This window comes from Triturus cristatus, chromosome 6 (genome assembly GCF_964204655.1).
Source record: "Triturus cristatus chromosome 6, aTriCri1.1, whole genome shotgun sequence".
Taxonomy (NCBI): Eukaryota; Metazoa; Chordata; class Amphibia; order Caudata; family Salamandridae; genus Triturus; species Triturus cristatus.
The window spans coordinates 1,616,852,786-1,616,924,874 of NC_140589.1; positions in this window are offsets into that span (position 1 = coordinate 1,616,852,786).

Below are 72,089 nucleotides of genomic sequence, written 5' to 3' on the forward strand. Positions count from 1 at the left end.
AAAGAGCAGTAAGTGTGCTTTCAAATTGGCAAAGAAATTTAGTTTTGGGACTAATGTGAAAACATGACTCTGTGTGCAGAGAGGAATTATAGGCAGAGATTTAAAGCGTATTGCTCTGGTGATTTCACAGTTGCATTAGATGGAAAGGGGGAGCGAATTTTTGGGGGAAGAAGTAGAGTCTTAGCACACACCCATGTGCTTGCCATGTATAGTCATGCACAGTATTTACAAGCGAGTGGGGTTTTCAGGTTTCAGTCTGTAATGCAAATACATTCAGCATCACTAAGGCTGGTTGCCCTTGCTGGAGTGTAGGCAGTCACCGAGAATACACATGGTGGTGGTCTGAAAAAACAGTTTGGACATGTGCATTTAAAAAAATCAAAAAAAGTGGTTTCATAATGTGTCAGTCTGTAAAAGTGATTTTCACTTGTAAAAAGTGATTTTCACTTGCGCCGAAAAAAAAAAGAGCAGTAAGTGTGCTTTCAAATTGGCAAAGAAATTTCGTTTTGGGACTAATGTGAAAACATGACTCTGTGTGCAGAGAGGAATTATAGGCAGAGATTTATTGCGTATTGCTCTGGTGATTTCACAGTTGCATTAGATGGAAAGGGGGAGCCATTTTTTGGTGCAGAAGCAGACTCTTAGCACACACCCAGCTGCTTACCATGTGGAATCATGCACAGTATTCACAAGCGAGTGGGGTTTGAGGTTTCAGTCAGTAATGCAAATACATTCAGCATCACTAAGGCTGGTTGCCCTTGCTGGAGTGTAGTCATATGTGTACTGTATTATAAAATGTTTTAAAAATATTAATACTTTTTTCTTTTTTTTCAGATTCATATAGAAAATTTTCGAAAACTAGAACCATTTTTAAAGATATTTTTAAAAAAAACAAATGAATAAATATTTTTTTGAGTGAGTATGGTAAGTCAATAATAATAATTGTAGTCTCTCAAGGACCTTGTAATGTGATAATTGATTTTTAGTGTTTTTTTTTTAAAAAAAAAATAATAATTACGCGTACCGTACGCGTACGGTAAAAAAAAAAAAAAAGTTTTTAAAAACATATATAAAAAATAGATGAAAGGTAAGGTTGGCTCTTAAAAGAGCCGTTGTGTTCATGCAGGGACAGAGGAAAGAAAGATTGGGAATATTAGACGGTACGACAAGTGTGCTGATCTATTTTACTGTTCACTAGGGAAACACTGGTCTCCCTATAAGTAATTAGATCGTGACAAGTGGCGCACCGTACTTCAACCCTCGCAAACCGAGGGTTAATTTCCAGAGGGCCAGCAAAAGGAGATTCTCCCCCCACAGATGAAGGGCTCACCTGACCTGCAGAAGAAGGAGTCAGCCCTGCAGATGATGGTCCAGGCTGAGCTGCTGTGGATGTACTGGCTTGTCTTTCTGAAGAGTTACCTCCAAAAAGATGACCATGTGTCCTTCTGTGTACATCCTGGAGGTGTCTCTTCATGGTGTGATTCCCAAAGGAATACTTCCTGTTAGGATTACCTCTAGAAAGTACACGCTTACACAGCTTACAAGTCACTAAGGGTGCATTTACCTTTTGCTGGCCTTCAGGAAAAGTAAAATAATCCCATACATAAGAGGGCTTTTGTTTCCTCGATCTCTGCCTCAAGACAGTGCTGCTAGTGCTAGCCTCACTCTCAGAAGAGCTCTGCTGTTCTGCCATCGTATCCCAAAGACAAACCAGCTCCTTCTCCCAAGGGATCACAAGCAGAAATGAGGGGAATGGGTGTGGTGTAGGAGAGTTCTAGAACTGAAAGTAGTTTCAACCAATCAAAAGTTGTGTTTCATGATCACATGACCTACCGTACGCTTACGGTACGCTTACGGTACGCTTACGGCAAAAGTGCGCATGCGCGTAAAAAAGACACGCGCTTGCGCGCATGCGCATAACAGTCACTCCCGGCACTTCCGCGTAACGTGCGCGTGTAGCGTACACGCGTACGCGTCCCACGCGGAGTACGCGCGGCTACGCAAATTGCGTAACTATACGCAAGCAGCGTAGGAAAATTACGGACGTTGCGTAAACCGTACGCTTACCGTGAGCTTACGGTACGCGTACTAAAAAAAAATAAAAAAAAAAAAACAAAAAAAAAATTAGCATTTAAAAAACCTTGCAAATTCACTGAAAAAACCATGGGTTTCACACACGTTATAGTTAGGAATTAGCATTTAAAAAACCTTAGAAATTCAGTGAAAAAACCATAGGTTTCACACATGTTATAGTTAGCTGGACATTTTACTCGTAAAAAACCAATGAAATTGCCCCGTTATAGTTAGTTCAGCTAACTATAACTCGCGCGCCCGCAATGCACTGCTGATGACGTCACATATTACATCACTCATGACATGGTCAGTGACATCACTCATGACATCACTGATGACATCTCAAATGACATCACTGATGACATCACTGATGACATCATCCTTGTGATAGAGTGGTAGACCTCCTCTCACCCTAATATAACCTTTGACACACACATTCAAAAATAGAGACTAAAATTTTCAAAACAATGGACATACCAATACCAGTTACAACAACCTCTTCAGTAATTCTAAGATCCACATACACATCCACTCATTCACCAACAGTCCAATACAGTCACTCATACATGTACTCACTCATCATATGTACTCATACACCTATACATCCTGTTACACAATGCCACTCATGCATAGAGTTACTCACACACATAGTCACTCGTGCTAATAAAGAATCAAACATACATTTACTTGCATATACAGTTATACACACACCACCATACTTACTTCTACGGAAACTTACACATACTTAGTCTTTTAAACAATCACTTATAGAAACACATACTTATTCATACAGGAACTCTTCCAATCTCTCACCCTTGCATATACTCACATATATACACCAATAGTCACATATACTAGTTTTAAACATATGTAGTTACTCATAAAGACACTATTGAGACAGTCATTCACTCACTAACACACCCATACACACACTCATCCACCCATGCAGTCCTGCACACATGCTGTCTTCAACACACACAAACAGTGAGTCACTCATTCATGCACCTATGCACTACGTAATACCCCCCACCGAACCATGCAGACACTCAGACTGATACTCAAAAAACCAACTAATAACCTATATAGTCACCCATGTAGCTACTCACCAACCCATGCAGCCACTTATACACAAAGTGAGAGACTGATACAGATATATACATATTTAAACATTACTCACTAAGCCATGTATTCACTAAGATACACTTAATCAGTCAGTTAAACAATCAATTTTTCAAAAACAAATCATCCATTTAGACACTTATATACCCATTTATTCTTCCATCGACCTTGAGATATACATATATAAAACATATTTAATTTTCAGAAAAACACACATTCACTGGATGATGTCATCAGTGATGTCATCAGTGATGTCATTTGAGATGTCATCAGTGATGTCATGAGTGATGTCACTGACCATGTCATGAGTGATGTAATATGTGACGTCATCAGCAGTGCATTGCGGGCGCGCGAGTTATAGTTAGCTGAACTAACTATAACGGGGCAATTTCATTGGTTTTTTACGAGTAAAATGTCCAGCTAACTATAACATGTGTGAAACCTATGGTTTTTTCACTGAATTTCTAAGGTTTTTTAAATGCTAATTCCTAACTATAACGTGTGTGAAACCCATGGTTTTTTCAGTGAATATATATATAAATGAATGATCAAATGAAATGTTTTATGGTTAAATAAGTTCTTTCACAGTGTCTAGTTAATATAGACAAGTTGCATCAGAACCCCAGGGGTCTTTGAGTAGTACGCTTTGTGAAAGTGTGTATGTTGATGCGCACAAGTTTTGCATTGTGACTTCAGGACAGAAACTTTTCAGTTTCCCTGTGGGGTGCCAAAGGGGTCCTCGCTAAGCCCCACCTTCTTTAATCTCTATGTGGCCCTGCTAGCAAAACTGGTACAGTCATTTGGTTTCCAGATCCTGTCTTATGCAGATATCACCCAGATTATCATTTCATTATCTGACGACATACTATCAGTGGCGGAGAAATTTAAAGTCTGTATGATGGATATCGGTATGTGGATGACGGAGAACTGCCTGAAACTGAACATTGAAAAGACAGAGATCCTGGACTTTGGGGCTTAGTATTCAGTGTGGTCAGAGCTGTGGTGTCCAGAGATGTGTAGCTCCTCACAAACTCCAGATGGCTTCGCTAAAAGCCTTGCAGTCATTTTTGACAACACGCTCACCTTTGGTACTCAGGCCAATAAGACCATAAGTACATGCTTTTATACTATTAAAATCTTGAAAAAGATTATTCCTCACAATCCAGTGGAGCTCCGGGCTGCAGTAGTTTTTGCACTGATTACATCTCACCGTGACTACTACAATGCACTATATTTAAAAATGAATAACCCCTCACTCAATAAAATGCAGGTCATTTAAAATGCAGCAGCCCACTTGGTATTGACTATACCTAAACGCTTTTAAGTGAAGGAATTTTTGCTCTCTCTGTATTCGCTGTCAAGAAGTGGGTAACCTTTAAAGCACTCTGAATGGTCCATCAGGTGCTGCATCTCCAGGGGCCATTACCCCTGATCAGCATTTCACTGGTATTCTCCTAAGAGACAGCTGATATCCTCTTCTTCGAGGAAGGTGAACATTCCTAGGTTCCAGAAGGCTATATGGGGTGGGCACAATATTTTTCAGTAGGGGCAGCAAGATTGTGAAACACGTTGCCAATCCACATTGCCAGTTTAGCCTCTCACATGGCCTTCAGTAACCTAAGACTTGGATATTCCTCTTCTGTAACTGCATCTTCTGTTGCCAGCTTCTTTTTCTGTTGGGAGCACTTTGATGCCTATGGGCATATTGTGCTTTATAAATTTAAATACAAATATTTCTGGTTATCCCTTTGACACCACCCACTCAACATATTGCACCACCAACTTATTGATATGACACAGCAAGCCTTCCTCCCTTGCTGACCTGAATCACCTGGGCATCATCAACAACATGCTTTTTCAACATCAGTTGCTGCCATAGTCCAGACCACCCTTAATTTCTCCGTTCTACCCAAACCCCTTCCACAAAGATTTCAAGTCCACCTAGAACTTGAAACAACATGGATGGATCCCATGGACTGGAAAATGTCAGATCCAGCCCCAAAAAGCTCTTCATGGGCAACCTGATTAAGAGAGTGGCCTTCAAATAACCATCAACATTCATCAGTGACAATAAAATCCTGTCTGATGCCCAGACTGGGTTTTCTTCCTCAATCTGACTCTGTGTTGGCATCATCTGGAATGACCACAACTCATTTATTGGACAATATTTGGTAGCAGTTTTCCTTCTCCTTGACCTCCAATCAGAATTTGATAGAGCCTCCATCCCATTCTTTTCCACAGTAAAAAAAGACTAGAATTCAAATCACTTGTTCTGCGTTCAACTAAGTATACCCTCCTATTTTTCCAATCTTTGCCCTTAAACATTGAAGCTGGCATCGATCAATACTCCACAATTTCAATCCTAATTTTCAAATCCACTTCAGTCTCCTCCTAGAGAGGATGAAGACTTTCTAACTCTTTTGCTACAATTATGCTGACCCACTGATTTTCCTGAATCTGGAAAAAGAATTTGATGACCTGCAACCGTTTGTAAATACATTGCAAACAAATCCTATGATGTGGAAAAGGGTCTACCAACCAGAAATGGGTCCAGTGGTCTAAGGAACTTAGAACAGCCTCACTCCACGGCCAGCAAGTTAAAGAGCCATGTGTCATGAAAAAAAGCTCTTACTTACAGCTTAGGTAAATACTATAGCTAAATCTAGGACCTAGGCAGGATTTGAGACGGACTGCAATGAAGTTCAAATTGTAAATACGAAGTAGGTTCATCCTGGTCAAAATTTGTACCTGTATCCAAGGTAGTTGCTACAAAGCCAGATATCCATTGGACAAGTTCCAGATAAAGCTGTTAGTTATGATGGGAAAGGCTCTGAGTGGGAAAAGTACACATTTTGCACCGAGAAAAGTCCTATTATCAGTGAGATACTTTTAGCGCTTTTGCCTGGGCAAGATCTCTTTGTACATCTTAGTCTGTTTTTTGGAGCTTAGAATACTCCTGCGGGCATGGCTGCAGGATGCATCAGGGACGGTTGCACTGAAGTCAGATAAGCTTGCCACGCAGGTTCACTGAACAGTTTTTTCGAGGTGCACAAAGCTCTGAGTGGGTAGAACTTGATTTTCTTGACCACTGAAGTCATGCCTTGGGTGGACTAACTTTGGTGGTTGTTACCGATCGGTGATTTGGAAGTCCAAAAGTCCCACTTTCATTAAAAAAGTGCTAAAAAAGTCCAGCTGGACACAACCACAGGTCCCAGGAGCAATTAGACAACAGTTACAGGTCAAAATGTACTAAATGTACTCAAGCAGTGGTCACTAAACAAGGATATGTGTAGGGAAATAAGCAGTCCCCTCCTGCTAAGCTACAAAAAACTAGTTCTGGTTACCATGGACCCATAAAAGAAAAGCTTCCTTTTTATTAGGTTTCCCATTACACTAAAATATGAACTGGCAGTCTTCACCTCTGTCCCTTTCAAGGTAATAAAGTTCCTGAAACTTCTCCATCTTCCCTACTAGGTTCAGGTCAGGGGGACAGGATCCATGTGTCCTGTAATGGCAGCCACAATATTTTTCTTCAATTGCAGTTACTTGAACTCACAGAGTATAATTTCCTCATTGTCCAGAGCATCTGAGCAAGTCAATCAATATACCTTGTCGCTACATTCACAAACCCTGTTTCCAGAGTTTAAGAAAACCTTGGCATCTGTTTTTGATTATTAATAGAGTTGAAGAAAGACTGAAATAGATACTGAAATGTATTCTTAGGAATCCAATTGTGTCTGTGGATTAAATCTTTATAACTAAACTACTGTTTCAGGTGCTTGTAAAAGAGTCTTCCAGACACAGTGAATATAGTTTAGTAATATCCTTTTAATGGAGCTTGTAAATCAGCTTCCATATTCATCCTAGTACATCAATTGAATGCCCCCTGTGCATGCCTTAAGTCTTAACATTCTTTTATAACTAATGACATCATAATGTCATTTACACATTATTACATTCTCCCCCCTTCCCCCTAAAACAAATAAAACAAAATAAACAATATAAACAAGGTAAATAGATCAACATTGTTCAATTAATCTTTTTGGTCTTTTAGAAATTCTGTCTGATTTTCTCTGATTTTCTCTGTATCCATTCCTTGTTCAACATTCGATGTAACTTTTCTAAAGAAAGACTTGTTTTTTGTTATTATTCTATTATCATTTCCTGCAGTCATTGCTGTGCCTTGTATTTTTGTAATTTCCAAAGGTGTAGGGTGAAATCTGGTTTGCGATTTTTTTACTTGTTGTTGTCGAACTAATACCAGGTCACCAACTTGATAATCTTGACTTTGATATTTTTTTTCCTTTTTCTGCGTAATATTTCATTTTCTTTCTTGCTTCTTTATCTTTTTCCATTGTGTACTTTTGGAGGAATTGAAGGCAACTGAGGTAAACGAGTTTGCCTTGATTGCCCAAACATTAAATCTGAAGGGCACTTTCCAGTTGATGCATTCAGAGTATTTTTATAATCTCTTAAAATTTTACACAATGCTTGATTTATTGAAATTTGTGAAAAGTTTCGCTCTTTGTACTGCCTTTTTAATAGTTGCCATCAATCTTTCTACCATTCCATTTGCTCTAGGCCACATTGGAGTTACCTTTCTATGTATTATTCCCAAATAGTTCATAAATGTTCCAAATTCTTCTCCACTAAACGGTGGCCCATTGTCTGTCTTCAATATATTAGGTATTCCCCATGTTGAGAATATTTCATCTAATACTAGAAGTACTGTTGAAGTGGAAGTAGAAGATATTAATTTTACAATCGGAAAACGAGAATATTCATCTACTATTGCCAGCAAATAATGTCCAGAGTCTAATAGGCCATAAAAATCTGCTGCTAAATTTGACCATACAACATCTGATAGATCTGACATATGTAATTCTTCAACTCCTTTTTCTTTTACAGTGCATTGACAGACATGACAAGATTGAATAATTTCTTCTACCTGTTTATCTAGCCTTGGAAACCATAATTTTTCTCTTAGAATTTTTTTTGTTGCTGAGACACCTCGATGACTTTCGTGAGCTAAATCACTCATACGACGTTGAAGACTCTCTCGTATTATTATTTTAGTTCCTCTGAGTAGTATTCCTGATGAAGTTACAGACAGTTCCGAACTTATGTTTTTAAATGCTAGTAGATCATTTTTTTCAACATTTCTTTGAAATTGACTTCCATTGGTTATCAATCTCCATTTGTTTTCATGTAAGATTTTTTTTACTTCTTGGAGAGTACTGTCTTTTTCTGTTTCCTCAATTAGTTCACTTTCTTTAACAATTCCTGGAACTGCTGATCTTACTATAAAATGTATGCATTCTTCCACTTCTAGCTGATGCTTATCTATTGCTTTAGATGGATGCCTGGATAAATAATCTGCTGGATTATGTTCTTTTCCTGGTTTATGGATAATTTTAAAATCATAATACATGAGCCTCATTCCCCATCTTTCAATTCTTGGTGGCATTTTCGTTTTAGGATTTCCAAAAATAGAAACTAGTGCTTGATGATCAGTGATGTTACACACGCTGTCAGCTTATTTTTGAAAAGGTGAATAGATATATGACATTTATTCCTAAATACTCAATTTACAGGCATTAACTTGTTTTCAAAGTTAATCAATATGAAGCCTCACACGTGCATGGTTATAAACAGCTTCAAACTTCTTGTTTTATTCATTCAACAGCAACGTAACTTCTCTCTTTTTTTTTTTTTTTAAAGAAAAAAATCCCACTTGCTGCTTGTAATTTAAATACGCCTTTTTAAAGCTAATTTGTAAACTACTTGCAGTTCAAATCATCACCAGAATTCTTTGGAGAGTTGTTTTTTTATTTAAGAAAAAAAAAAGTGGAGGTCATTCAGTAATCTGCTTCCCGTACAGGTCCTGTGCAGTCCATATAATTCCTGTAATTATACAATTCAGCTTGCAGCACTCTGAAATCTCCAAACTGCCAACGGTTAGTCGCAATCAGTTGTAAAAAGTTTCTTTAAAACTCCTATAGCATATTTCCTTTAGGAGAGAAATCTTCACTCTTCATATGTGTCCTCATTCCATCCTCGTCACCAATGTAAAAGAGTCTTCCAGACACAGTGAATATAGTTTGGTAATATCCTTTTAATGAAGCTTGTAAATCAGCTTCCATATTCATCTTAGTACATCAATTGAATGCCCCCTGTGTATTCCTTAAGTCTTAACATTCTTTTAGAACTAATGACATCATAATGTCATTTACACATTATTACAGTGCTAACCTTAAAAATACTACAAACTGGTATTTGCATATTGTATTATTCAACATCGGGAATGAAAAGGATCCCCGTACCTTCACAGACTGTGGGACATTTAAAGAGTTTGGCAGATGATTTACGTTGTCACAAAACTCGGGAGAAAGCCCCTCCACCATTCTACAAGTGCATTATAGCCTATGCCACTTGAAATATGGCAGATTGCATAAACGCCACATTTGTGACAGAGTATAGTGTCTGTCAAACTCTAAATAAGGCTCTTTGGTTATTATACTTTAACTCACCTCTTGCATTCAGATAGTTATATAGGTTGGGATAGAGACTGATTGTTGTCTGTGAATCTGTAATCCTAATATGTTTATTATATTGCAGGTTATGAACCTATCATCTTGGAAATAATTTGAATTACAGTGCTTTTACAAGACAGAAAGTAGTTGTCTGTGGTATATTAGTTGTGAATATTTTTGACATCAATTTAACAGCTAATTGTTCAACTACTTCTCTTGGAAGACTCAGATTTTCATCCAGTTTAGAGGGTTAGAACCAAGAGAAATTCAGAAGGTTTATTATTTTTTGCAAATAAGTCATTTAGATGGTGTACATTTACAATTGAAGACAGTGCCCACTCAATGTCTAGTCAGGGGTGCGATGGCTAGTGATTCTGGGTCATCTTTTTCAATACCCTTTTTCTTGGGTCTAATTCTAATCACCATATTATTGTGTGTGTGGTTAGAAAGGGTTTTTGGGGGGGTGCGGATCTGGATTACAAGTTTGTGCTTTCTGACAGCAGCTAATGAATTACCCATCTCGCTATAAATTAATATATTCTGATTTCAGAAGATCCTCATTTCAGTAAGCAGCTATACAATGAAGCAAGATTTCCCTTATGTAACTGTTTATTTAGTTTAATAAAAAAATTGAAAACTGTTCAGATAAATATTTGCATTCAAATAAATGCTAAACCAAATAAATTGTAACATCAGTAATTTGGTAAAAGTCACGGGAGTTTGACCACTTCTTGCTCTCTTATAGCTGCTTGATTGTCATGTGCTGGTGAGAGGAATAAATAATATGTTAAAGGAGACCAAAGCATATCTGTATTAATTGCTCATTATAGGGAGAGCTTATTAAAACTATTTAGTTTATGATTAAAGCAAATTATTTTTACACCATTAAAAACTTATGGGAATGTTGCGTTATCTTTCCAGTTTAGAGTTATTTGTTGATGAGCAGTAGTAATAAATGTATTAACTTGTTTCCTTTCAATGGAGCTAGTCCAGAAAAAGATTCTCCAACATGATCTTCTTAAGGAGAGTAAAACATCAGTTTTGAGAATAGCATTAATCTTTCTTCAAACTAGAATCCAAAATCGTTTAAATAAAGCACATTAAAAAAAATTTGAATTAGAATCCCATCTGAAAAAAATGTGATCAACACTGCTCAGTTATAGAGGAAACTTTCATTTTATAAAGAGCTGATGAAGTATAAAATGATCTATTAGAAAGGCAGTACAGTGTCGAGTGGCATTTGCAGCTCTGGAAGCATATTCATTTTTAAAGGGACCAACTAATGTTAAGATCTTTTTGCCATTCTAATTCAATTGTTTATGTTTACCTTTGATAAAGGCCAATGTACACAGGACGATATAAATATTAGAAGTGTTTTGATGCATATCGGATTGGTCATCCTCCACCTCTACTTCACAGTAAAAAGAGTCCGGCACTCAGGAAAGTGTGTCCCCTCCATTTATTTTTAAGTGCCCAGAAGCATTAATGCATTTTGACTATCAAAATACTTTTTGTAATAGAAATGCCTCAATGCTCCTGGGCACTTATTAATAAATGAATGGGACATGCTTTTCTGAGCGCTGGTGTCTTTTGACTACCAAAAACCTTTGGGTAGCCAAAACACATTGATGCTCCTGCACACTTAATAGTAAATAAATGGGACATGTTTATATGAGTGCTGGTCTCTTTTTATTGTGAAAGAGAGGTAGAAGATATTGTAGTTGTGATTGGCGGTTGCACCAACTACTGAGCACCTCTGATGATTAGGTGCCTGTGGGTATCTGCTGAATGGGTTAGGGATCTGATTGATCATAATGGATACATGTTTTATCATTGATAGTAGCAATACTTACAGAAAATGTACACAACTGATAAAGCATCTGTGACCTAATCAGTGTCTAGAATAAGAATTAATTAAATATAATATATAGCCTGCAGGTGGAAAAAGGTATATAAACTATTGCTTTCAAATAATTGATGTACCACTACATACATTTATCACTACTTTATTTGCAGAATATCACCCTAGTGTTAATTGTAACAGCTTTTCTGTACCAAATAGGAATGTGGATGAAAATGTCTCTTTTTAAATAGTAATAAAAACATGAGAATAGTTTACACATATCCTTCAAAACAGAGCAGAAAAAAGCTGTTTTTTGGCAAAGAATTCAAATAGATAATTAAGAGTATTTTATAAATTAATCCACATAGGGATTTGCACAACTGCAGACGATCTTAACCAGTGCTAGAAACCTAATTGCACATTCAACACACTGAAGTTTCTAGACACACAATCCAAATTTGAAGACAAAACGAGTCGCTCCAAAAGGGGGCCAGTGACTAAAGCTGAGAATATTTAAGATGCTAAATGTAAAGGTGGAACAAAATATTGATACACATGAGATGCAAAACTATAATATAAAAAAAGGATTCTATAATTGAGTTATGACCTGGATGTCTCGTAGTGAAATTATGCAATGTGCTATCTGCAAATGCTCGTACCTCCTCATATATGTCTTTTATTGCAATTCATGTATTCTGAGTGAGTCAATTTTGTTATAAAGAAAAATAATAATAAAACCTGTGTCATCTTCTTAGGTAAGACAATGTATTTCTAAATATTAAAATGATTTCAAGTAATTGATCCAAGCGAATCCTCTGTTCCTTGTTTGTGTCTGTACCCAGATTCCCTTTGAAATATTATGTGGCCCTTCCTTTTGTAAGATTAATATTCTGTTGCAGAAGGCTATACCTGAGTGCTGTGTTCCGACACCTTCATCCTTTGGCTGAGATCAGTAAAACAACCACCTTCGAAGCTAGTAACAGTACAGCCTTTTCCATTGTGGTCATGCTAGGAATTCTAGAACTTCCACACAATTCCTACTAGGCCTAAATGTAGAGGTTATCTCATAGGATATATGCCTATATATTGTAGTAAGGGGCAAAAACAGGAAACAACCCCGTAACAAAGTCTGTAGTTCAAATGGAAGCTTTATTTAGGAAATAAAGCTACAAAGCAAGGGAGCTCAAGGCAGAGATGCCAGCACAAAAAGGAGCTAACAGTAACTGCCGTGGAGGGACAGAACACCGGAGAACAGAATGCAACAAGTATTCCAAAAGTGGAATACAGATATTTAAAGGAACCTAGTGCATAATACATGACAAACTACATATATGCAGATTAAAATGCATGATGGTACTTGCATTGACATCTATGAACTAATACAAATTTAAACGGAAAAAGTAAAACACAATAGGGATAGATAAGGCTTAGTCTAGTACCTAAATTGTCTACCAACCATCCATGAGACTTTGTTTTTAATCGTACACAAAAAAAAAAAAGCAGGGGAACAGAGAAAGAGCTAAAGAGAGAGAGAGAGCAAAACTGAGAGTGGCAACCAAAGGAAATAAATAGTTGTAAAAATATTCCTTGTTGAAGGAATAGTGAAGCAATGGAAGATGAGAATTAGGTGAAAAAAGTGAACTAGAGGCTTTGAGGTTTCAACTAGTTCAGCTAGTGCTCATATATATTCTCAGAGATGTCTTCATTGCATATCATATCAGAGATAGGTAGAGCCCTGAACTTTCCTATGATGCACATGGTTTCTAAATAGCGCATGCTTGCTGCATAATAGAGAGGTTATCGGCAGAATGTACAAATGTCTTTTTGTAGGATGAACTTTAGTATCAGTTTGCGAGTCAGCTGGCCCATTGGCCAAAAGAGAGAATGCATAGGGCAAACTAGAATTCTCGTTTGCCTATGGCAGACTAGTCTAAAGATTTCTGATAAGGAGTTGTATGTAGCCAGGGTAGAGAAACCTAGATGCTAGGTGGCTCAATAGCAAGCCCAAATCTCAGTTGACTCATGTGAGATTTGTAGTATCATCATGAAAGGCAACAGAGGAGGTAGATTGTGCTAAATTTGATCCAGGGTAAATGGTGTAAATATTTTTAGGTTTAACTTTCAATTCATTTGTCCCTCTAACTGTACTGGGCCCCTACAGCGAGACGGATCACAGCATTACCTTCACAACAGAGGTGAGTGCTCCTCTGATGGATCTTTCTCCACCGATAGGAGGGGTGGGATTAGGATGTCCAAAACACACAACGCTAGCCATGCAATGAGGACTGTGAGAAGGTGGCCTGGTATATGCTGTCCACTAATTAAAGTGGACACCTTGTACCAGTCCACACGACCCTTATGATGCATGAGGTCCCAGATAATCTTATTGAAAGCTATCCTAGTGGTAGCTATGGGGAGCAGCCTTCAGGCTTTATCTTGAAGGAATGTAAAGCAGTTTGTTTTACCAAAATATCACCTCCTAAATGACTAGATGAAAGGAGAACCACACAGTGTTTATATAAAAATATGTATTTATTAATATAACACTCTCTACTAGTCTCTATACGAGTCTAGGGCACAAGGCACACAATACTGAATCAATAGAACATTCGTAAATAGCACCATACACAGCAGGCTCCAGGGGGAGACTGAACCATATACTAAAAAAATGGTATAACAACAATGACTTCACTAGACACAGTGACTAGAGCACGTAGAATCGCTGGGACCCCAAAGAACCACCCAGAGGAGTGACACAGGGAGCCCACGGAGGACAAGTGCAGTGAGGAAACACAGACGAGTGCTCCATACAACTCTACAGGAACGTCACGGTTGCAAATTTACAAGTTAAGGGCACTTCTAAGAGGACTTCAAGCAAACCCTTTGGAACTTAGGAGGTTCTAAGGCCAACCCACTAGTGAGTACCAAAGTACCTGTGTTACCTATCCCAGAGGAGCCGGGTGCATAGGGGTCAAGTGGTGTCGGAAACCTTCGTCATTTTCAATGGAGAGCTGCAAAGAAGTACTGCTGCCAGGAGGGTAAAGAATGTCCGGTGGAATCCAAGCCTGGATTCGAGGTGAGAAGAACCTGAAAGCAGAGGAAACAGAGTCTGGGTCACTTCAGGTGACCAGGGCCTCGGTAGTCAAATGCCCACCGATGTTGAGTGCTTCAGGAGTAGAGAAGGGTTGTTTGACTCTGCAGCCACGGGGACCAGGAGACGTCGAGGACAACCAGAGTCCGGAGGTGAGCTGTCCCACAAAGTGTGTCGAGAGCTGAGGGGTCGATGTCTGGCTGGAGCACCACAAAGCCTTGGCATGTGCAACCCACACAGTCAAAGGAAACAGGTTACGGTGAGGACCAACAAGGTCCAGGGGACTCTCCAAGCAATGGAGAGCCAGGGCACATCTGGAGCAATCAGGTAAGTCCAATAATTAATAAGGTGATCCTCCCCAGGACCCACAGGCCAATGGACATGGGATCGCGAGGCGACCTCAAGTAAGTTTGCAAAGTACCAGCCCACAGGACACTCGTGGAGTGGAGGCCGGAAATCTTCAGTGCAAATACTGCTCGGGGTCAGGACTACATGGAGTCCAATGCACAAGTTCGGGAATCGTCACTAAGCATATGCAACTGCAAATGTACGCAGTGCACAGGGGTTCGGGTTGCACGGTCCCCACAAAGGATACTGGTCTCAGAATCGCTGAGTGCGCAGATCAACCTCAGGGACCTTCAAGTACCCACCTCCTGTGTTGCTGAAATGTTCTGAGTCCTCAGGAGCTCGGAAGAAGCAAACCGGTCAGATGCGTTTAGGTGCCTGCTTTTGTAGGGGAGTAACTCCTTTACTCCAAGGGAGATTCTTCAGTTGTTCAGCGTCATGCAGGCAGTCAGAGTACTTGGTTACTTCATGGGAGAATCTTGTCCAGGTCAAATCTAAAAATCTATAGTTAGGTAACCTACTTTATACCCATGGGAAGGGGTTGGAAAGACTGTGTGGACCCTCCTAGGGGAGGGGCAGGACAGAGGGGTGGCTACACCCATGTCCTTTGTCCAGTTTCACGCCAGAGCAGGAGCCAATGGCTTCCAGAACTGGTTTGAGCTGGACTATGCACAGGGACACCAAATGCGTCCCAAGTGCAGACTTTCTGGCACTCTGAGTGCACCCACCCAGCCCCAATACACTAATCCCTGGCTGGGAGGTGGTCAAACCTCCCTGTGACTGGATGCCTATTGTCATGCCTTCCTCTGCTCGAGCTTGGCTCAGCAGCAGGAGAGCAGAATCGGGTCTGTGGCTGGCAGTGTCCATTTTGTGCTGCCCAGGTCGAGAAAGCTGGTACCGGGTAGACCGGTGACCCACATATGTCCCTTTGGAAGGGTGGAATCATATCGCCCACACCAGTTACTGGTGTGGCGGTATGATTCCAAGGTGTTTGACACCAAACACAACATGTTTCTAAGCAGCCGTTTTAAAGTTAGCATTTACCGCGAGGTTATAATGCACTTCAACATTTATGTCAAGCTGCATCACAGACAACCCGGAGAATGGTCTCCGAAGGCTGCAGAGGGGCTCTGCTCATGCAGGGGCACCCTCTCAGGAAAAACCCAGCACCCTGCCTTCAGGATTGTTAAGGCCTGCCATAGGGGTGACTGATAGGTATTTAAGTGGAGTGATTTAGATAGATATAATGAACCCATATCTTAAGTAAGTGGTGCAAGCACCAGCTTACACAGTCTGCTGTAGCAGACTTGTCGGGTCAATTTGGATGGCCTCTCAGGGGTGGCATAATACATGCTTCAGCCCATGGGAGGCCTCTGGTATGCCCTGTGTATCATATACTAGGGACTGATAAGGTTACCCCAGAATCCAATCTGGAGTGTACCTAAAGTACATGCATATCAATTTAAGGGAGAAAGCAGATAGACTGGTGTCCTGAATAGCAGGATCCCAGTCAGACTAGTCAAAAACCAGCAAAACTCCAGGAAAAAAGTGGGGGTAACCATGCAGTCAGATCCTACCTTCCTACAAGGACCATTAATTGTTGACTAACTCACAAGTTTTAAATGAGGTTCAAATACACTACTCTCAGAACCATACTGTAAATATAAAGTATCACAATGGAGAGACCCAATCTCCTAAAGAAATTAAGTCTAAGTAAAATGATTCACACCAGAAGCTCCACTGTTGCAATACAGAATAAAAGAAGCAAATTTTGATATTCGGAAAATATTATCTGGTTCTCCACAATGCATTTAGATCAAAAGAGTATTTCAGCTCATGTTCAGCTAAAGAACATCAGGACACTATAATAGACTTAGGTAATTTAGATAGTTATTGTCTAAATGTTACAAAATCGGTGTAGCTAACCAATTTCTTAAGCATCTCAGTCAAGAATATCATGACATGTAGTATTAGACTACGCATTTAGGTTCAAAACAAAGAGGAAGGTTTAAAACTAACATCAGTTTCTAGGTTACAGACTCCTACCACCATTTAAAGCAGAAGGATAGTTTGATTCCCTTTAACAGCATCCAAATATTTTAAGCAAAGGGGTAAAAGGAATCAATTTTAAAGTCCTCTAACCCTGAATCCATGAGCAAGAGTAAAAAGAAAATAAAACAAAAATAAATTAGTTCGACAAAGAAGGATTCCAAATTAACTGTATAAAGGCAGCAGCATCAGCAAAAAGGTAGTCCAAGGTAGAAATTTGCAAAACTGATTATAAAGAATCTAATCAAAAGCGAGACGAGTTGTGTCCTATATAAAGAAAATAGCATAGCGTGGTCAAAGAGAAAAAAAGGTATATCGTTGCCCTTCCTTTGGGGTTTATTCTTTTATAGCCCGTATGACACCTTAATGATGTGGTGTCACTCCATAGTCAGCCTATTTGTTGTATGATAAGCATGATTAGTTTACGTATGTATTCACCTAATATATTTAGTTACTCACACATTCTTTACCAAGCACTTCATGTGAACAACTTGGCTTTGCAGGCCTCACAGGTTCATCAAAGGTAAGAAATATACAATGTAACAGCCTATAGAATCAGGTTAAAGTTGATTTTCTCACCGAGCCATCTCACAGTGAACTTCAAAAGTCCTTTGTCTGTAAAATTAATTATCCACAAAATAAATAATGCAGCATTTTCCAATTAATTATTTTGCATTTTAAGGGTAAATTGCAGCTCCCGAAATAACATGTTTAACCTCTTCAGTGCCCCGCCCTTTCCCCGCCCTGTGCCGGGCGTTGAATTAGCGGGCGGGGTTCATGACGAGATAGTCTCGTCATGGGCACAGCTCAACCGCGCTCCATGACGAGACTATCTCGTCATGGGCACTGAAGGGGTTAAAGCTTAAAATGTATACATCAGCTTTAAATGAATTCAACTTAATTGGAATCAATATATTGCAGGGAATCATCATTTCATAATAAGTGAAGAATAATAAAGGCTTCACCAATGTATTACTACACGTAATTAGTAAGCTTTAGCTATGGCCTACTGCCACAAATTTTCAACATCCATACATGTAAATTATTCTTAAAAACCATTTTCCTAAAATGGTATCCAAATTTTTATAGTCATTAGGACTCTACTACCACACCTGTAAGTTTCAATTTCTTAAGTAATTTTATTACATAGTTGTACCACAATCTATTCATAATTGCATTTGCAATGAAAGGCAATAGAACTGTTAGGCCTCATAATTAGAGTCAATTGTTTTTATCAGTACGTGAAAAGTGAAACATCACTTCATGAGTAGTCTTGTTAATAAAATCTATAAATAAGTGTTATAACTATTTAGCAATATATTTTCTCCTTTTCTAATTCTTTCAAACATGATTTTACGGTGCTGTTACTTCACTTGTCTCTATTGCTGTATCACTTTGTTCATCTTATGCAATATGCACATTCAGGTTTTGGTCTCTAAGGGGTTGATTCCTATCTCAGTCGGAAGGGCTCCGAATCGGATTTGGAATTGCCTAAACAGATCCGAAGCCTTTGTTTCCACCTGAATTGTTCACAGTTCCGAATGACCAAGTATGATGCCTGGGAAACCTTAGCGCAGACCAAATCGGGTCCGGAAGGCATTCGGAGAGATAGAGCCTTCCGGAGCAGATTTGCACAGCTCTTCGGACTAGGTTTTCCAAGCAAGCAAGTACGATGAACGATTCGGACAACCTTTCTGATTCAGTTTACGATTATCCCCAACCACCCCTTTTGTCAATGCGAGCCTGTGTACGCATTCGGTACACAGGCTCCCATTTAAGTCAATGGGAGTCCGACCGAATCGTATCTGGATGCATTCAAATGCATCATACTCGTTCGGTCGGACTTCCCCGACTTGAGTCGTATGGAAAGCATTCCGGACCCGAGTCATTCGGTATGCTTTCCGAACTAGATCAGAATATGGCACTAAATCGGTAAAACTATCATGTAAAGTGTTTTTGAAATATGTGCGCTATCGCTTGTAGGTAGCCAGGGTAGAAAAACTGAGGTGAGCCCAAGCCCAAATCTCAGTTGACTTCTGAGAATTGCAGTATCATCATGAATGGCAACAAAGAAGGTAGATTGTGCTCCACTTCACTTGGGAGGAATAGCTTATCCCAATAAATATTGTGTGAATATGTCATGAGCGCTGAATCGAGAAAACTTGTACGTCCCTTCAACCATAGGGAAGCGATCTATGTCACTGCGGGAAAAGACGTGTACCGGAAGACTTCACGGCACGGAATGGGACTGCAATTCCCATAATTCCTTGGTAGCAGACGCACAACATGAGGGCAGAGCAGTCCATAAACCGGAAGACGGACTGTGCTATATGGTCGGAAATTCGGGATAATGTGAGTTGCGTGCTGGCTAAGTGGTTCTGGTTTTCTTGTCTGATAAGGGTGCTACGCACCGCTTATATTTTCATAGACTCTCGCTTTGTGTGCACATGGTAGCCAGTCTTTCTTCCATTGGCGAGCTGTCATTGGCTCATGCGCAATGAAAGACGATCTGATTTTCCCCCACCATAAGGCTATGACAATTTATTGAGATTGCCCTCCGTTTGCGAGCTACAGTCCTGTGGCTCTTGCTGAGGGAATATTAGCTTTATCTAAGAATGAGTGGATCGTAAGACTGCCATTACCTTCCGCTACTGTGGCATTATTGGTTGTGTTGCTATAAACATTGAGGCAGTTTGATACATATTGGTATATACGTGGTATAAGCGCTACTATTCAAAGGCTCCATATATATACTCGTTTGGAATATATTATTTACCACAAACCTGGAACCTATTCTAAAATCTACTGTTTTTCTTTGACTCTATAAACAGGGGTGATTGATAGAGCGGTATAGGACTACGCTCAAACCCTGTGATGACTAGTGGAGTCTATTAAGGGTATATGTTCATATAGATTAGATAACAGATTTTTGGAAAAGAGAAACGGAGAATGAAGTTTTACATTATCTGGTTATCATATGCATGCTCTTTTCTATGTTCTAACACAGCAGAAGTAATGGAGGGATTGGGGTTTCTACACAGGAGCCACAGACTAATGTGGAACACTTCTGGCTGCATATTTATTTTTATTACAGGTATAAATAGTTTGCATCACATGGTTAGTTTATATATTGTGGTATTACCATAATGTGTGATAGACTCGATTAATAATTATTTATGATTTCTTGTGTTATTCCAGGTCTCCCTTCAGTCCCTTTCCTACCCTTCCCTCACTTGATCATCCCACTGACCTGTTCTATCACAGCAATTCTGGCTTGGGACTATCAAGAGGTGGATCATTCTGAACAACAAACTGACCCTGAGGATCTTCTATCGGACAGAACAGGACTGCAGGAACCCCTCTGAGGCACAGTGGTTTTAGTGGAGTTACCGTTGAGTTCAAACAAGTGCAGACAGTGCAAATTCTAAATCAAGTGATTGTCACAGTCAACAGCCTCATGGTCAGATTGGAATGAATGCTTCAGTTGAGGTATCTTTACAATGAATAAGGTTCACAGGATTGAATTGACCAACAAGTGTATCTTAGGTAATGACTACCCAAAATGATAAGTGGTAGCAGCTGTGAAAACATACCAGAGTGCTAAAGAGACTGTTTTAGTGGAATCATCACTGAATGAGTGAACTGGAAAAGGTTCAGGTGTTAAATGATGAGCCACACTCCCATATTAGAGGCCAATTCAATGGAAGCTAGAGGTGCTTGCTGTTTGGACAGAATGTCCACTTCATTGCTCAAGAGGTCCATAATTCCTTATTCTCTGTAGCTCTGTTAACATTGATGTCATGTTTCCATTGGTAAGCTCAACAATCATGCAAGCCTAGCATGCTTCTCTCTGTTTGTTGGAACGGGGCCCCAGAAATGTGCTATGAGATCAAAGAGACACCTGAAATGCACATCTCTTTATAAAGTGGTAACTGGCCTTCCTACCTGGCCTTTGAGGGACTTGCAGTGGTGGAGCCCGATTAGTAGTTAAGGAGCAGGCCTTTTTCCAAATACCTTTCAGAGATAGATGCCTTCCCTGTGCATATAGTCGTCCAGTCACCCTTAACTGAGGTTCTTTGCTTCCATATGTGTGGAATATTGTGGAGACATATAAGATCTGTGTCTCTCTGTGTGCTTGAGAGTGCATGGAGGAGTCCATTTTGATTCTACATGTGTGTGGCATCCTAAAATGGTATGTCATTTTGTACTGAGGTGCACAAATTCTGTACCAAACTGCGAGTCCCCACTTTTTTATTTCATTTCCTCCTTCACCTATTTCTATGTTCCTGTGGGTGGAGGTGTTAGATTTTAGCCTTTGAGATTGTCATGGTTGCTCTGTCAGAATTTTCACATATCATCTGTCACATGTAATCTGCATCCCTTTGAGAAGTGACCTGCAGTCTCGAACTCAATGCACATACCAACTGAGGCAGCTTGAAGCAGCCATTGAGAAGTTCCTGTCGTTTGTGGCCCCTGCATCCTTGGCCATACAGTCTACACGCATCCTGTGATTGTCCAACACTCTCCATAAATACCTGACCAGTACCTTGCGGCAGAGCCTCTTGACAAAGAAACGACCTGTTTACCGGTACAGGTCAACAGACTGTGATCCAGATCAAACTGCTGGGGCAAGTCTGATGTGAATCTTTATTGAAATGTTGCTGGCCAGAGAAGTTGAAGAGGCAGCTGGAGGAGGCAACCCAGCATCCACAACTGCTGACCACATTAAAATCCACCAAGTAGTTCTAGTGCTATTTGGATCTGAACTCCTGCTCCTAGTCCGTTGAGTCCAGCTTTGTTCTGGATGGATGAGTAGTAGTAGTAGCCCATGCCTAAGGATCTGTGGGAATTGACAGCATCACAGAATTTCAATCACAACCAACATTTTTCGAGATATGGGAGCTTTTAAAATTATTATTATTATTATTTTAGAGAGTGTACACATGAATGCAAGCACTGCTGTTTGTGGAGCCTGTATGTTTGTGCACTTTTTTTGTGTCAAATGCATCCTCACGTCCAAAAATGGATGTGAGGATGCAGTTCATGCTGAAATATAGCTTCAAATGCTGGTTTTGCATTTCACATAATTAAACTTGATTTTAGAAATTTTGCATATTTATGCAAAAGCAAATTACAGGAATTTTGCCCACTCCCAGTTATTATTATGATTATATATTTGCATGTTCACATATTGTATACAGAAATATTGTCAGACATAAACAGCATGCCGTAAACACAATTTGCAAAGTATCACCACTTTGGGCGTGGATTTTCTATTATTAACTCAGAGGGGGTGTTCATTTTTATCTTAGACAATATTGCGGACACAATATTTATTCTGACAAGGATAGTCTTGAACCACACCTAAGGAGAGGGGTGCAATGTCATACAGACACACTTCTGCAAACGGAACACCGAGTGAGTCTACTGGTGCTCTAGGGAGATTGGTAGGGCATTCTGTAAGGACAAAAATAACCATTACACCTCAGCTAACAAGGTACTAAATATGTATGGATGAAAACATTTAGTTCTCTCTGCATTTGGCTCTCTAAGCCTCCTTTGGTCAAAGGATAGTACCTGTTCATGACGCTATCAGTCCTACCCCTGGAGGACAAGAAAAAGCATCAGACAGGTACATTGCATTACATGAGGCTGTAAATAAATTCATGAAGAAAGCGGCCACACTAAGCACTATTGTGGTCAGGATATTTTTCAAGGGCAGTTCTAAAAGATTGATACTACAGAATGCCATTGGAATCAAACTACAAACCATAACCCTTTAATTTGTTTTAAAATGTTATTAGTTCAGCATTTTCTTTGTGAATTAGGCTTTAAGGAGAAATAACTCAAGAATTACAAAATACAGATGTACAGACTTTTACAGTGTAAGAACAGCCCACTCTTAAAGACCTATTGGCTTTAATATATGTGTTTTAGAATGTTCCCCTACTGCTTTGCCGCAACTTTTTCATAATAAACAAATCAGACCTATGGCATCTGACATACATTTTCCAAGAAGCCAATCAGGCTAACGGCCTTTATCGCTGGATTGACAGCGTAACCAAGGCAAGCCTATTGTGTAGAATATAAGCTTTCCCACAAGGCAACCATCAGATACACTATAAACAAAATGAGAGTTGTCAAAACAATATATAACCCCTGCTAAAACGGTGTAACAAGGATTCTCACTGTGAAGTGCTTCTACTCCCCAGGGGTTGTCAGAGGGGGTAACCAAGGACAAAACCCTTGGCCACTACAGCAATCTCTGTCTTTTCATGCAACAATGGGTGCTCAGGAAGGCTCCCGGCCGCCATGAGTCACGGTAGTCGTGTGCTCATGACGGCCGGGAGCCGTCCAACCATTGCCGCTCCGCCCGCGCGCGGCTAATTCCCTGCCTGTGCAGGGGAATTAATTAGTGGGCGGAGTTCGGACAGCTCCCGGCCGTCATGAGCACACGCCCACCGAGATTTATGATGGCCGGGAGCCGTCCTGGGTACCTGAGCACCACGCCCTGCCCCGGTCCCCCTCGCACCACGGTGGAATTTGCCGCGCGACGAAGGGGTTAAGGCTTATCAGGATTAACATATGCTTTTCACAATGAGTAATCAGGCCTGCTGCCTTTGTCATAGTGTTTCATAATGAACAAGTCAGGCCTCTGGACACTCTAGAAGAATAGGTCAGCATAACTAGATTTTCCTGGGTATTCTTTAAGTTGTTTCAGCATTCCAGCTCATCACGATTATCAAGTTCGCATGTTATGAAAGTTGTAAAAAGTGTGGAGGGGGAATTGTGCTGAGCTACAAAAGGACTTGTGACCTGCCATGCTACCCAAAAGTATAACTCATGCTGAACTCTCCTCATGCCTCTCCATGTTTTTATTTTTTTACAGTAAAAGAGCTGGTTGGTGGACAGGGCTATGTGTGAGTCTATTCAAGAGGAGAGCTCTACGGTTATAATATATCTTATACAGTGACAAGACAAACCCACTCATGAAATTCCACACAAGACAAATTTCTTAAGGACAAACCATGAAAGTTTATTTAAATTCAAGAATCAAGTACAGAAGGCATAAGGCATTTGTTAGTCGGTTACCTCAAAATATGTAAAATGCAATCAAATGTAAAATATTGTTCCCAGCAGAATCTAAGACCTAATCAAATTAATTGCTAGAACCGAAAACAGCCGCACAAAAGGAAAATGAGGACTGCTCAATTAGGCAGAAAGGAAAAATCATGAAAATATTCTAAGAACAAATTAAAAAACAGACCAGCATGGGATGCATTATCTTTGAATCGGGAAGGAAACTTGTCTCGTCCCCAAAATGGTGAGCTTTTATACATTTTCAGACAGAGAATCGGTTCAGTCAATGTGGTGCAACAAATAAAGTTATATATCACAACGAATAGCTAAATAGAAAACACATCACATAGATATATTGATATGTTCCCGAAATGTAATGAATATTTCGTACTATGCCTATGCCTACAGGTCCTAGGATGCTTGGTTCCAGTCCAGGGAGGACCTGGCTTGGTAGTTCGGGCTGGACTGTTCCCATGAGGCACAGGGTTAAGACTGATTTGCATATGGCTGGGTTCAAACTGGAATGGCATGGTGAGCAAAAAAACGATGGATTTAGGCCCAGATCTCTGTACTGGGGTGAATGTATGACATTGTTCTGCATTCTGTCCATCAACTGTTGTTTTTGCATTTGTCACCCCGAGTGGGACGGGTATGCTCAGACGTGAGTCCCGTGCTCTCTGTCCATCAACTGTTGTTTTTGCATTTGTCACCCGGAGTGGGACGGGTATGCTGAGTCCCGTGCTCTCCATGCCACTGGAATCAAGCTATCCTGGCTGAAGAGGGGTGAAACCCCGAAACCGGTCCTAGGATGCTTGGTTCCAGTCCAGGGAGGACCTGGCTTGGCAGTTCGGGCTGGACTGTTCCCATGAGGCACAGGGTCAAGACTGATTTGCATATGGCTGGGTTCGAACTGGAATGGCATGGTGAGCAAAAAAACGATGGGTTTAGGCCCAGATCTCTGTACTGGGGTGAATGTATGACATTGTTCTGCATTCTGTTCATCAACTGTTGTTTTTTCATTTGTATACAACTGGAAATTCGTCTCTTCAGGGAACATCAGGAACAGAAAACATTTTATAAAGGTTAGAAAGCAAGCAAGACCTTAGAACTAACTGAATTATCGACTATTAAACTAGCAATGAGGGTCACAACTGAGCTCTGAGGTACACAGGCAGGGATGGGGGAGATGAGCTAGTGTCATGTGCAGAACTCTGCATGCCCTGGAAATGTGCAATCTGATACACAAGTAAGTCCAAGGCTTCACTCATGTCAATCTAAGAGAATTTCATTATATTAAACGGATTATACACATTACATCTGCAACTCTCTAATGACAGTTAAATTGTAGAATTATTAATCGTGGAATCTGTGCCCACATTGCAAATAGGTAAGACCCTTTTTATATATATTCCTAAAAACGATGGGCTTTTTCCAGCAGAACGCTCTAAACTAAACTGCATGACTTTAGATAATTTGGGAAGGGAAAATCTGATTGTTCTTACTGCCTAGACATGGCTGCACTGTCTACTTTGATGGGACACGTAAAACAACTTAGAAATAACTTTTAAAACCCTACAGGATCAATCATGTATTTTCAATAAAGTTTAGACGTTTTTGATCTAAGACTCATTTCATCTGTGCCTACCCATTATACTTATCATCTATTATACCCTTTTTTTGTCTTGTACAGAGTGACAGGTGAGAAACATATACATATGATTTTGGCTGACCATGTTGCTGTTCCTTTTTCCTCACGGGCCTAGTTCTTTTTGAAGGTCCAATTCATAGATTTATATCCAAATAAATAGATGCATTCCGTAGCATACCTTATGTCTAAGGAGCTTCAATTTATTTTTTACAGCTCATTTGATTTTGTCATTGTATCCAAAGAATGTCCTTTATTCTCTTCTAAAAAGAAGTTAGTATAGCTGAGATTTAAAAAAAGGGCACCCAATCTCCATATTTATCCAAGCTTTTGGAGAAGTTGGTGTTTAATCAACGTCAGTCTTCCGGAGAGCAAAATTGCCTACTAGACTCCTATCAAGCTGGCTTCTACCAGGGTAGAAACAGAGAAGAACACGGATCTGGTAGTGGTGTGTGTCCTGCATGACACCATCAATCGTACTCACCTCACCAACAGGTATAAAAGGAACTTTACTAAAGTTGCTAATTTCTTTTCATACTGACAGACCCCAGTCAGTGGCCTATCAAAGACTGAACATGAAGAAGGCCTGTTCAATATCCTTCATGATTGCCTAAGAAAAGGGCAACAGCTCCCAGTAGTCAAAGTGCAACAATGCACATTATTACACATATGAAAGGTGTCAGGTGTCTCCTTAAGAGGATCCACGTTATGAGGAAAAAGTATTAAGGTAAAAAACCAACATGGCAATCTGGTAATGCTTGATTGAAGATAGAATTGAATTGTTTATATATGATTCAAACAGGAATTGATATTACAGGAGAGTATAAAACTTCAGTGTGGATTGGGAACCTCCAAGAAGGTCCCCTGGACAATGGTAATCTTGTGAAGGGTAGTTCACAGTGGTGTAACAAAGGCCCACGTAGCACCCACAATGCCTGAGCTTTGGAGTGAGTACGGAGGGGGGTCTTCTATTTACTTTGCAGGGATCCCCCTCACATTTCGATACGCCAGTGATAGTTCATAAGGTTGAATATGCCTCTTCCTTCACAATCATAATGGCTAAATATACAAAAAAGTACAAGTTTGAAATCCTTTGTCTGCGGCACTGCTGTCTGTACCAACTAATGCCCCAAACTGTTCACAGAATACACCTCTAGATCTCCAGATGACCACAGGTACAGAGGTAGCAGCACAGCTCAAGCGGAGAGGATGCTCAGCTATGCCATGGGCACAGAGTCAAACAACACACAATCTGAGCGCATAGTTACCACACACTTTTTGTTTGATCACAGTTAACCTTTAATGAGTCCTGAGCTCAGTTTGAAACGGCCTTATCCTTGTTCATTCCGAATCTGAAGCTCTCAGATATGGTGTGCCTATGAAGTTGATTCTTTTTCTTTCCTACAATTTTTTAACATCTATATGCCTCCTACAGCCCACAGTCTGCATCTTTTTGGAACTAGACTCTATATATACACTGATGACACACAATTGATCTTGAAATTGATTGATTTCTAACGAACAGCGGACCTTAAGATCCCCTCCCTAGGTTGAAACCCTTTCACTGATGAGTTGGTGATTTGCAAAATGACAAGGTCGGAGACTGCAAAATAGTGTTTTGCGATGTACAAAATCTATGTTGTATGCAAGAACAATCTTTCCTACTTTCAAAAGAAGTTCTATGACTCCTTACAACTCACAATTAGATGGAGGCATGAACAGGGACCCGCTCCTATTGGGAAGAATCCATTGCTTCTTACCACAATTGTGATCAGAAACCATTGAACAGTTATGAAAACTGACTTTATAGTGGTAACCGATCGCCAAGAGGATGCTGTCCTCCCCCTTTGAGAATTGTATTGGGCAGCCACAGAATGTGGTCCAGGGGGCTACTACAAGCTCCCCCTGATGTCATACCAGCATGTAAATATTTTACTTTCTTTAAGAGAAGCACGTGACCCTTTAAGGTAGACGGGCTGCTTTAAAAAACATTTTTACAAGATGGGAATCCAAATGGATAGATAGAGGGCTGTTGTCCAGCAAATGCCTCCACCTCTTCCACAAACATCCGTAGAGGGTCGCAAAATGCAACCAGCCTCATTACAATTTATAACGCAGGCTGTGTTTCATTTGTAAAAGATTAAGTGTCGGGCATAACCTTTTGCTCGGAAGCCTGTGGTCGGTGCTATTGAATGTCAGGGTGGCAAATACCAAGGCTGCATAAAGCTGCCTCTTTAATCCTCCCCAAGCCACTCCCTACCCCTTTATTTCACTTTTTCAGATTTCTTTTCATCCATGCTTTCTCTCTTTGTCACAGTTTTTCTGTCTTTCTCTTCCTAGGTCTTCCTTCCCCGTTTGAGTTTTTCTCTCTCTTGCTTTAAGTCAAAGAGGAAAAATAAGTGCAAGTCCCCAAAAATGAGTGACGGTAGGCATCAACGGCAACCACCAGGTTTTGCGACCAACAATGAACATATCTTTTGCAATGCAACTGATTATTAGAGCAGTTGCATTACAAAACGTGAGACTGGTTACTAACCAATGTGCAGCGGGACCATCATTCTTTATCTTTTTAGGTCTCGCCTGACCCAGCGCATGCGCTGGTCTGGCACGACTTATTGAGAGGGCTCCAAAAAGTGCTACCAGGCCAGCCTAGGGCTACAGTGCATGTGCGCACGCACCGTGCTTGACAGCAATTACTTTCACTTTCGCGGCCGCGCAGCCGCTTTGATGTTTGATCGCGATCACTTTCTTTGATAGAATACATTATTGCATTTCAAGTAGGCGCTCATCTCCGTAGACGTGAGGTGATTCTGGAAATGTGCATTCTGCCCAGTCTGTGCTCTGGAGCTATGCACTGCCCCAGTCCTGCAGAGGTGCCGTGAGATTGCAACCCAGCGTCCCAAAAGCTTAACACACGCTTTTTTTAACATAAATGCTATAAATAGGATTGAGATGAGCTGTAGCGTGTGAACTGCAAGAATGGGGAAGACACAGACTACATTTTCAATCCCAGCTCACGTGCTTAAAAGCATTGTGTGGTTTTGGGCACATCACTTCCTTCACCAGTGTCTCACTATCCTAACTTGCCTCCAGGGGAAGTAGTAATGGCCAGTAATGTATGCTTTATAATGAATTTACATGAAATATGGGCATTTGCGGGTAATGAGCGATTAAAATAGTTCAGTTTAAACATGATCTTTCTGTGTCACCGATGCAAAGGTACTGTGAAGCACGAAATGGCAAGCAACTTTTGCACCAAAAACCAAATCCTTCCCTAGACTGGGCCTCCTTTGATCTATTCAGATAAGCTGGGTATAAATCCGATCACCATACTATGTCTGTAGGAACAGCTTTAATTCCATCTCCAGCTTAAGCCTGCATGGAGTGCGTCAAATTCAATTTAACTGCTAAATAGCAGCCAATGAGAACCAAGCAAATGAGGCAGTGATCCTGTGGAATGGGAAACAGACTACTTCCATCAGAAATCAGTCAAGACCGAAGCTGGTACTGCAAGTGAACCATTGGCAATCGCTCCAGGTAGAAGTCCAATCCATCGTTGTTTAGCTTACCATGCCACCTCACATTGAATCCAGCCATATCCAAATAAGTCTTGACCCTGCTCTAATATTAACAGTCCAGCTCGAACTGCCAGGCAAGTCTCCCCCGAAACCAGAACACAAACAACCAAAGACCGGTTTCACACTAATTGGGGCTCATCAGTGGAACTTGGTTCCAGTGGCATGATTTCTGACACTACGCGCTAGCATTAAGAGTGGACTGCCACGGGGGCCATCACTGGTTTTAGGGCCGGTAACTTGCTGCTGCTAATTCTTCTTGCTGCAAATTTTTACTGACCGGATCTTCGGTCTTTTACTGTGTTTGTACTGTGTTCTTACTTCGCATACCCTCACCTAAAACAAAACTCTTACTCACCTGCTGCTTAAAGCGGGGCCTATCTTCTCATTGCTGAAGCCGCGAGCGCCATCTTGGATCGGTCTGGATCCAAAAGCTGTGCGCCACTTTGAAACGCGTGTTAGCGTTCTTAGACGGGGGACCATAAAAGCAGAGCAATGCAAGCGCGCAGCTGATTTCTGACACTACGCGCTAGCATTAAGACTGGACTGCCACGGGGGCCACCACTGGTTTTAGGGCCGGTAACTTGCTGCTGCTAATTCTTCTTGCTGCTAATTTTTACTGACCGGATCCTCGGTCTTTTACTGTGTTTGTACTGTGTTCTTACTTCGCATACCCTCACCTAAAACAAAACTCTTACTCACCTGCTGCTTAGAGCGGGGCCTATCTTCTCATTGCTGAAGCCGCGAGCGCCATCTTGGATCGGTCTGGATCCAAAAGCTGTGCGCCATTTTGAAACGCGCGTTAGTGTTCTTAGACGGGGGGACCATAAAAGCAGAGCAATGCAAGCGCGCAGCAACAAGGTACGCCATGTTTATTCCAAAAATCAGCTGATTGCGATCGGCATGAGGGAAAACAGTGGAATTGTTGCTGCCAATGACCTCGATGGCAGCGCCATTGACACAGGGGCAAGCATAAGAATTGTGCGTGCCTATACGCCTGGTCACCTCAACTGTGGGCTGATCAACAGCAGGTCATTGGTAAAGCACTACTCCGAAATAGCGTTTCTAATTGAAGATCTGAAACTAGATGCCTTGTTTCTCACAGAAACCTGGATTAGAGTGGATTCTGCAGTGGAGATTGGACTTGCCTGCCCGGATGGATTTAAAATTATATATAAATCCAGGGACGAGGGCATGGGAGGAGGGGTAGGGCTGATCTTTAGGGAGGAACTTAATTTCACTCTATTACAAGTGGATAGGCTAGAGGGATTTGAACTGATGGGCTTCTCGCTACAGGAAGCCAGAGGCAATCTCTTATCAGGACTGCTATGCTACCGCCCTCCGGGGAGTAAAACTTTACAGCAACCCCTTCTTGACACCATTGTCAACCTATCCCTATCACACTCCAACATGATCATCCTGGGAGATTTTAACTGGTGGGAGAACGCTAGCCTGAGAAACCAACTGAGGGATCTGAAGTATACATGTCATAATCTTGGCCTTCAACAACTAGTCAACTCCCCGACTCATCAGGGAGTACATCTCTTATTTGCAAATGAGTCGGAGGTGGAACTCTTAAACATCTCTCCTCAAATTTGGACGGATCATTTTCTGGTACACTTCACAATACGGCTAGCTGATTCTCCTGCCCAAGTTAATACGGCCGGGCTGTATCGGGTAGGGAGAAATTGGGCTAAATTAGCAAGGACAGGCGCCCTCCTTACACCGCCCACGGTGAGCCCCTTCCAGAGCTCTAACACTGTGGAGGATAACTACAACATATACCATGAGTATATCACGACTGCATTGGATAATTTGATTCCGATGAAAAAAGTGAAAATCAGAAAGAAAATTTCAGCACCCTGGTACACCGATGATCTGAGACAACTAAGATCACAATGCAAGAAGGCGGAAAGGGCATGGAGGAAGGGGTACTCGGATAGGGATAAGGCTACTTTGAAGTCAGCATTAAGCAGATACAAACTACTTATTCTGGAAAGTAAGGCTCACTTTTATGCTCAATCTATCCTGCAAGCTCCAAATGGGATTACGGAGCTTTTTAGAATAGCAAAAACCATCTCAGCTCCAACCTGCTTGGAGAATAAAGTAGAACCCTCTCAAAAGCTATGTGATGAGATCGCCACTCATTTTCAAGATAAAGTGGCTAAAATTGTCGACCTTTTCAAGGATAATGAAGCGACTGCCCAGAATCCCGGTAAAAAAACAGCAACTAATGGGACTCTGGACCAGCAAAACTCGATGATCGCCTTCCCCACCATGTCGGTCTTTACCTTTGACTCTTTGGTCAGGAGTATCTTCTCCGGCTCACCCCTTGACCCCCTGCCCCAGAAGGTGTGGAAATCATATGGCCATTTAACCTTCCCCTGGCTGCGCCAGATCTGCAACCAATCACTGGAAGCAGGACTGGTCCCGGAAAGATGGAAGCAGGCTATGGTTTCCCCTCTTATCAAAAAGCCCTCCCTGGACCCTACCAATCCGGCCAATTTTCGACCTATTTCCTTGCTCCCTTTCCCTATTAAGATCCTGGAAAAGGTTGTGAGCAGATCTCTCTCGGAATTCCTGGAAGAGCATCATCTGCTAGACACGAACCAGTTCGGTTTCCGCCCTGGGCATGGGACGGAGTCAGCTCTGGTCACAGTCTACGCGGCAACCCCACACACTCACCTACTCCCTGCTGACGAGAGGCAACTACCTCGAAACACGTGTCCAGGGATGGCTAATGCGACACTTACTTTCTTCGAACACTTTTGGCACAGGTGTAATCGCCGTCGCCACTACATGGACCATAATTCCTTGGGGTAATATGCTGGTAGGACAAGCAGAGTGCGGCCAATCGGATTTTGTGTATTAAGGCTCCCTTGAGCCATTGGGCTGACGAGCCCCGGACCAGCACGTGCGCGCCATGAGTGGTACTTTACCTGATAATACTTTTTTGGCAGTCTACGCGGCAACCCCACACACTCACCTACTCCCTGTTGACGAGAGGCAACTACCTCGAAACACGTGTCCAGGGATGGCTAATGCGACACTTACTTTCTTCGAACACTTTTGGCACAGGCGTAATCGCCGTCGCCACTACATGGACCATAATTCCTTGGGGTAATATGCTGGTAGGACGAGCAGAGTGCGGCCAATCGGATTTTGTGTATTAAGGCTCCCTTGAGCCATTGGGCTGACGAGCCCCGGACCAGCACCTGCGCGCCATGAGTGGTACTTTAGCTGATAATACTTTTTTGGCAGTCTACGCGGCAACCCCACACACTCACCTACTCCCTGCTGATGAGAGGCAACTACCTCGAAACACGTGTCCAGGGATGGCTAATGCGACACTTACTTTCTTCGAACACTTTTGGCACAGGCGTAATCGCCGTCGCCACTACATGGACCATAATTCCTTGGGGTAATATACTGGTAGGACGAGCAGAGTGCGGCCAATCGGATTTTGTGTATTAAGGCTACTTTGAAGTCAGCATTAAGCAGATACAAACTACTTATTCTGGAAAGTAAGGCTCACTTTTATGCTCAATCTATCCTGCAAGCTCCAAATGGGATTACGGAGCTTTTTAGAATAGCAAAAACCATCTCAGCTCCAACCTGCTTGGAGAATAAAGTAGAACCCTCTCAAAAGCTATGTGATGAGATCGCCACTCATTTTCAAGATAAAGTGGCTAAAATTGTCGACCTTTTCAAGGATAACGAAGCGACTGCCCAGAATCCCGGTAAAAAAACAGCAACTAATGGGACTCTGGACCAGCAAAACTTGATGATTGCCTTCCCCACCATGTCGGTCTTTACCTTCGACTCTTTGGTCAGGAGTATCTCCTCCGGCTCACCCCTTGACCCCCTGCCCCAGAAGGTGTGGAAATCATATGGCCATTTAACCTTCCCCTGGCTGCGCCAGATCTGCAACCAATCACTGGAAGCAGGACTGGTCCCGGAAAGATGGAAGCAGGCTATGGTTTCCCCTCTTATCAAAAAGCCCTCCCTGGACCCTACCAATCCGCCAATTTTCGACCTATTTCCTTGCTCCCTTTCCCTATTAAGATCCTGGAAAATGTTGTGAGCAGATCTCTCTCGGAATTCCTGGAAGAGCATCATCTGCTAGACACGAAGCAGTTCGGTTTCCGCCCTGGGCATGGGATGGAGTCGGCTCTGGTCACCGTGCTGGATAACTTGCGAATGCGGGCTGACACCGGGAGCACCGCTGTCTTGGTGCTCCTGGATATGTCAGCCGCATTCGACACAGTAAGTCACCCTATCCTACTGGAGCGACTGGAGGAGATAGGGGTAAAGGGCCGAGCATTACAGTGGCTCCGCTCCTATCTTGCGGAGAGACAACAGATGGTAATGCTGGGACCATTCTCTTCAGGAAAATCTCCCGTAGCCTGCGGGGTTCCACAGGGCTCCAGTATCAGCCCCACTCTTTTTAACATATACCTGCAACCACTATTTGCGGTTATTAAGGCGTTTGGGGTTGAACTGGTAAACTATGCAGATGACACACAACTGGTGTTCTCGCTGGAAGGAAAACAGGCGATGCCCCTAGAACAGTTTCAAAACTGCATGCGCTTGACCACAGACTGGCTGCGGAGTAACTCCCTGCAGTTTAATGGAGACAAAACTGAGGTGCTGTTCTACTCGCCACTGAGGCAAAGTCATCATCTGTCGATGGAGTTCAGGCTGACCCCGGATGAGGCTCCATTGATACCAGCAAATACTATCCGGAACCTCGGCGTCTTGTTTGATAGCAATCTTCAACTAGATTCACAAGCAAACAAGACAGCTAGCGTGTGTTTCGGGCTACTACGAGTACTCCGCCGGATCCTCCAGTTTTTGCCAGGCAACTCGCGTGCCCTGATTGTAAGGAGTACAGTACTCAGTAGATTGGACTACTGTAACTCCCTGTATTTAGGAGCTCCCCAATATATCCTGCAGGGACTACAGAGAGTCCAATCAGCCGCAGCAAAGCTGGCGCTCAATCGCAGGCGCGATTCCTCCTCCACACAGGCGCTGCAAGAGCTTCACTGGCTACCGGTCAGAGAAAGGATACATTTCAAGTCCCTCTGCCTGGTCCACAAAGCAATGCATGGGGAGGGCCCGATCCCTTTGCAGGAAAGATTCTCACGTTACTCCCCTCCAAGACAGCTGCACTCCTCCAACGCTAATCTATTGTCACAACCCAGATTCAAACGTGCCAGGATGGGCGGGAGGGCCTTCAGTGTGGTAGGGGCCCGACTGTGGAATGAGCTCCCCTGGAACATCAGACAGCTAGACTCCTTATTGGAATTTAGAAAGAGTCTTAAAACCTGGCTTTTTCCAGAAGCCGGATTGCCGTCGATGTCGTCTCACCTCTTGCAGCTTAAGCAATTGATTGTTTTGTCAGAGCGCCAGGATACCCGTAGGGTGACAGTCTGCGCTATACAAATGACTATACAATACAATACAATGCCCAAACATGGGCCCCTTGCTCACTGTGCCACTGGAACCAAGATACACCTGACTGATGAGTCCGAATGAGAGCAAAATCAGTCTTGGATTGCTTGTCTTTTGGTTTTCTGATATGGTATGGTGAGCAAAGGAACAATATGTCAGAATGCTACCCCAAGCGGTTGCCAGTGGTTAGACTTGTTGCGAGTATTCCTCTCATCATCTTTTGTGTGGTTGATGTACCACCTGTACGTGCACTGTGCCATATACTTAGACATGTTTTTGTTTTCAACTTTATACAGTGTGAATGTGGCCCATGGGCATTGGAGTGTGCTGTACATTGGCACCAGTTATATTACACAAGGTCATATTCATTTTTCATTATTTTAGGCACAGGGAGATTAAGTGATTTGTCCAGGATTACATGATGTTGAGCCTATGCCGGGGCTCGAACCTGGTTCCCCAGTTGCCAAGTCGGGAGCTCTGGCCATTATGCTACATGTTGATGACAACTTTCCACTCTGCCAGTCTGGCACCTTCTGCAAACATAAGACGATCACTGAATGTGGGTGTTATGAAAAGGATCAAAGGCATTCAGGAAATTGGTTTAAAAAAGGATACTATTTTTGCAAGTGGCACTGGCACCGCCTTTGCGCCGGCTGCTTTACCTTCTGTTGTAGTACTGCGGCTGCTGAAACAGACGAGACATCAACAGCGGGCCAGGGCGGATCGCAGCCGCTTCCTTCTGATGAAGGAAATCATTGGGAGATTTCACCTTCAGGGAGACAACCTGTCCAATAGTGAAGAAATCTTCCTAGGAAGTAAGGTGAAGAGAGGCCAAGGAGAAGCCACAGCTTCCCTGAAGCCTTCAATGCTGCTCTTGTCAGGTGCTGTGCTGAGGCTGGGTTCAAACTGGAATGGCATGGTGAGCAAAAAAACGATGGATTTAGGCCCAGATCTCTGTACTGGGGTGAATGTATGACATTGCTCTGCATTCTGTCCATCAACTGTTGTTTTTGCAAGAGGCCAGCAATGCCGGCAGTGCTCAGCTCATTGCAGTCATCAATTTTTTAAATAAGAAGTGCCAGGGCCCAAGATGTTTCTCAGGAGACCACTGCAACTTTCACCACTGAATGTCCATGCAAGCCGTGCAAAACACCAGTACCAGTCATCCGTATTTTCCATTAAATTCCCACAACTGTGACAAGTTGGACTATTCTGTGTGACCCAAAGCTATAAAAATGGCATGAGCACCTTGGTAGTGTTATTAGTTTTTTATTGTATTTTGAACACTTTGCTTATGTGCTTCTTAAAAAATAGTATGACTGCACCACCTTGTGGTGGACCTTCATAAATAGGTAAAGGTGCCACGAAATAAGTGCAGATCACCGGCAAAAACTGCACAAATTAAGCACTGGCACATTGTACTCTTGGATGGTGCCCATGGTGCCCATTGAGCAAAAAATGCATTTAAACCCCTCTCTGTCACCGTGCACAAAGTACCACTAAATCGTTTGTTTTCTTATATGAAAACTATTCTAGAACTCTTGTAGAAGTAGAGATTCCATTCAGAGTCTGTATTCAAACATATGGAACTTGCAGAAGGAAGAAGGACTCCTTTTTAGGTAAAGACTAACTTCTATTTGGGGGCCTTTCCCTATTGTCCAGCCTTGATATTTTGTATATAATGAGTAACAAGCCTTTGCCATGCAATAGGTCTCGCATTTACATCGGTTTGAGCTATTGACATTGCAAATAATTATGCCTTTCATTTTTTTTTTTTCTAAAACAAAGAAAAGGCATTGTCATGTATAATGCCAATATCTTAAGCTCGCGTAAATGCGAGACCTATTGCATTGCAAATGCTTGTTTTAGCTGATGCTGAGGTTTGATCATACTGTCATGAATGGGCTTCCCAACGTTTTTTTACTTCGTAAAAAGAGTTTCAAAATTTTGTCTCAAAAACAGCTGCTCCAGAATGTTTATTCTTGTCCTAGGATGAGGAAGAAGCAGAAGTGTTCTGTACCATTAGCCGAAGTGAGCGGATGAGTAGCTAAAGACAACATAAAGAAACCATTTCAACCTCAGCTCACCAACTTAAGAAGTATAAATGTTTTAAACAGAGAGCTTTTAGCAAAGCTTAGGGAAGATTCGGAGACACTTTATGCCTCCGATCGGCTTAAATTGATGACATGCCTCTTTGGTGTGAGCTTTAGAAACAAAGAATTGAGACTTGAATGCAGGTAGAATATCTGTCATAATGAAATAAAATGGCCATTTACATACATCAATTAGGGCGATATTACCCTGCATCCGTGATCAGGTGATGCAGCAGGCATGTTTGTTTTTGATGCATGGATGACACGACTGTTAATACAGTTCAGTTTAGTTCAGTAAATCTTTATTTCGCTGATTAAAAATCAACATAAAAAGTACAAAATACAAATACAATATACAGTGTACAGTATATTTACATTAGATCTGAGCCGACGGACATTAAAAACAGGTTAAAAACGAAACTTTAAAAAGGCACTTTGCAAAGGGCACATTACATTATTAATTTATCATTATTCAGTCACGGGTATTCCTCAATCTTACCGACACTCTCCAGAAATTTATAATCGAGCACAAAGTGCGGGAGTCCACGGCCATTTGTAAGAAATTCAGGGCACTCTTGGCTTCACGTATTTTAGCCTCCTTTAGGATATGAACAAGAAATTTGCGACGGGGGATTTGATAAAAAGAACACAGAAGTACAAAATGAAGGGTGTCCTGCGGAGACCTATTGTCGCAGCCGCAGGCACCCTTCTGCTCAACCGTTACTGTGAAACCTGGAGGATAAGCTAAAATGTGGTGTAACAGGTTGAGCCTAAAACGGCACATGAAAAATCTGTCCTGGTGATTATGCATTAGATATAAATAGGGCTCCATTCCTGCTCCATTGCTCATTCAGTGGTGTGCTATAACTGATTTCTTTAAGGAGTCAGTGCTTGCTCTTTGTGCTTCAAATTTATCCAATAGCTCTCTCTTAATCTGGTTTCTACATGTGGGGGTAATGGAGGTAGGATCACTGAAAAGAGATAGGTGGTCGATTGAATCCAATGTCTCTTTTATGTACCTCAGCCACGGGATACGTAGGTGGTTGTCCATTTGCAAGCAGTCCCGAGCTATTTGCCTGCTTAGTTCCGCTGCGGGATTCACCCATAACCTAAGCCATAGCATAATGGGTCTCACCTTTACCCAGTCGGTGATATAAGGTAACCCCAGTTCTGTGTGTGTTATACCTGCTGAGGTACCCTGTGATAGCTTCAATATCCTCCTAAAAAATGTATCTTCCTCCAGTTGCAGGGGCCTTACATCTCTAAATCCCCAAACCTCCGCTCCGTAAATGGCTTTTGCAGTGCTAACCGCCACATACAGATTCATCACCTGTTCCGGCGACCACCTCCCCAGTCTACGAGCAAGGTTATGAATAGCCCCATTTGCCGATACCAGCTTTCTGCATCTATCCTCCATTAACAGATCAAAATTTGTATCCCCGTCAAACAGTAGACCCAGATAAGAAAACTGTTTCCAATTTGTGCGATCCTATCTTAAAAGCAAATTTCCTGCTTGGTTTCTTGCCAGCTATCATGACATACGATTTGCTCAAATTTACGGACAAATCTAATTCGCCCATAAACTCCACAAATCCATTGACCAATTGTTGTAGGCTCACGGCCGTCCTGGCAAGCATCGTCAGCATACAGTAGAACCGGTATGTGACGATTTCCAGCTTTGGGACAATCCACATTTAAGGCAACCAACCTTCTCTCCAAATCGTTAATGTAGAGAGAGAACAAAAATGGGGCAAGTATACACCCCTGCCTCACTCCGCTCGTGCAGGGGAAGGGATCCGTGCACCCCCCCCTCCCCCCCTCCCCCCCGTTGTGCAGCGGACCCTGGCAGTGGTGTTCCAGTGCAATTCTTTTAAGATGTCAATGAGTCCAGGCTCAATTCCCAGGTTGGTCATCAGATCCCAAAGTTTGCTCCTGTTAACATTATCGAAGGCTGCCGCCAGGTCCATGAAACCCATGAATAGTGTGCCTTTACCAGCCTTTGTGTATTTAGTTATTAATAGGTACAAATTGAAGCATTGGTCACTGGTAGAATTGCCTGGCCTAAAGCCGTATTGAGTGTCTGCTATAATGTCATGTTCTTCTGCCCATGACATCAAGAGACTCAAAATTGCCCTGCCCAATAGTTTGGCCGATACGTCTATCAACGATATTGGTCTGTAGCACTGTGGATTGTCCCTACACCCCTTCTTAAAAATAGGGACAATCAGTGCCGTAGACCAAGACCGTGGCAGACCCGTGGCAATTGCTGCATTTAGGACCCTCGTCATAATGGGAGCCCAGAGATCAGGGTTACTCAGGTAAAGGTCAGGTGGCGTCCCATCAGGCCCGGGTGCTTTGTTGCGAGTTAGCCCTCCGATTGCTTGGGTAATTTCTTGGAGTGAGAATTCGACCTTGCCCGATCGGCATTCCTCCCATCCCGCTGTAGTCACAGTATCACTTTCATGATTGTACAGACTCTTAAAATGTGCCACCCACTGGTCAGGAAGAATATTGTTACTGATCCCCGGGGAGTTTTTCTCTTGGAAGCAGGTCCTATTGATAATCCTCCAAAACTCGCTGAAGTTTCTATGTTCCCCCGCTTCCCTCAGGTCCGCCCACACTTCTGCTTGGAGCGTAATCTTCCTCTGCTTGATCTTTGTCTTGTATACCTTTCTACATAGGGCTACTGCCCGTTTGTCCCTAGGGTAGGTTTTGAGACATAGTTTCAATTCCCTAAGTGCTCTCGCACATTCGGGATTAAACCAGCGTGGCTGTGTTACAATTTTTACAGGGCCTTTTGCTTTCAGGAGTTCCCCTATCATGGTGGTTAGTACCTCAAAGGCAGAAACCAAACACCCACCTTCTACTAGGGGATCAAGACAGTCTTCAATTTGGTGTTTGCCTTTTATCACCAGGGATTTATAAAACTCCTCTGCATTGATCTTAGCCCATCTTAATCGCCTCCCCTGGTCTGTTGGAATCAGTATAGAGGCGGCCTGTTGAGTTCTACTGCGTCCGTCGCTGTATTCTAGGACCATTATCAGCGGGTTATGGTCGCTAAAGGGGTTCCAGTCTATTCTCACTTCCTTCACCCTGTCCTTTATGGCAGAGGATATCAACATAAAGTCTATAATTGAATAACAACCTCTGCCCTTAAATGATGGAGTGAGGAAGCCATCCCTCCCTGGGGTTATCAGATCTATAGTGTGGGTCATGGCAAAGGTGTCCAGAGTTTTCATGAGGCTGTTTCCCTCCCTGTTATGCTCGAAGTGAGGCCCACTTTCTACCGGACAGGATGACCAGTCTGCATTTGCGGGAATCAGTTTGGGGCAAAGGTGGCAGTTAAAGTCACCCATGATCAAAACTGCTGGTTCCCCACCCCTTCTCTGTTGTTTGGTCTCATGCTTTAACCTATTTTCTAGTTCCTGAGTTATTGATTCATTTCCTTCCCCTGAGACTGAGTTGTAGATGTTAAATATCAGTGACCTTAGTCCCTGCCCCTGAAATTCGACTGCCTGGATTAGGTGTGACGACCATAAGGGTTCTGACCATGTGCCTTCCAGCTCTAGATTAACATACAGGGCTAGCCCACCCTTCGCTCTGCCCGATCTTCCGCCCCTTGCAGGGACAGAAAAACATTTAAAGCCTTCTAGTTGGTAGGTGGATGGGTCTAGTGCCCATGTCTCCTGCAAGGCTATGACATGGTACCCCTGGAGATTACTTATCCAGTCCACATCGTCAAATTTCCCCGCCAAACCAGCAAAATTCCAGGACAGTATTTTTAGGCCTTCCCTTGGTAGTTCGCTCTCCCCTTCTTCACCCTGTGTTGATGTTATGGGATCTGCTGCCCTACTCTTGGTCCCTCCCTGACCCCCTTTGCCTGTATGTGACTGTTAATACATATAGTCATGTATTAAAAGTAGGTTTATGTAAAACCTCAAACGTTCGCTGATTTGCAGCATCAAATGAGTACACACATTTAAGAATATGCACACTATGCAATAATGGTATATACTTACATAATATACACAGTACAGTTTGTGCAGCATAGTTGAACCAAGGCATGCTGCCAGCTGATTTGGAGATGGCACCTAAATGTTTCAATTAGCATAGGCTCTCAAGGAAAGCTTGTATGGCTCTCTCTACTAAGTATGACAATGTGCCGACTGGCAGACCCAGGGTCGTCATCTCACCTTCTGTGTTTCCTATGTGTGGGTCATTTGTATCCCAGGGTGATTAACAGGAACAACAAAGTGGCAAATCATCAGGAAGACCCATTTCTTGTCTCCAGGCGCAGGTGTGCAGGTGTACATCATAGACAGGTCACATTGAAATAAACACCACATCTCAGGCTTTATCAAGTGACGTAAATCTACATGTGGCAATTACAGGAGTGAGGGGCTGGAAAAGAGCATTGGCGTGAATCCTTCCCACGGCTGGAACTGCCCCACAGACTGTATACTGCGGTAACCTCAAACACCCAGCCCCCCCCCCACCCTTCCCAAATATCCAACTACCACTGAAACACACAGTCTGGAATCTTTCCAGCAGCGCCAATCTGGCACTCAAAGTTCCATCTTTCAACCAACCAAGCTTCCTTTCTGAAAATCCTTAGTCATCCATTAATATGCACTCCTCATGCGCACCACAATCAAGTGAGTATTCACTAAGGCATTTTTTAGTACTAAGGTAGTACTCCTGTGGGACTCTTTTATTTACTCTTACATGCCTTTGTGAATTGGCGCAACACCTCTAAAATGGAAAAATTCACATACACTTATACAAACAGAAACCACTGTGTCCTCTTTGCGCCCCTGCAAATTTTAAAGGCAGATTCACAAAGGCAGGTAGGAGGATGCAATAAAATACTTCCGTAGTACTACTTCCAGGACTCGCAAACGTTTTTGTAAATCGGCCCCTGAAATACTACAATAGATTTTCTTTTAATTATAGCTTCTTACAAAAACTGGGGAGCTCAAACCAAGAACATACCTGAAGCCCCCTAAAAAAAGTTGATTAAATAGAATTGTGTAGATAGCTGTATTTTTTTTCAATTATCTACTTTAAACATCTGGACACAATAATCGAGAGCGGCCAATTCCAGAGAAACATTTTAGGCAAGAATGCAGAAAACCAAGTCCTCCCATGTGCTGTGCAGATTTTCATGTTGCAATGTTTGTGTCTGCTCTGAATTAAAACTCTTGAGCCCAAAAGTGCTACAATTCTGAAGCAGCCTAATTCAACATGTCTAAAAATATCCAATGGCATGCAAAACAGTTTCTTAATTGTAGGAAATAATAATTGATTTGTAACTATCTCACTTAAATCATGGACATTTCGGAAATGAAAACACATATATATATATATATATATATATATATATATATATTTATATATAAAACCCAGATAGTTATAGTTAGGACCTATTTTCCATAGGAAATCAGCAACATTCTATTCCCAATAAGTCTGGCGACGGTTGACGAATCTTCGCGAAATGTTCCAAACTTTTGGCTAGCTCCGGTCCGCTCCTATCCTGAAAATTTCACGGTGATTCGTCAAGCGGGGGCCGAGAAAAAAGGGGGGCCCCAAAAAGCGTTTTCCCCATGCATTTTCCCAAAGGACCTGTTGACGCAGCTACAGCCCGAACTGCTGAACGGAATTACACCAAATTTGGCAAAAAGGTAGACCTCAATTCAGACTCGTGCCTTTTGGTTAAATGGTGTAAATCCGTTCAGTAGTTCCTGAGAAAATTAGAGTTTAAAATAAATATATATCTATGGCCTCGGAGGATCCGCGCACCCTCCCTGCACCCTAAGCGCACCCTCTGCGAACAGTGCACGCACCCTCCCGATCACGCGCTGAATGCTAATTAGCTGTCGAGTGTCTGTCTACATTCGAAACCAGGAACTGGCAGCCATTTTGTGCCTCGGTAGAAGCGAGGCTGAAGAAGTAAGGGGAATAAGTGTTTAAAACATATAAAGGAGGCAGGGTAGAAATACTCTGACCATCTAGTGTTTCTCAGGAGGTCCCAGAAGGACCCCCTGGGGCCCCCTTTTTTTAAATCGGCGAAATGCGCGCAGGGTGCGCGGATCCGGACGGAAAAAAAAACCCCCGAAGCACGGGCTTCCGTGCTTCGTTAATGATTAGCCCCCGGGTGGCCCAAATCCCGGGGGCAAAATGGTTATACATTAAGAGGAGGAGGGGGGCTGCGTGGCCCCCCTCCTGGAGCCCTCGAGGGCCCTGGGGAATGCCACCCGCCAGGGCTGGCTCCTACAGTGTCCTGGGGTGCCCACCCCCAGGACACTGTTGTTTGCTATGAGAGGGCGGGAGTCTCCCGCCCTCCCATAGCAAACTTTGTTAGGATTTTGAAAGAGAGAGCAGGTCCTGCTCTTGCTTTCAAAATCCAAACGATATTGCTTTTCCACACAGGGAGCTGCATGTCAGCAGCTCCCCATGTGGAAAAGCAATGCCGGCTCCCGAAGGACGCGGGGAGCCGGCTGGGACCGTGGGGGCGTTGGGGCTCCCCCCACGGTCTCCAATGTTTTTTTATAAGCCCCGGGGGATGGGATCCCCGGGGATAGTAAAAATTAGTGATAGGGGCTATTTTTTTTTTTACGGTAAAATTAGGAGTCGCGCATCCCAACGCGTTGGGTGCACGGTTCCTCTCGCGTTGGGTGCGCGGTTCCTAACGCTTTGGGTGCGCGGATCCAAGGAAAAAAAACTGAAATTTTTGGGAGATAAACATCTAGCTTAAGTGTTTTGTTCTTGAGTGGCTCTAAAAAGAGCCGTTGTGTTCTTTGAGAGTTTTTGGTACTTATAAGTAAGTAACTATACAGAGTCTAAAGTTGTTGAGGAAGACTGTTTCCTTCATCAGTAAAGTGTACTCCATCTCTCCTATACATCTCTTGCATATGAAAACGCAGATTGTTATTGTAAATGGACCCCATTATATAGTCTCGGAGAAAAGCAGAAACAGATGTATTCACATGTTTCCTAGCTTTCTCAATCTGTGGACAAAAATGATTGGACCAGTTCCACTTCTGCCTTTGGCATATGTTAGAATACACAAAGGCAGTTTTGGGAAAAAGTTAAAACAATTCTGCAAAGGTGTCCTTCATAAGCATTTTTAGACCTACCCCAGTTAAAGTGCCTAGGGCATTGCCACCACAGTGCACTATTATGAGGTCAGGGTGTTGGATATGCATAAAGGTTTTTACCAATGTCATCAATTGGTGCCACTTTAACCCTCTCTGTCCAATCCATTTAATGTCTACATTTGGAAAACCTGGGTCTTTGTGAATGCCTTTGTTTTCTGCATACCTTTGGCTCCAAAAAATATAGCTGTGTCCCACAATCCACACTCTAAGCATCTTGAAGGGAGGTCTGGATGCACTCAGGTGGTCTCTGTAAATGAAATGGCAGTTTGAAAAGTAAGATTTTTCTAAAATGGTAGCGAAGATGCAGTTTTGAAAAAAGACAAGAAATCATTGGTTGTTTGACAACCTTCTACACTGTAAGGTAGGGTGCATGTTTCTGTTTTTTAAACGCATGATTCTTATTGGTTAACAAAAAGTGCGTGAAAGGAACATTATATATGATAAGCTGATATGTTGAAAAGTCAAGCACACTTGCTGTTTTGATTAGCAACATTGTGTGCTGAATTTGTGACCTGTGTGCTCAGTTCAGTGTTCCATGACCTGTTGCTATGGTAACAGGCAGAAGGCAGAATGGGGGTAGGGTTCAAATGTATGTCATTTGGAAAGGGTTGAAATGTTTAACCAATAGAAATGTGTGTTTGCTTTTGAATTTATGTGGGAAGAAATGTGATTTGATGTTTACATGTATATGTGTGGAAAATGAGAGGGAAACTTTGCCATTCTTTGGTTTTGCTGACAGTTGCACAGTGCAGAGATTCTGTGTAAGAAAATCTGGTGTTTGACTGATATACTTCTTAATCTACAAAACAACTTGAAAGGTGAGTTATTTAATTGTGAGGGGATGTATGTAGACTATTTTGATTTTAATCAGACTAATGTATTTCTCCTGCTAAAGTGTAGGGAGCACTTTTTTTTGTCTACAATCGTATTGACAGTGTGTGTGCATGTAGAAACCATTCAGTGATAAGCATTTGTGTTTTTCATGTGTTTGCAGACAGATAACTGTGCTGTTTTTATATTTTGGTACAATTACAAATCAGTCATTGTTTATGAATTTGCAAAATGAGTCATGTTTGAACACTAAAATGTAGTACTCGTAGATTAGGAAATGTGTTTTGGTAAACTCCTAGGGATAGTGTTGTTTGTCTAGAATCACACTGAGTCTGTGTGCATTTGGGAACCACTGTGAGAGAAGCATTTGGGAACATCATGTATTTGCTGACAGATAACTGTTTTACAACCTGCCCTGTTGTCAAGTTTTAGTAGCATTAGAAGCCAGTCTTTGCAAATGAGTCAGGCTTTGACACTAAAGTGCAGTACTTAAATATGTAGATTGTGTGCAGTACCCTTACCTCTTCTAGACTAGTGAATGAGTTTTGGTAAACTCCTAGGATAGTGTTGCTTGTCTAAAATCACACTGAGTCTGTGTGCATTTGGGTAAGGATTGTGAGAGAAGCATTTGCTAACATTATGTATTTGCTGACAGATAAGTGTTTTAAAACCTGTCATGTTGTCAAGTTTTAGTAACATTAGAAGCCAGTCATGGCTCATGCTTTGATTAAATGAGTCAGGTATTGACACTAAAGTGCTGTACTTAAATATGTAGATTGTGTGCAGTCCCCTTACCCCTTCCATAGTAGTGAATTAGTTTTTGTAAACTCCTAGGGATAGTGTTGCTTGTATAGAATCACACTGAGTCTGTGTGCATTTGGAAACCACTGTGAGAGAAGCATTTGGGAACATCATGTATTTGCGAACAGATAACTGTTTTAAAACCTGCTATGTTGTCAAGTTTTAGTAGCATTAGAAGCTAGTCTTTGCTTATGCTTTGATAAAATGAGTTAGGCTTTGACACTAAAGTGCAGTACTTAAATATGTAGATTGTGTGTAGTCCCCTTACCCCTTGCACAGTAGTGAATGAGTTTTGGTAAACTCTTAGGAATAGTGTTGCTTGTCTAGAATCACACTGAGAGTCTGTGTGCATTTGGGAACCACTGTGAGAGAAGCATTTGGTAACATCATGTATTTGCTGACACATAACTGTTTTAAAACCTGTCATGTTGTCAAGATTTAGTAGGATTAGAAGCCAGTCATTGCTTATGTATTCACCCAGGAACTCTCCTTGCAATACTGTAAACATTCAGTTAGTATCCAAGTAGTAATGGAGTGAGGCTGACCATAGCACATGAATTGATTCAAACGCCTATCCACTATGCATGCAGTCCTCTAACCACCTACACACTTGTCTTTCACACCTTCAATTCCCCAGTTAATATCTATACACTTCCAGCAAACACCCTGTCACTCCCCTTGCACTCCTCTACTGATCCATTCAGCACCATGTACTAATCCATTTACTGCGCCAAAACCCAACCACTTATAAATTCACCCAGGCACTCTCCTTGCAGTACTCTAATCATTCAGTCAGTACCCAAGTCCTCATGCAGTGACCAGGCCTTAGCACATGGACTGCTTCAAACCCCTATCCACTATGCATGCAGTCCTGTAACCATCTACACACTTGTCTTACATACCTGCAATTCCCTAGTCAGTATCCATACACTTCCAGCAAACACCCTGTCACTCCCCTTGCACTCCTCTAGTGACCCATTTAGCACCATGTACTAATCCATTCACTGTGCGAAAACCCAACCAGTCAGTACCCAAGTACTCATGCACTGAGCCAGGCCTTAGAACATGGACTGCTTCAAACCCCTATCCAATATGCAGGCAGTCCTCCAACCACCTACACACTTGTCTTTCACACCTTCAATTCCGCAGTCAGTATTCATACAGTTCCAGCAAACACCCTGTCACTCCCCTTATAGTTCTCCAGCGATTCATTAAGCACCATGAGTAATCAATTTACTGCGCCAAAACCCAACCACTTATAAATTCACCCAGGCACTCTCCTTGCAGTACTCTAATCATTCAGTCAGTACCCAAGTCCTCATGCAGTGACCAGGCCTTAGCACATGGACTGCTTCAAACCACTATCCACTATGCATGCAGTCCTCTAACCTACTACACACTTATCTTTCACACCTTTAATTCCACAGTCAGTATTCATACACTTCAAGCAAACCCTCTGTTACTCCCCATGTACTCCTCTAGTGACCCATTCAGTAGCATATACTAAACCATTCACTTTGCCAAAACCCAAACACTTATACATTCACTCAGGGACTCTCTTTTTAGTACTCTTATCATTCAGTCAGTATCCAAGTGCTCATGCAGCGAGCTAGGCCTTACAACAAGGACTGCTTGAAACCCCTATGCAGTATGCATACAGGCCTCTAGTCACCTACACATTTGTCTTTCACTTCTTTAATTAACTAGTCAGTTTCTATATTCTTCAATAAACATCTTGTCACTCATCTTGCACTCATCCAGTGACTGATCGAGTACCATGTACTAATCTTTTTACTGTGCCAAAACTGAAAAACATAACAGTTTTACCCAGGCACTCTTCTAGCAGTAGTCTAATGATTCAGTCAGTTTCCAGGTACTCATGTAGTGAACCATGCATTACCACATAGAGGGCTACAAATGTCTATGCAGTATGCATGTAGTCTTGTAACACACTATACACGTGTCCTTAACAGCTTCAATTGCCCAGTCAGTATCCATGTACTTTCAGCAAACTTTCTGTCACTCCCCTTGCAGTGTTCCAGTGACATATTCAGCACCATGCAGTAATGCATTCACTGTGCCAAACCTGAAACACTTGTAAATTCACCCAGGTACGCTTCTTGCAATAGTCTAATCATTCAGTCAGTACCTAAGTACTAATGGAGTGAGGCAGGCCTTAGCACATGGATTGATTCACATGTGTTTCCAGTATGCATGGAGGCCTGTAAGTACCAACACAATTGCCTTTGAGGCGTTCAATTTCTCTGTCAGTATCTATAAACTGCAATAAACACTCTGTCACTTTAATTGCACACCTCCACTGACTCATTTGGCAGTAAGTACTAACCTATTCACTGCACTAGAATCCAAAATCTTAAAAAGATTCACTGAGTCACTTTTTTTTGTAGTACTCTAATGATTCAGTCGGTAGTTATGCAGTGATCCAAGTGTTACTCTACGGACTGTTTCAAACGTGTATCCATTATGGATGTAGGTCTCTAGCCACCTACATACTTGTCTTTCACACCTTCAACATCCCAGACAGTAATTATACAGTTCCTGCAAATACTCTCTCACTCTCCTTATACTACTCCAGTGACCCATTCAGCACCATGCACTAATCCATTCACTGCACTGAAAGGCAACCAGGCCTCCCCGAGGAAACTCGAGGGATGCTTAGAAGCTCTGGAACCTTTCATTAGGTATCTCCTGGAGATCTCTTTTGAGACCAGCACTGTCCCTCTCCGCTCGAAGGAGGCAGTCGTTCTCCCCCACCCTAAAAAACCGCACCTGGCCTTGAGCGTCTTGAGAATCTTCGACCCATTTCTCTTCTTCCCTACTTTGCTAAGATCGCAGAGAAAGTGGTCAACCAGCAGCTCACGGCGCACATTGAGTCATTCCATCTTCTCCATCCCACCCAGTCGGGCTTTCGCTCCTGTCATTCGACAGAGTCCGCCCTCCTCCTTGCCACTGAGACCATCCGGCAATCTGTGGACATGGGCCAGACGGTCGCCCTGATCCTGCTCGACCTCAGCGCGGCCTTTGATACGGTGGCCCATAAGATACTGGTCGATCGTCTGAAGAAGGGAGGTGTGTCTGGGAAGGCCTTGGGCTGGCTCATCTCTTTTTTGAACAACCGTAGCTTCCAGGTGAGGCAGGGGAAATTCTACTCCAAAGTGATGGCACTGCAGCAGGGAGTACCCCAGGGCTCAATCTTGAGCCCCACCTTGTTTAATCTTTACGTGGCTCCCTTGGCCGAGATTGCTGAAGGCTTCGGGATCGGTGTGGTGTCCTATGCCGATGACACCCAGTTGGTGGTGTCCCTGTCTCAAGACCAATTCTCAGCAGCACCGAACCTGGTGGCATGCCTCCGAGAACTTGCAGCCTGGATGGATGTAAACTGCCTAAAACTCAACGGTAATAAGACTGAGGTACTTATAGTGGGGAAAGCCCCTTCTGTATGGTCATCTGCGTGGTGGCCGCAAGATTTGGGCCCTACCCCTATACCCTGTGACCAAGCGAAGAACCTCGGAATCTGGATCGACACCCACCTCTCGTATGATTATCATACCAGGCGGGTTGCTGGCACATGCTACGGGGTTCTAAAAAGACTTAGGAAAACCCTTGACATTTTGCCCACTGCGGCCAGAAAGACTATGGCCCACGCACTTGTAACTTCCCGCCTTGATTATGGGAACGTCCTCCTTCTAGGGGCTACTGATAGGTGTACTCAGACTCCAATGCGTCCAGAACGCAGCGGCTCGTCTCATCCTAAAGCACCCTAGGAGAGCTCCTTCTAAACCGGCTCTAGCCTCTTTACATTGGCTCCCTATCCGGGAACGAGCCGGTTTTAAGGCACTATGTGTGTGCCACCGCATTATGCAGGGGACCGCTCCCACCTACCTGCGTAACCTCATCACTCCCTACACTCCCACCCGTAGCCTCAGGTCTGAGGGACTGGGCCTACTTTGTGTCCCTATGATAAAAAGAGCCAGGATGGGGGGCCGCTCTTTCCGTCTCTTGGCAGCTCAGTCCTGGAACAAACTACCTGTGTGTCTCCGACTCGAACCAGCTGAAGGTATTTTCAGGAAGAAGCTCAAGACTCTCCTGTTCCCCCACTAATCTACCGGGTTCTGCCCTTGCAGCCCCACCGCAGCGCGGGGACACACTGTTCTAGTGTAACCAGGCGCTTTACAAGACCCGTTAACATAACATAACATAACATAACAAATTCACCCAGGTAGTCTGCTTGCAGTGCTTTAATCATTCAGTCAGTATCCAAGTACTCATGCAGTGAGCCAGCCCTAAGCACATGAATTGCTTCAAACGTCTATCTAGTATGCATGCAGTCTTCTAACCACCTACACACTTGTCTTTCACATCATTAATTCCCCACTCAGTATACATATAGTGCAGCAAACATCCTATCGCTCCCTTTGTAGTCCTCCAGTGACCCATTCAGCACCATGTACTAATCCATTCAGTGCGCCAAAACCCAAACACTTATAAATTCACCCAGGCACTCTCTTTGCAGTACTCTAATCATTCAGTCAGTACCCAAGTACTCATGCAGTGAGCCAGGCCTTAGTACATGAATTGCTTCAAATGCCTATCACTATGCATGCAGTCCTCTAACCACCTACACACTTGTGTTTTACACCTTCAATTCCCTAGTCAGTATTCATACACTTCTAGCAAATACTCTGTCACTCCTCTTGGAGTTCTCTAGTGACCCATTCAACACCATGGAGTAATCCATTCACTGTGCCAAAACCCGAACACTTATAAACTCACCTAGGCATTCTTCTTGCAGTACTCTAATCATTTAATCAGTATCCAAATAGTATTGGAGTGAGACAGGCCTTAACATATGAATGGATTGAAACATGTGTCCAATATGCATGTAGGTCTCTAATCACCTTCACACTTGTCTTTCACACCATCAATAATCATGTCAGTATTCATACACTTCTAGGAAATACCCTGTCACACACCCAGTTTGTTTCCTAATAGTATTGTAATCATTCAGTCAGTTAGCATGTACTCTTTTAGTGAGGTAGGCTTTAGGGCATAAACTGTTTCAAAGTAGTATGCACTATGCTTGTAGTGTTTTAACCATCGTCACACTTGTGCTTCATGGCTATAGTTTTAGTCAGTTTTTATATAAAATGTGTTTTTTACAGTAATAGAATAGTGTGAATTTGAAAGTTATTAATATACTTTTATTTGTGATTCTTTTTTACAGAAGCTGTTTTTCGACGTTAAAATAGAGAAATCATGCCTGAAAAAAAAGAAGAAAAAAAGAACAGAGACAGGAGAATTACTTGAAGAAAAGTGAACCACAAGTATTGATTGTACAAGATAATGTGGCTAACAAGAAAAAAATCTTCTGGTAAGATCACAAAGCAATTTATTAAAAATGTTTGTAGGAGGAAACAGAATGTACAGAATGCTGAATCCACTGTGAATGTTTTAACTAGAAAAAAAATTCTTAATATGAGGAAAAGCAAAAAATCAAATATTCAGTCAAAGGAGACAAAGTGTGCTAAAAGAAGGCAAAATCAGTATAAGGAATTACAAAAAAAAATATTTTACAACAGAGTAGTACATAATTTGCTGAAAGATGTGAAGAAATATAAAAAGAGAGCTCTATTTTATAAAAAGAAGAAGCATATTGAAAACATTGTTGAAAAGGCTTTTGAAGTGAAAAGGAAACTATTCATTTTAGTATTAAACAGAATTTGATCACTAGATAAACCAATCAATTTAATGAAGGCCAAAAGTAGGAGGAAAAGAGTAATTAATAGAAAAAAAAAATTGTGATATTTTTTTGGGAGAATGGAAACACAGTTCCAGTTCAGAGCCTTTCTTTAATGAAGAGAGTTATTTACAGAGCAAAAAATTAGTGTTTGCAGTTGACACCAGTGGTAGAGGTTACGAAGTTAGAGATGGTTGTCCAATTGAGAAAGAGAAAATGGTTGAAAGAAATGCAGAAGAAGTGATAGCTGATGAAGTTCTAGGGAGACGTCCTAAACACCCTGTGTATACATGGGATTGCAGTAGTATTTGTAGTGTACGATAGGAATCTATTGATAAATTATGTAGTTTTTACGAGCATATACTAAAAAAAAGTGTTAAACAAAAGATTAAGGTGTTGCAAGGACTCACTAGACCCTTGCAGAGTGAGAAAAAATACTGGTTTGCAAGGTCATTCTCTGGCTTGTCTTTCTAGGAAAGTTTGTGAAAGTGTTTTTCACCATTTCAGGATGCTGGCAGTACATCATACTCAAATGCAGAAGTTAGTGAGAAGATTGTATAATGCGAAAAGTCCAGCACTAAAGTTAAAGGAGTTGAACAGTGCTCTTTTACGTGGCTCAGTATCAGATGTGAAGAAGGTTTGTGAGGATATTGAGTTTTGTTACTTTGGTCCTCAGCAAGAGAGTGAAGAAACTGTGACATTAGTAGAAGAAAATGTTGAAGACAATGTAGAACCTGTGATTACAAAAAATGTTGAGGATGAAATCACAAAGTTTAAGGTAATTTCAGGTGAAAGACCAAATGTTTCTTGTATTTGTTGTCGGCGAACTCACTATAAAAATCAGACTTGGGGTGTCAATCTGTATTTAAAAAGGGAAATAGAAGATAATGATAAGTGGATGGAATTTGCAACTTATTTGCTGGTAGAGGACTGTTTTGATTTGGGATCTGAGCAGCGTATTTGCAAATATTGTTATAACAAATTAGATGAGAATAAAATGCCTGCTAGAGCAGTTCATAATAATCAAGAGTTGGTTGCTATTCCTCCAGAGCTGATAGATTTAAATACGTATGAGTCTATTCTCATTCAATGTGTTCACCAGTTTCAAGCTATTGTTCGTATGGAGCCTAGAACAGGTAAATTACCTCCATCAGAGTTGCAAAGAGGATTGAAAGGAAGAGTTGTGTACTTACCGTTAGACTTAAGGAAAAATATTGAAACTATTGGTGTAGACCATGCAGAAAATGAGCCACTAGTCATTCTAGTTAATGGTGTTCCTACTAAGAATAAGAAAATATGGCAGAGTTAGTGGATGATAGAAAAGTGCAAAAGGCATCATTGTATCTGTTAAAAAGTAATGAGTACTATAGAAATGTGTTTGTAGGAGAAGAAGAAATAGATTTAGCAGAAGATACTGAAATATTAAGTGGACAAATTGAAAAAGTGGACATGTCCAGATGTGAAGAAATCTATGAACATTACAGTGTACATCCACTTCATTCCAAAGAGGTGATGGGGAATACGATTGAGTTGTTCCAAATGAAAAAAGCAACAGAAAGTCCCGTGAGTGTATGGGAAGAGAGTTTGGAAGCTCGTTGTTTCCCGCAGTTGTTTCCAACAGGAAAAGGTGGACGATATGATGAACGTCCTGTGCAGATTCCTGCATCTGAATATCGGACAACAAGATTATATGCAGAAGATCCAAGATTTCGACAATGTATCCCTTATATGTTTCATCTTCTGTTTGAAAGTGACTTGTCTGGACTTTCATATGCAGTAAATTACATTTTAAAAACTGGAATGCATCTGCAAAATGTAACTGCTAAGGATTTTATGGATAAAGTGCATCAGAGAGATGATCATTTAGAATCTCAGTTGATTAATCTGATGGCATGTCAGCGAGGGACTAATGAATATTGGTACCGTCGTCATGGAGAACTGAAATGTATGCTAAGTAACTTGGGAACTCCTACATGGTTTGTTACACTAAGTCAGTGGTTCCCAAACTTTTTCAACCCACGGCTCCCTTGACCCATTGGCCATTGCCTGTGGCTCCCCACTGTTAGTTTGTTTGGAGGGTGGGGTGGATGTAAGCCTGACCTCGGGAATTCTTACATTTTTCTCCCTGAAAATAATTGGGATGAAGCTGATGAAGGTATTGTAATCATATACACAGGGTGTTTCAAATTACTAAGGTGGCGCCTCTAATAAAATATTCCTAGATACACTTCTTTGCCCATGCCTTTTTTAGAGTACCCTCTCCAACTTTTATATCCTACTTACAGTGCTAGATAGCACCCCTATGCATGTAGGCCCCATTGCCAAAGTGTTCCTGTGCTTGAAGAATATTTACATACATGTCCATTTCTACCCATGTCCTACGTGCCAACACACCTGTCTCAGCAGGGTGACTCACGATTATTTAAATCACATAAAGTTTTATTTTTGCTGTCTCCTCCATTAAATTGCCACCAAATTAATGCAAGTAAAATAAATTCCTCGAATTCTTTTTTTTTTAAACGTCCCTCTTTCTTGCTTCCAAATGTTAGCATTATGCCTTATATGGTGTTTTACTTCCCTGTGCGCAAGGAGGGAGCAGGCCTGTCTGGAAATGTGTGTATACTTAAAGGAATGTATACTGGAAGTACCTATGATTCAAGTACAAATGTCAATACTTAAAAATATTTAGTGTGTTTAATAAATGGGACAACTGTACTTTCCTGATAACTTGCATTGGTGTAAAATGCATTTGGAAAAAAACTAAACTATGAACGAATCTAACAAAATAAATCAGGCATCTTCCGTTTACTTTGAGAGTGTTGGAACATGGGGATCCAGTGAAATATGAAGGTCATCTCCCTCGACATGCCATCAATTAAGCACTACATTTACAGCTTTAGGCATGTCACTTACAAATCATCGACATCATGCGTTTAAGTCTAATTAGTTTAACTGAAGCCAACAGACCCTTCAATATTAAATGCATTAAAGTGCTTGGTGTGCGGCTCCCCTGGCAGGGTTGACGGCTCCCCAGGGAGCCACGGTGCACAGTTTGGGAACCACTGCACTAAGTTGTGCTGAGTATGCTTGGGATGATTTACTTGAATTTCTTCGAGAGGCAAATTGCAATATAAAAAATATTGAATACAAGACACCTGGAGAATTGTGCTCATTGGATCCTGTTAATGTATGCAGATATTTTAATCATAGATTTGAAGCTATGATGTCTTTCATCTGCAATAAAAAGAATCCTCCTCTTGGAGAAGTTGTGGATTTATTTTGGAGAAAGGAGTATCAAGCAAGAGGTGCTCCTCATATACATATGTTGTTATGGATCAAGGACGCCCCCAAATTTGGAATAGATTCAGATGAAACTGTTTTGTCTTTCATTGAAGATTATGCCACATGTGCTGTACCCAATAGCAAAGAACATAAAAACTTAAAACAACAAGTCTTACGATTCCAAAACCATCGATGTGGAAAATACTGTCGACGAAAGTACAAGTCAAAGGATAAGTTCTATTCCAAATGTCGTTTTGGATTTCCACGTCCTGTATTATCCAAAGGAAGAGTGAACAGTTTTATGTCAGCTGTGCGACATACTATCACAAGAAAGTCTCAGAAAAATACCTACAACTTAAAAAGAAGTGAAGAATCAAAATACATAAATGACTACAATCCAGTTATTTTATCCATGTGGAATGCTAACATGGATATTCAGTATGTTGCGGACAATTCCATTGCTGTCGCTCGGTATGTAACGTCCTACATTACTAAATCAGAAAAGACGGAATTGAAAGAAATGTGAGAAGAGATTTCTCACGAGAAGACTCTAAGTAAGAAATTATACAGTTTCAGTTTGAAGATGTTATCGCATCGTGAAATTGGAGCATATGAATGTTCAGATCGGTTATCATCTGCAAGTCTATATTCCAAAAGTAGAAGAATCATTTGGGTGAGTCTAGGTCTTGCAGGAATGCGAAATCGGGTACTGAAATCTGTTCAAGAAATTGAATATTTAGCAGAAAACAACCAGAAAGTACAGATATTTTGAAAACGAATATGTTGGACACATTTTACCCGAACAGAAGTCATCATCTTGAGAGCATGTGTCTCTATGAAGAGCTGCAAAACTACACTTTTAAACGGAATACTACAGAGAACATCAATGATGGAAAATATGCAGTTATTGGTTCTGGTGAAACAGAGGAAAGGAAATTTAATTAATCACAGGAAACTGAGTTGCGACACTGCTGATAAAAGGGAATTTTACTATTTAGCCCTTTTGCAAATGTTCAAACCATGGCGTTCAGAACTGGAATTACTTGGAGATTTTCAGAGCTATGAAGATTGATTTAATGCTTGTAAAGATAGCATACAATGCAGTGCTTTTGCACATTATGTGAAAATGTTGAATGATGAAATTGATCAAGAAGCTACAATTGCAGCTGAGATTGCTAGAGACAATTCTCAAGATAGTCAAAGTTCTGCTGCACTGAGTCAAGATCCACTAGGATAACCAATTGTTGAAAATGAATCAGCAACTGCCATGAATGAGGTGGAAATATCAATGTATCAAGCTCAAGAAGATGTAGTACAGTTAGGAAACTTGGAAGAACAACTAAATGTTGAACAGAAACAAATATATCAACAGGTGAAAGAGCAGATTGACCATGGATTACTTCATGAAAAGAAAGGGTGCTCATGTACATAATTTCATCCGAATGTATGTGAGTGGTCAAGGTGGAACAGGAAAAAGTTTCTTAATTAAAGTAATTACAAGTTATCTGCAAAAAACAACTGAGTCGCATTTGTCTTGTGTTGTCACTGCTCCAACTGGGTTGGCAGCACATAACATTAAAGGAATTACTTTACATCGATTACTAATGCTACCAGTAGAGCATGAGAACAAATTGGAATACCACAAGCTATCTGGAGAAGCTTGTTGTGAAGTTTCAAGAGTCTTGAAGAAAATGAAACTTCTCATTATTGATGAGGTGAGCATGGTCTCTAACTTGATGCTTGCCTTTGTGTATTTAAGAATGCAACAAATTCTTAAAGCAGAGTATGACGTGTTATTTGGAGGAAAACACGTCATAGTTTTTGGAGATCTATTGCAACTTACTCCGGTAAAAGGACAACCAGTATTTAAGACACTTGCACATGAAGATACCAGAAAGTCTCTTGGTCGTGTTGGTAATGTGAACATTTGGACTAATTTTGAATACAAAGAACTGACAACAAATATGAGACAGGCAAATGATGCTGAATATGGAAGTATTCTTCAAGATATAAGAATTGGAATTCTTACAAAACATGGCAAACAAGCGTTGGAAAGTCGATTACTTTGCAATGTCTTTCCAAATGAAAATGTACTTCCAGCAAAAGTGTACATGAAAATTGATGAAAATAAATCAGTGATCTGTTTAATGCCAACACTGCGAGAGTGTTCCGTATTCAACGAAGAACTATTGAAACTGTAAAATGAAGAAATTATAAAAATGGAAGCCATCGATAAAATAGAGCATGAAGGAATTACTATTATTTTGACGGGAAAGTTGAAAACAAAACTGGATTCTTTAGAAAAAAAAATATCTAAAACAGCTGGTTTAGAAAAGACACTGTATGCGTGTGTACACTGTCGGGTAATTTTAAGGCGAAATTTGGATGTAGAAAAAGGGTTAGTTAATGGTGCAATGGGTAAAGTGGTAGATTTTGTTAATTATCAGAAAAAAGAAGGAATTTAAATTTGATCAGATTGAAGAAGTTAAAGAAATTGGTCGTTGTTCAGTTCGTTTTTTGCTCGTTAAAGATTTATATGTCCGTAGGAAACAATTTCCATTCTCTCTGGCATATGCAGTGACTATTCATAAATCTCAAGGATTAAGTGTAGACAGTGCATTGGTGAACATTGGATCTACTGTATTTAAAGAGGGTATGGCATATGTTGCTTTGTCGCGAGTCAGAACATTATCTGGTTTGTTTTTGATTGTTTTTGATGAGACAAAGGTTACTGCAGATGCAAACTGTGTAAAAGAGTATAATAGGTTAAGAAGGGTGTATGCTCCAAATTTAGGTCAATATCCTGTATTTGAAAAGCGTGTGGTTGGTCGAAAAAGAAGGTTTGACAGTATCTGTTCTGAAGGTGTTGAGAAGGGAATAGCACAAGATAATGTTGTGATTGCAAGTAAAAAGAAATTGGACACTGTTGAAGAGGTTGTTGGATATCAGTTTGAAAATAGTTCAGGTGTCAACTGCTATGCTAATGTAGTGGTCAATGTTGTTTTTTATCTTGAAGGTTTACAAGAACAAATTATGCAGAATCGGCAACAAAGATTTTGTTCTCTGTTGCATTCTGTTTTTGAAACATTGACAACAGACACAAGTAAAACACAGTCTGTTTCAGATGTTCGTAATCTTTTGGATGTGTGTTCTGGTACTACGCAATTTTCACAAAATATTCAACAAGATGCTCAGGAATTTTTAATGTATATGCTTACTATTTTTGAAAATGAAGGTGTAGAAATAGAAAATATTTTTGGCCTTTCTTACAAATGGGAACTTTATAGTGAAAATTGCATGTATACATGTAGCTCCAATGTAGACACTGAGAGATTTCTGTATTTAACATTACCAGACTGTAAATCAGTGTCTTTTAATAAATTAGTTAAAAGTGCAAATCAAAACATGGAGTGTAGCCAATGTAAATCAGAAATGTTATCCACATTATTTTTAACAAAATATGGCAAATATATAATTTTAATGATGCAATGTTGTACAGCTGATGGAAGAAAATTGGATACTTTAATAAAGCAGTTTGTAGCAGCACAACTATCAATATCAGGAAGGACTTTTGTAGCAATTGCTATAATTTTCCATGATGGTCCTTCCACCACATCTGGACATTACACTGCCTATCTAAAATGTGACATAGGCTGGACACTTTGTAATGATGCCCAGTTGGTTTTCAAACAACGTTTGCCTAGAGAATTACCAAATTCCTACCTAATATTTTTAAAGCCAAAGTTTTAGGAAGATAATTCACTCTCTGAGAAATGTATTATTATAATTTAATAGGACTACCATTGGACAATTTACATAAAAAAGGAGTGCAAAAATACCATTTGGCCTCAAGGAAAGGTATATGTTTGAATTATGGACTTTTTGGTGGTCATTGTTTCGGTGAATATTTTAAAGCGGCAACATTTACAGTTTTTATAAGTTAGTTATATAATTTTGTTAGCCGTAAGCATTTCATATATGCGTGATTTGTATTTTCTGGTATTTCACTGAGAATAGCATGTTGTTTTTTTTTAACAATCTTTCTGATTATGTATGTTATATTGCATGTCATGAGTGATGTACTATGTGACGTCATCAGCAGTGCATTGCGGCGGCGCGAGTTATAATTAGCTGAACTAACTATAACGGGGGAATTTCTAGGGTTTTGTACGAGGGAAATTTCCAGCTAACTATAACGCCCCTGAAACCTATGGGTTTTTCAGTGAATTTCTAAGGTTTTTTAAATGCCAATTCCTAACTATAACGCCCCTGAAACCTACGTTTTTTTCAGTGAATATATATATACATACATATGCAAAATAGGATAAAATCAGACTCATCCTCTCTAATCAAAAATATTGTTTTGCACAATTGTTTCATTTAGTTATGGATTACAAGTAAACTAGAATACTGCCCACCCTCTCAGAATAGTGTTTAATTTTCCAATCAAACAAAGATGAAGTAACGGAACTACAGCCAACTAGATATAGTCTATGGACTTTTGAAATATGTATAATAAGTGTTAGAGCACTATTTTGACTCTCAGGAATATGAAATAGATTGCAGTGTGTCATATCAGCAATTGTGTCGACTATCACCCTCAAAAGAAACGCTGTGGGTAAAGTGCAAGCTTCAAAAATCTGTACTTAATGTTATGGTCACAGGCAGGGCCGGCTTTAGGGCAATGCGACAGGTGCGGCTGCACAGGGCGCTGACCTGGGGAGGGGGGGCACAGACCTCAAGGGGGGTGCTGTGTTTGGCAATAACTTATGATTGGAGAGATGAGGGGCACTTTTGCTCGGTGGTAGTGAGAGAATCTGAGGAGGTCATGGGGTGAGGGTGCCAAAAATTATTGTTGCACCGGGCACCACCGGCGCTAAAGCCGGCCCTGGTCACAGGTTTAAACCGGGTTAGTTGACTCAGACTTTCAGACTACAGGCCCCAGGCCCGTTTAATAGACAAAGTAGTGCATCTGTAACTTGACTACCACTTATGCAGATTTACAACTTTTGGGAATTCTCAAAACTTCACCATGTTACACCTGGAAACCTGCGCTAGGCACAACTTTCCAGTCATTATTTTGGAAAAATGCTAAATATTCTATTTCTTCAAGCGGAAATACACATGCTTATATTGTGTGCACGAAAAAGACTACGCGCAAATGTATGTGTTAACTCATTTTTCTTTTTACAGGATTTTTTCCTGTGGGGCAAAAACACGCTATTCCTACACCCTCACCAATTTAGTGAGTGGCTTCTTTTGTTCACTATGAAACAGTCAGGAGTTTGGCTACAAGAATGATTTCTTATGGCTTGATTTATCCACAATGTGCTAAATTCTACTACGTGTCATTTTCACCGCACCAGCAGTTGGATGAAAAAATACCCCCCAAAAAGTCTAATATTAAAAAAATATATAAATGACAAAACAATGCAGAGACCAATTCATGAAGCTGAAAATAAAAATATTCCAGTGAAAGTTCACCCGCTTGGGTGGGCTGTAGGCACCCATTAGTAGCGGCTGATATAAGATAAATGTGGTGGGCCGGGAATGGAATTGTGGTGGGGCGAGGAGCGCAAGGGTGCTAAAAGAATTCTTTTTTTTTTTTTAAACTTACCTGCCCGTCTTCTGCCCGCCGTGCTGCTCCACGGGCTGCTCATCTTGGCACAGGCTGAAGCTCCCAGCTTTCCCTGTGGCCAATCCAGACGCTGATTTCACTATGAGGGCAGCACCGGGATTGGGTAGAGAGAACTGGTTTTGTGCTTTATTGGGAGCTTGGAGCATGTGGCTGCTGATCTCTCCACCCAGCAATACAGCTGGGTTGGAGAGGGGTCCAGCCATACCCTCATGCGCGCTGACAGGAGCGCCAATCTCTCCTCATCCCATGCTGCAGTGCTGTGACCCCCCCCCCCCCAAGACTCAGCCGCAGGACAAAAAATAAAATGATTTGCATTAAGATCATTTTATTTTTCGTTTGCCTCTGCATGCAGTAGGGTGAATCTCCTCTGCCATAGAGGAAGAGCTGCCTCTGGTACCCATAATGAAAATACAGGGGTAGAAAACAGATGCTTTCAACTATGATTATTGACATTGTCCGTGTCATGCAAGGACATCTTTTTTCCTGCTTGTAAGAGATTGGAGAGTTGGTTGACTGAGGTGTGAACCCTGGTCAAGCAGCAACCACAATCCTTGTCAGGGGGAGGCACAAGCTAATCCCAAATGATCCTGTGCTCAACCCCCTGGTAGCTTGGCACAGTGAAGTCAGGATTAATTTACAGGTAATATGTAAAGTATTTTTGCAATACTTCAAACAGTAATAAAGTAAAACCACCACACAAAAAGTACCCCACACCAGATTAGAAAAATAGAATTAAATGAAATAAATAAAACAATACCAAAATCGAAATCAGAAATAGCACAGATATTTCCTTTCTTAAGATTTAAGTGAAAGTAGCGCCAAAAAGCCCAAAGCACCAACTGTGGTAATCTGGTCATGCCGGACTGGGACAACGTCACAAGTTCAGGCCAGCTACAGGGAATCAGTTAGGTCTGCTGAATGAATTACCTTAAATCCTAGTTTGCGTTGTGAGGGTCAGCGCCGAAAATGCGTCACGCAGCCGAAGCAATGCATCAGTTCCGAGATGCAGCAAGACTGTGATGCAAGGTCCTGTGTCATCATCAAGAATACTATCGATGAGGGCTTGCGATGCGAAGTCCATTGTTGAGGCTGCATCAACAATGCAGGTCAGGGTGATGTGTTATTTCCATGGAGCTGTGAGGCTGCGATGCGGCTTTGTTGTTGAGGCTACCATAGATGAGGGATGCAAGGGCCTATGCAGAGGATGCGTCATGCAGTGGTAGCGCTTAAGAGACTACAAAGCCAAGGAAGGTCTTAGCGACGGGGAAGATCCATGCAGCAGAGGCAATGTGTCTGTTTTGCTCTGGGTTGCATTGCATTACGCAGCAGAGGAAATGCATTGGTTCTGCTGGGTCAACAGAGGGTGGCAGAGCACCTTATGCCCACTTCCAAAGGCCCAGGTCAGTGGTGGAACCTGTTGGCAGAGTTTTTGGAGAAATTGGCAGCATTGTCAACTACATTAAAGAGAAATTCAGGGACCAAATCAAAACAAGCTCGACAAGAAATGCCTGTGACAAGAGCATAACGTGATTATTTCTAAAAGTAGAAATGCATGAGGGAGGGAACTGAACCTTTAGATAAGAAGATACTCGCTTATGTAATCTTTATGTTCAATTCAGGGGTTACTGCACCTGGCATCCTTTGTGTGTGATGGAAGGCAAGTAGTGATATCAGGGATAAATGTACATTTTGTAAAGATATGAAGAAGTCAACGAAGAACTTTGTTTTTATGCCCCTTGTATCACTCCACTAAAAGAACTTGTCTTAAACCTATCATTGAGAAAGAATAAAATGAGTAGTGTATGGCTAATGTGCAAAATGACAATGAATGAGACAACAATCGTTGTGGTCTATAAATGTACTGATAATGCTTGGCAGAAGCACACTTCGGCCCTGATTACGATGTTGTTCGGAGTTGCCTCCAACTGACATCGCTGTTAATTGGGAACCGGACGACATCAGGTCAGCGATTCGGACACCGCAATTAGGATGCAACTGCACATGGTGAGGTCGTAAACTTTAATTTTTCAATAGGAGCTTGTGCAGCGGGCCGAAACCGCCCACAGCACAAGCTCCCATTGAAAAATGGAAGTTTTTAAACATCCTGAGCCGTGTGGCATGAACCTCACAGTGTCTGCCACATGGTGCAGGAATGTGAAGGGGGGCACCATAGGGTGCTCCACAGGGCCACATGCGGAGGGCCAGGGAGGAAGGGGGCCCTGCTAAGGGCCCCAAAAGACACTTTCTGACAGAAGCTCCATGTCGGAAAGACAACATGGAACTGGTGTCGGAAAATGCCATCATAATCCCGACTAGGGAAACGCTGTCCTTAAGGGATTATGAGGCCTTTGTGGCTGGCCGACAGGCTCTTTGAGTCCATTGGAACCACGTTGGATTCCCCAGCCAGTGATCATTGTCATTATAATACAGCGGTCGGACTTTAAACCTGCAATATCGGTCGGAAAGCCTTGTAGCAGCAGGCAAAGGCTTTCTGACGGACATTGTAATTAGGTCCTAAATATCCTAAATTACCTCCGTCTATTCTTCAATTTACTTGTTACAGTTGAACAGTGACATTTCTAGTCACCTACAATAACAAAATTACATAGCTGCCCGAGTGTAATATTAACTTATTACAGCGGAGTTGTGATGCCAGCATGCATCCTACCATCAGCTAAGGTGAAAAACAGGTTACAGCCCCTAATTATACCTGCAGATTAAACAACTAAAACAAAAAATGTCTTTTCATTCTTCTTTTTTTGTCTTTCTAAAATGTACAGTTATCAGCAGATTGGAGATATTAATGGCAACATGTTTATTTTTCATGCAATGGGTAAGGACAGATAAAATATCTCTGCAGGTTTGTATATATTCTGACCCCATGCATTTTTTTTTTAATTTGGCTTGCATTAAACTGTTTCTAATATATTTCTGCAACAAATTGCCAGATGCTTTTTGGTGTGCTTAATTTCGCACTACAGGTTACACTTTTAATATTCATGTCTACAAACATACTGTTTCGCATGAAAAGCAAGCCACCAAGTATTTAAGCAGTTTATGGGAAGAGGGGTGTGGCGGGCAAGATGGCCAACCAGAAGTAAATCGTTTGAGCTCTGCCAGCCCCTCGGCAATCGTGCTGAATTCTAGACACTACTCGGTGATTTTTTCTGTCTGATGCCGAATCATGCTGCCCCACCCCACAACACCCAGCAGTGGGCAGAGAGGCGAAATAGCGATGAATGGCAGAAATACAGCAGAGAGGGCATAAGGCCTGATATGAGACACCAGCGCCCCCAGAGACACGATGCAGCAAGGAAGGTCGCACACAGGCAGGGCAGTCTACAGAAGGACAGCAGCCTGGTGCAAGGATTTCCCCTGGAGGACTGCAGGGGCCCCAGTGAGTGCGGGCTGCACTGGGAGTACGGCGGACCCATGGATTTGGCACTCCAGCCTGCCCAAATAGGCCAGTAAGGTGCATGGGGTGAGTCGGCCCCTGCTGATACCACAGCACTAGAAGAGGAAAACTCAGGCAGGGTGCAGGCCCCGCTGCCAGCTGCAACAACGTACTGGACTGAAGGTGGGGGACCTGGCGGCAGACAGCACACATTGCAAGGCTGCTGGGGAGAGTGGCCAGCCTTGAAAAATTGGAGCAGCCCACAGCAAAGAAAGCCCTGAGGAGCTCAACGGGCCCTTGTGTCTGTAATGCCCAGGGGGTGACTTGGGAGTGCAGCCATTATGCGGGGGCTTACAGGACCATCTGGGCTGGACACTGAAACATGAGACAGTTGTGGCCCCAGGCTGCTGATTGAGACACCACTGGCAGGACAGAACTGGAGAGATCAGTATGGAAGTGAAATATGGCATGTGGCGTTGAATGGAAGGGATTGTTTTCTCCTGCAACCCCTGGGGTAACTGAGGTTGCTGGGACACAGCGACCTCCTGGAGATGGCACCCTGATACGGTGCACAATCAGACTGTGATCCGCATGATACCCTATGACTGGGTAGGGAGCACCCTTCGGCTAGGCACTGCCTGCATTGACAGGACAAAAAGCTTGACTAGAAGAGTCTGCCATGCCTGGGGCCAGGCGCAGAGTCAACATGGGCAAAGACGGGGAGAGGGGACCCCCAACAAAACAATACCATCAAGCAATACACCCCGGCCCACCCACGGAGTTCAATGAGACAGCCCAACTGCCAGCATCGGCAGGGAGCTGAGGGAGGGGCAGGGGAACCCTCCAGGACAGACCTCCTGGTGGCAAAAAATAGAAGCAGTTTCAATTGATGTGAACATGTTGAGGGCTGATTGAGGAAAGTGGTGGACCAGGTGCAAACCACAGAAGTTTTGGTGTCAGATCTCCAAAAGGAGGTTAGAACGCAGAAAACACAAATGGCACAAATAACCACAGCTGTGCAGGTATTAGAAGACAGGGCAGAGGATGTAGAGAACCTCTTCAGTAGCAACAATATATGTTTCTTGGGATTCCCGGAGCAAGTAGAAGGAAATAACTTGGAGAGCTTATTGGAGAATTGGATTGGGGAGTGCTGCAGCCCGAAAGACAAAACTATTTGCTGTGGAGGGGGCGCACCAAGCACTAGGAGCTCGAACTACCCTGGAGGCACTCTCATAGGCCCTGATAGCCCAGATTTTCCACCACAAAGACTAGGACTGTATAATGTTGGGGGCTTGGGTGAGCTAAATGCCCGTTAGAAAATCACACTGTTTCTATCTATCCAGATTACACGAGAAGAGTCCAGGCCCAGCTTAAGTCATATGCGGAGTTGAAGCGGAAGCTCAAAGCCATGGCTACCTGCCAGAAAGGAATAGCTCAAGGGAATACCGATTTTTAGACTCAGCAGAGGAATGGATGTGGCTGGAGATGTAGGACAAGGTGGTGCCTAGCCACGCTGAAGCATGTGGCTCCCACAAGACAGACCAGAAGTGGTGAGAGGTGAGGTGCAGGCACTGGCTGGGTGCCCGACAAGCAGCCTTCCAGGAGAGAGGCCAGATAACTATCCAGGAGCATGGTACAATTGCCCAAATGGAGGATTTTAGGGCGGGCAATCCTGACTCTGTGGAGGAGGGAGAGTTCCCTAAATGATGAGTAAGCTTGGGGCCTCTATAGATCTGGCCTCCACGTAGGACTTGCTTGGATAATGAACAATGACAGAGGCCTGACGCAACTAGGACCTGGAACTGAGAGGAGAAATTGAAGGGGTGAGAATGCTGAAGGGGTTTGGAACCGCAAGATATTGGGTTCAGTATTGTCATACGGGTGAGGGGGCAGAGGACACCAACAGAGTGTCTCTGCGGCTACCATTATTGGGGTGCAGCGGCAACTGCCCTCCAGCCCCCTCCCCCATCAGACTGTGCTGGTGGTGATGAACTAGCCTTGGTGGCACTTTACGGGGCGGCAGAGGTGGGCCGATTGCGGTCTGTGACTACATACACGATTAAATACACACATCTGTTAGCTTGGGGGGGAGGTTATTAGTGGGAGCTGTTCCTAAAAGTTGATAACGAGGCGGGTGGGAGCGAACGCTGTGCATGATTACCTATCGTGGTGGGTGAGTTGAAGTTACACCTGGCAGGTCCTACTGCTGGGGGAAGGTCGGGCTGCCATAGGGAAGAGGTTGTGTTGTGGGTCTCAGGTAGTTGAAAATTATTGGATTAAGCTGTTAAGTGAGTAAGTACGAATGAGTGTAGTTACATGCATTGCACAAGACAAGCTGACAGAAAGAGTAGGAGCTTTATTACTCAGGCTGAGGCACACCCTTCCCCCACCGACTGGGAGAGCCACAGTTGTGTCTCTTCACTATAACTAGAATGTTGGTAACCTAGAATTTCCATTGACTGAGCTACTACCCAAAGCAATATAGAATATATGCTTGCCTTCACAGATACAATGTGCAGATTGCGATGCTACAGGAGACCCACCTCCTTCGGTCAGAGGCAACCAAGCTAGGGATGAGATAGAGAGGTCACATGCATGCAGTAATGTACTCCAATTATACCTGGGGGTTGGTGACCTGGATAGAGGAGGGGTTCCCATTCCTGGAATGGGAGGTCCTGACAGACCCACTGGGCTGCTATATAAAGATAGTGGGAGTCCTGGTGGCGTTAAAACCTGCCTGGTCAATACATATGCTCCAAATGTGGATGACAAAGCCTTCTTCCATGACAAAATACAGGCCATAGCCCCGTACATGGCGATGCAAGTCATATAGGTGGGGGATTTTAACTGTGTCCAGAACTTGTGGGTAGATAAGCACCCCATGAGACCTGGACATAAACCCAATATGGAAAGGGCACTAGGGGAGACAAAGGAAGACCTCCAACTGCTGGATGTTTGGACACACCAAAACAGGGAGAAGCACGCGTATTCTTCTTATTCCCATGTTCACGGCGTTTATAGCCAAATAGATTAGTTATTAGTGAGAAGCATACAAGTCCTTGGCCTATCTTAATAGGTACCTTTTGGAACACTCGCCGTTGTTGGCAATGCTGGAGTAGTGATGGCAGAAGCATACTATCCCACTCTGGCAGTTGCCAGTAGAGGACCTAATGAATGAGGCCTTTCGGAATAATATCCGAGAGTATACTTTATCCTTTTTTCACCAAAATGGCAATACGGCAGGCAGTAAGGTGCTGGAATGGGAAGCCTATACCATGGTACTGAGAGGGGAGTGAATAGCACATATTTGAAACTCGAATGATACAGACAGCGTCAGGTGCTGATGAACCCAGAGAAGACCCAGTCCCTCCTGGACATAACCAGACAAGTGGGAAAGACCTGGATAATATTAGCAAAATATGCCCACACGAGACACATGCATTGCCTCTTTCGGGAAGGCAAAAATACTGGCATGACTTCTGAAATGAGAGAAGCCCATATCCAACACCTTGCCCAAGTGGGTGCCAGTTGGCTGAGTCATAGTGGATAGGTTTAGGATTGACAGGGCCTGTTTGGAATACTTGCTGATAGTGTTTGCTGAGACTCAGTGTTGCACACGATGACCTGGACCAATATTTGGCCGAGTCACACTTGCCAAGACTATCAGCAGACCAATGCCAAACATTAGATAAGCAACTGGAACTTGAAGAGTTGAAAGATGACCTGGAGTGGGTCCCACAGGGTAAAACGCCAGGAATGGGTGGGCTTCAGGTGGACTATACCAGGCGATGCCCTCACTGTTTCTGGGATAGACTGTTAGAGGTGTTCATGGAAGCCAGAGGCCTGAAGGTACTCCCATGAGAGACACAACAATGGTTCTGATTGCAAAGGATGGGCAAGCCACGTGAGACAACCTCCTACAGACCTCTTTCCATTTTCCATGCAGAATGTAAACATTAAGTTGCTGTTCAACGCCTTTGCCACTAGCTGCTGAGAATCATAGGGGAGTTAGTACACCCGGATCAAAAGGGATTTATTCCTGGACACCACAGGATGTATACTATTTGGCAGTTGAATCATGTACTGCATTCACTTGAGGCCTCTGATGTTGAATACACGCTAGCGGCGCTGAACTTGGATTGTGCCTTTGACATGGTTAGCTGCACTATATGTGGTCTGTGTTTAGAGCAATGGGCTTTTGTCCAGCCTTATCCCAGTAGGAGCAGTTTCTCTATATGGAACCAGTGGCCAGGGTACGTACAGGCGTGTGCGTCTCGGACCTGTGGAGGTTGGGTAGGGGGACGACACAGGGTTGACCCTTGATGTCAGTGCTGTACGTTCTGGTGGCGGAGCTGCTGACAGTTCGGCTAGAAACTAGGCTGGACCCCTGGGGGGTTCTGCCTGGTGGGAACCTACCACAAGGTGTCGCTTTATGTGGATAACACCTTGGTATATTTGCGAGACCCTGGGACCTTGGTGCCCCATCTCCTACAAGGGATGGAAGGTTTCACAATGAGGTCTGGACTGAAGATGAACATATCGAACTCTAGGCTGTTCTCACTGGGAAGACTGAGACATTTGACTGAGGTCCTCCCCCGGGTATTGAGAATGCACTGGGAAACAGACAAATTCTACTACTTGAGTACCTGAGCGATGAACGGTGCAGCAGCTCGCTATGTCCTTAATATGGGGCAGGTACTGAAGAGTCCAGAATGGTCAGTGGAGTTCTGAAACACCCTGCCTCTCTCGATTATGGGACACATCTTACTGGCTAAAATGGTGTTCTTGCCGAGATGTCTGTACATAATGCAGAATGCAATGAGCACGGTATCCCACAGCACTTTTGTTCGGCTCGACAGGCTGCTACGCATGCTGATGCAGGTGGGAAGACCAAAGCTAAGTATGGCTGGAAGTACTGAAACTTTCCTGGGAGAGAGGAGAATGTGGTATCCCAGACTTGTTTCTCTACTACGCTGCAGCCTAGCTCCAACATGCAGTGGGAGAAAGCTCTTCTGACAGGCTCACACGACTCAAACACCCTCCCAGAGCTGCTCTTGATGGGGAAGGAAGTCCCAAAAGAATTCCAGTTCCTAATACGCCTGATGGCAGGGGTGCTCCATAGGGTGGCCTCTAGGGTTCTCCGGAGGGCTCCGTTCACAGGTGATTTGCCGCTTTGGGCACTGAAGCATTTTGCCACACTGGGTCTCGAGGGCATGTATGGAAAGTGGGAAACCTCTACTCCAGCAACAGACTCGCAAGCTCAGGAGTGGTTTCAAATGGGATTGGGACAGGTCCGGGCATTTTGCCCGCTTGGTGCATATAGCGAGGGGGGTATGGTTCTACTTTGCAGACAAGCCGCAGGAGCATGCTGGAGCAAGATAGCTGCTAATGCTGGCTGTGTGCCGGAGGCTGGTGATGCATTTTTGGGCTGCACTGGTGAAAGATAGAGGGCAATCTACAGACACGGCCAGGGAATGGTGGAGTGAGGACTGCCTGGAGGAGATAACCGAGGTGGAATGGAAAAAAAGCCTATGAGCAGGCGTGACAGGTGTAAGAAATAGGGTTACTAGCTGAGGGGGGTATACCCTACTCAAACAGAAACCACAATCCTGGTCAGGGTGATGTCACAAGTAAACTCCAAATTAACATGAGCTCAACACTCTGGGAGCTAACCATAGAGCAGTGGCAGTCTTTAACATATCGATGAAATACTTCAAACAGTAATAATGGGAGAACACAACACAAGAAGACTCACACCAAATTAGAAACAGAGTACATTTTAATAAATAAATCAAGACAAAATTAACAAAACTCCAAACAACAGAACAAGAGATATGCATGTTTAAAGGTTTCAGTAAAAATAGTGCCAAAAAGCACATATCGCCTACCATCTGATCTTGCAGGACTGGGATAAAGTCACAAGTTGAGGCCGACAACAATGGAGCGTGGGCAAGCTACAGGGACCCAGTTAGGCCTCAGGAACAAGAGTACTTGAAATTCAGGCTGTGGAGCATTGTGAGGTTCTGCATTGCGGATGTGTTGCGCAGCTGAAACGATGTAAGGTCCTGGTTGGAGATGCATCGCTTAGCAAAGGTTCCGAAGAGCTGTGATGTGAGGTTCTGAGTCGTCACCAAGAAGGCCGTCAACGAGGGGGGGCTTGCGATGCGAAGTCCTGCGTCGAGCACAGACTGGTTCCGCAAAAGCTGCAGGATTTGCGATGTAGAGTTCTACTCGTCGTCAAGTATGCGTCAATGAGATAGATACCTGAATTGGGGATTCGCCATGCAGCAGCAGTTCCGATGAGACTGCGGGCTGCGAGGGTGATGTGAAGTCCTGGTGCCAGTAAAAATCCACATAGCAGAAGCGAAGCATCGGTCTGGCCCGGGGTTGCACTAAGCAGCAGAGGAGATGCGTAGGTTCTGGTGGGTCCACAGATGGACTCGCAGAGAACCTTCAGGCCCACTTCAAAGGGTCCAGCACACTGGGTTGGAACCACTTGGCAGGGTAGGACTCACAGTTGCAGTCTAGGTGCTGTTTACAGGAAACAAGCCCTTGGAGTCACTCTTATGATCCTGGGTACAGGTGCAGTCCTTCTCACCCAGGAAAGAGGTGAGCACAGCAAGGCAGAAGTCTTTCAAGTTAGCAGTCCAGCAGAGTGGCAGCACTTTTCAGCAGCACATGATTCCTTCTTTCTAGCTGAGACTTCCACAGGTCCTGAAGTGCGTTGAAGTCTAAGGTTCAATCTTTATACCTGGTGCATTCTTAAATTGGGAAAAAACTTGATGACGATTCCCTTTGAAGTGCTCAGGTTTTCTGCCACCCCTGCCCAGGCTCCATACTACTTACAGGGGGTATGCAATCCTTTGTGTGAAGGCAGGACACAGCCTATTCAGGTATAAGTGGGGCTGTACTCTGTTCTGGCCCCCTTCCTGCCAGTGATTGCCCATCTAGGCACACCTGAGCTCTCCATTGTGTGTGGCCATTGGGAGGAATACTTAAAGACCAACTGGCAACTACACCTAGTCATGTGACCCCCGAGACAGGATGGCAATGGCTAATGCAAGAAAATGTCAACTTTCTAAAAGTGGCATTTTCAAAAATGTAATTTGAAATCCAACCTTACCATAAAAGAGGAATTTTCATTACAGTTCCAAAGACACCAAACATGAACTGCTTACCTGTTCCCGTTTGGAAGATATGCTTATTGAATGTAATAATTCAACATCAATGGTATACTATGGGAGGGGGTAAGCCTTGCAATAGCGAAAAACAAGTTGAAATGTTTTTTCACTCTCAGGGCATAAAACACTTTAAAGTACATGTCCTACTTTGAAATATATTGCACCCTGCAGTATGGTCTGTTTAGGGACTGCCCTAGGGGTGACATGTGGATTAAAAAAGAAAGGTTTAGGCCTGACAAAAGGTTTACTTTGCCAGGTCAAAATGGCAGTTTAAACCTGCCCCCACAGGCTGCATTGGCAGGCCTGAAATAGGTTTACAAGGCTTCTAAGTGGGTGGCACAACATTTTGCTGAAGGCCCACTAGTAGCATTTCATCTACAGGCCCCGAGTGTGTGTAGTACCACTTTCCTAGGTACTTATAAGTTAATTAAATATGTCAATTGGGGATAAACCAATGTTACCATGTTTTAAGGAGTGTGCACACACATTTGCACTGGTTAGCAGAGGTAAAGTGCACAGAGTCCTAAGGCCAACAAACACGCGATCAGAAAAATATAGAGGAGTAAGTCAAAAAGTTTGGGGGGGGGGGGGGGAGACCACCCTAAGGCTCGCAGGTCTAAGAACAGGTTTACCCTAACACTAAATTCAAACTCATACAATTCGATTATCTGCACAGAAAGTATCTAACGCTAGCCTAACAGATGAAAATATACTGAGACAGATCAGTGGCCTGTTGCATATGCAGTCTCCTCTCCAATGCTTTTCTACATAGGACTTGGTCCTGCCCGTCACTAGTAGACTACTGCTGGATGGTGCTTGCGGCACGGACCGATACGGTGGGGTTGAGACTGGAGGACTCCATAAAACTGTGCTTGATAGGAGTGATCCTACGCTGGGAACACCTCAAGATGCAAATGCACAAGAAAACCAGGGGTGGAGGACACTCATTCACCTCTCTGCCTCCCAAAATCTGGAACGCTCTTCTGTTGGAAATATGGAGTCTGAATTAAGATTCAGAAAACTCTTAAAGACTGCTCACTTCAGCCAACATGTACCTATAAGGCTATGCAACTGAAATAATGTCTTAGAACCTGGAGGCCCTTCTGGGTAGCCATGCGCTTTAGACATCTAATAGAACAGAATAGAA